Raw genomic sequence first — 70,446 nt, forward strand, 5'->3', positions numbered from 1 at the left:
ACGGAGGCCATGCCTGGCATCAAGGAAACCCTCAGTCAACTCGGTTACTCCTTTCCTAAACCCACAGCTGTGTTTCCAGGCGACATGGGGGTCACCCTGGCACCCACCTGGGCTCAGCGCTGAAGCTAGACAACCAGCCACCTCCTAGCTCTGCCCAGGAATGAATCCGGAGCCTCAACTGCACATCTGTAGAATGGGAGTAAAAACCCCTCCCTGCCTTGCCAGGCTGAGAAGAGAGAAGATGGTCTACGCAAAGTAGCTGGTACAGGGTACATCGCAAGAACTGGTTGCTAAGCTAGATGGCCTTGAATTAGACAATGATTTCTTAGGTTTCATATCAAAAGCACAATAGACAAAAGAAAACCCTATCTAAATTGGACTTCATTATATTCAAAGGACACCATCAAGAGGTGATGACAACCCACAGAATGGGAGAAAACATTTGCAAACCATCTATTTGACAAGGAGCTCATGTCTAGAATACACAAAAACTCTCACAGCAAATAATTTCAAAAGAAATTTTCCCAAACATGATATACAAATAGCCAATGCAAAGATGCTCAACAGTTTTAGTCACATGGGAAATGCAGATCAAAACCACAATGAGGTGCCAGTTTATATCCACTAGGATGATTAGAATATTTTTTTTTAATACAGATATTAACAAGGACCGGTGAGAATGTGAAGAAATTGGAGTGCCCACATAACATGGTGCAGCCACTTTGGAAAACAGTTTGACAATTTCTCAGAGATTAAATTTATAGTTACCATATGACCCAGCAATTTCACTTCTAAATATATATCCCAAGAAAATGAAAACTAGGTCCACATAAAAACCTGAACCGTATTCATGGCAGTCTCATTCACAATAGCCCAAACAGAAATAACCCAGGCGGCTATCAACCGATGATGAATGGATAAGCAAATGTGGCGCATCACACACCAGAATATTACTCCGCTATAAAAGAGAAAGAAGTTCAGGTGGGAGCGACCGCACGGATGAACCTTGAAAACACTGCACTCATTGAAGGAAGTCTGTTACAAAAGGCCACATATGACATGATTCCGTTTGTATGAAACGTCCAGAACAGGCACGCCCATCCAGACAGGAAGTCGACTGGTCGCTGCCAGGACTCAGGGGGCAGGGAATGGGGAAGACTGCTAATGGGACGCCCCCGTTTGTTTCAGGGGCGACACAAATGTTCTGGGATTGACTGCTGGTGACCGCTGTACAACTCTGTATATACACTTAAAAAACACTGAGTAGTCTGCTTTAAAAGGTGGAACTTTATGATATATGAAATATATCTCAATAAAACTGTAATTTTTCAAAGGAGGCTATATATTGTTTGTCATGGATATGGTATTTGGATTGGATTTCAGGGAGCTGGAAGGGCTAGAGGTTCTTGGGGTGGTGGGACTGCAAGCAGTGGAGGCGGCCCGTGCAAAGGCCCTGTGGCCCCACGGAGCGCCGTGCTCACAGGGAACGCCATCCCCAGCACGCTGGAGGTGGGGCCACAGGCAGCAGCGGGCCTCGGATGCCAAGCTAAGGAGCGTGTGCCTCGTCCCAAGGAGTGAAAGATGGTTCTAGCTGCAGCCTGGTAAGAAACGACGTAGGTTGGGGTGAGGCTACGCGGGACCCTCCAGGGTGAAAGAGGACCAGAGTGGAGATCCCAGAGTGGAAGGGGAGGTGGGAAGCCATCCCCCAGCGAGCCTCCCCAGCCCCAGGTTTCCACATGGCCCCGCCCCCCAAAACCCCGCCCCCCAGCCCCGGTCCTCCTCTACTCCAGTCAAGACCCACCACGTGTTTCCCGTGAGTGGCCCCAGCCAGGACTCAGAATGGGAAGGAAACTTTCCCAGAAACACAAAGAGGACTGAAGCCATTCTCAGCGATTGTCCCTCAGCCCAAGGCGGGGGGCCCTGGGATGGCGGCCAGATTCTCACGCACCAGGAGAGCAGAAACAGCCCATACAGACCAGAGATCCCCTCCTCGTCTTGGCTGGTACCCCCAGCCCCCCAGCAGAACTGCCCCAGCACCGCCTTGCCCTTCCTTGCCACCCCACTGGGTAGCACTGTGTGCAGACTGAGCGTTAATGGGCAGCAAACCGTCCCTGTGAGTGTATGAGCTTTGGGCATGGGGGCTGGAAGGATGCCTTCTGGCTGGTTGGATGGAGTCTTTCGTTTCCTTCTCGGTTCTCAGCGGCATGGCAGGCGGGCAAAGCTCGGGGATTCCCCAAGATGTCCACCGGCATGAGCGATCAGTCCCATCCCGTCCACCTTGGGTTCTCTCCTCCCCATGACCAGCTCGGACGCCCTCTTCCCCAGCCAGATTGTACCCAGAACGCCTTGCTCAGGCTACAGGGGCGAGAGTAGTGTGTGCCGAGGTGCCTGGAGACGGGACGGGCCAGGACAGGCAGGGACAGAGGTCCCAGGCTCCCCACGCTCTGGCCCCGCAGCCACACTGCCGTGCCTCGGGCAGGTGCCGGAGCCGCACCTGGACGCCCCATCAGGGGCAGGACGGACCGGCCCCTGCCCCACCTTCCTGCCCCACAGACGGTGAAGCCCTGACCCATTGTTCTCCGGGACACTTTGACAGAGGGCACAAGGAATGTGGGGCCGGGGGACAGGAAGTCCTGGCTTCCGCGGGGGGAGGTCTCTCTGCCAAACTCAGGCCCATCCTCCGGACAGAGAGGCCTTGGTCCCCTCGTGCCCCTCCCAGCTGGCTGGCTTAGGCAACAGGGGAACTGGACGAGGACTCCAGATGACGGAGGGGGAGGAGGGTGCTGCCCAAGGCCTGGCCCTCCCTTGGCTCAGCAGCGCCCCTCAGCCCGCTCGTGCCCCCTAAACACACACACACACACACACACACACACACACGGTCACACCCAAGTGGGCGCCCTACAAGCTCCATGCATGCTCCGCCATGTACACATACAGCCACACGGCTGCCAAACGAACACACAAACAGTGCCTGTGCTCACACCCTGACGTGTGCACGCATGTGACAGTGACGCAGCATCGCTGTCATGACTCATGTTTATTGAGCACCTACTGTACACCAGTGACCGCTCTGGGCACTTCACTGGAACCTTCTCAACTCCTCCTTCCAGCAGCCCCATGAGAAAGACTCGAGATCAGTCCCATTTTACAGAAGGGGAAACGAAGGCACAAAAGCTACGTGGCCCGTCCAGGATCGGCAGGACTGTAAGCGGCAGAGGCAGCTGGGTGCTCCTTGCTCCTCCCCTGTGGTCCACGGCACGGCTCCCTAACAGGCTTCCCCGGAGGATATCGAGAGAAAAGTGAGACCCATCTGGGAAAGTGCTCCGCGGACGCGGCATTGTTCTCAGTGTCGGGAATTCAGTCCCTGGCCCGCCAGTCCCTTCCTGGTCACGGGGAGGCCTCCCTCACCTCCCGCCCACACCCCCCCACCCCTGGCCCCAGCGACCGCCGGCCAGCTCTGCGGCCCTGGCCTTGTGGCTCTCCAGCCTGTGGCCTGCCAACAGGCCACAGGTGTGGATAGGGTGACTCTGCTTAAATCCAGGGCTCCTTGGGCTCCTGCTTGGGGTGCGGGGCCCAGGGTCCCCCTGCCTGAGCTCTCAGTGTGGCCTGAAAGGCTCCGCCCCCTGGTTTGGTCCTCAGCCTATCCCTCCCTGAACCTCAGTGCTTCTCCCACCCATGAATGGCTTTTCCTTCCCAGATAGGCTCTGTGCCCTTGACCTTGCTGTTCCCTCTGCTCTGCCAGTTCTGCTCTGTGCTTGGTGAGCCCTGCCCACCCTTTCCGAGCAGCCTGGGGACGCCGTGGTCCAGCTGCTGTGAGCACACCCAGCAGGGGCACACACCTCAGCCACCAGCCTGGCCCTACCCAGCATAGCACTCACGGGGCATCTGCCTCTGCCATCAAAGTGGGGGAGCATGAAGGACAAGGACCCAGCCCGAGTCCCCTGTGTGTCCTCCATGCCCGGCACAGAGTTATGCCCAGTTTGGGCACTGTAACTGAGCATAAAACTATTAAACGACAGGTTGTCAGCAGCAGGAGGGTGCAGAGTAAGCGTGACACTGGGAACCGAAAGATGAAGGCGGCTCCTGGCGCCGCTTCTCGGGAGCTGTGTGACCTTGGGTAAGTGACACAGCCTCTCTGAGCCTCCTCGGCTCCCTTATCAGGGAACACAGATAGTACTTGCAACTCTTGGGGCTGTCGTGTGGAATCATTACCTACATAAGGAAATAGGGGAGGGGCCCAAGAGGCTCTCAAACTGAACAAGTGGGGTGCAGGATGGGGTGGAAGCTTCTGAGAGGACAAAACCCTTTCCAGAGTGGGAACCTAGGAGTGCTGGACACAGGGTGAGCTGGGCACTGGGGGGCTAGGAGGGTCTGGGCAGAGGTAGAAAGGACAGGGCACCCCAGGTGGCGAGGAGAGGTGGGCACAGGCTAGGGGGCAGGAAGCTGCAGCATCTCAGCCTAAGAGTGGATCTAGGTTGTTCCACGAGGCTTGGACACTCACCTGAGCCCCGGTTCCAGCTGGGCAGTGATGCAGTGGGCTGGTCACTTAATGCTATGAAATGGGCAGAGCCATACGCCTGACTCAAGGTCAGTTCGTGGCCGTGTTAGTGACTGTAACTAACTCCGCCCCCATGTCAGAGTTCATCAGTGGGCAGGGTCTTTCACTTCCCTGAGTCCCACCTCCTCCTGGCCCAGGGCTGAGAGGTTGATTGGTCAACTGGGTACCTCCTGGAAGTCTTGGAGGAAAGGACTCACTGTACACTGGGGTAAGCCACAGAACCCAGGCACACACCTGGCCCCGCGCCCATATCTGCCTCGACGTGCCAGTGGCTCATCTGCCCAGTGGTTCACTCATTCACGACTTCATGGGTTCAATGACCCCCACTCTGTGCCCACCCTAAGCTTAGCCCTGGGTACCCCAGGGTGAGCCCAGCCCCACCCCTGCTCTGAGGAGCGCTCCCTGTTTCTGTGGGACCACAGCTGTTCCTCCTCCCTGCTCTTCCTCCCTCTGGAGCCCCCAGGGCCCCTCCACACTGACCCCCATTCTCTTTCCCCTCAGCAAAGCCAAGGAGCCTCCCCAAATCCTGCTGGGCAGTAATGCAGCAGGCCGGCAGGCCGGCCCCCAAGCCAAACCGCCCTCTCTCCCTGCAGTCAGCAGCCCAGCAGGCAGCCTGTGAGTCTGACATGCCCCACCATCCCCCTCTGTGAGGGCTTTGCACACAGGTCGGGGCCACTCAGTGCAGGGCGAGGATACCCGCACCCCACACGGCCCCCACAGCAGCTGTCCCCCACGGCCCCCAGTGCGCCGACTGCCATGCTAAGGGACCGCAGTGTCACGTGAGCATGTCTGGAGCACCCACCCTGCGCCAGGCGCCCCCCCAGGAGCACACACACACCAAGGAGACCCAAGCTGGGTGGAGGGAGCCAAGATCAGCAGCTGAGGGAGGTGGTGGGCGGTGAAGGGGGCATTACAGAGGCTTCCAGAGCCCAGAGGAGGGCATGGACCAGGGGGAGAGGTCTGGGTGGAAAAAGCAGATGGGGCTCTGCAAGCGGGCAGGGCAGGGAGCAAGCAGCCCAGGCAGCGGCATGGCAGGGGGTGACCGCCTCTGCCGAAGCCACCAGCACGGCTGAGGCCCCGTCCTCAGGCCTCCCACATCACCCAGGGGAAGAAGCCACAGGGAACTCGGCTCAGTGGAAGGGGAGGCCGGCTCAGAATTCCCGTCGTGCCACTGCAAGCTCTGACCGCAGGGCACGATGAATTCCTAGTCTCTGTTTCTCCGTCTGTGTGATGCGGGTGACAACAGTGCCGTCCCCCAGGGCTGGCCAGAGCCTGAAGGGGAGACCCGGGGGAGGGCCGAGGGCATGGCCAGCACACACGGACCACAGACTGCGGCCCTTGACCGTGCGCACAGGGACACGGCCTGGAGGCTGCAGATAGCAGGTCCCAGGGGCCCACTGCCAGCGAGTCTCACTCCGTGGGCCTGGGGAGGGGACCAGGAATCTGCATTTCCACACACCCCTCCCCCGCCAACTGATTCCTATTCGGAGACAGGTGGAGAGACCTCACTCGAGAAATGCTGTTGTTCCCAGCATTTACTTTCGTGGTCTCACCTGATGCTCAGGACGGTCCTGCACACCTGACTCGGTCACCCACTTCCCAGGTACAGAAAGAGGCACGTCAACAACCCCAGGTCACGGGGTCAGGGGTGGGGCCAGGAGGGTCTGGCCTGGGCCTGCCAACCCCCAAGGCCGGGCAGACCCAAGCAGGACGTGCCAGGCCCCCTCCCTGGGCAGAGGCGGGTGGGCATCCCAGGACTCCCCACCGCCCCCGCCCCCATTGTTGCTTCCTCCTCTTCGCCACTAATCAGGCCTCGCACACCATCCCGTTTCCTGCCGGCAGCTGCCTCCTTTGCCCTGATAGCACTTCCTGGCCTTGCACCTTCCCCTTGTACCTCCTTAGCCCCCACACAGGTGGGAGCAGGGGTGGGCAGTGGCAGACATGGGGCGTGAGACCCTCGGGGGCACTAGCCTCCCTCCTGGGGCCTGGACTACCTCGGCATGGCCACCCTGTCCCCACCCGAGGGGCACAGGCCTGGACGGCCATCCCTTGTTTACGACAGGACAGGAAAAGTGGGTTTCGGGGCAGAGTCAACTTCCCCACAGACTGGAACACAAAGGAACCAGCAGATGGTGGCAGGGCAGACCCCGCCAGCGTCCACCACCAGTCGCTGGAGACCCAGCAGGAAGCTATGCCCTGGGGGCACGGACACCACGAGGGCGGAGCCGACCCAGACAGAGTGAGAGGCTGGAGCACCAGGGACAGGGCGGGCCTGGCCAGGCCTGGCCTGGCTGCTCCAAGGCCACCCCCAGCCCCAGGCAGGAGAAGGCAGGAGAAGGCAGAGTTAATCCAGTTGGAGAAGGAAAGGCTGAGCTTTGTTTGCTCCACAAACAGTGATCAAATGTGCTGGATCCCACTCAGAGGCCACCTCAGGGCCGAGACCTCCAGCAGACCTGGCCTCCCCCGACTGCTGGACATTCCCTCGGCACACAGACATTGCTTTTAAAAAAAATTTTAATCAAACAGTTTCTTTAATTTTGTTTCTTCAGGTCTTTTTTTTTTAATATTTTATTTATTTATTTTTAGGGAGGGAAGGGAAGGAGAAAGAGAGAGAGAGAGAGAAACATCAATGTGCGGTTGCTGGAGGTTATGGCCTGCAACCCAGGCATGTGCCCTGACTGGGAATCGAACCTGCAACACTTTGGTTCACAGCCAGAGCTCAATCCACTGAGCTACGCCAGCCAGCGCTAAAATTTTTTTTTTATAAAAGCCAGGAAGCCTCCCACTCACTGCAAGTCCTAGGGCAGGGGCCCTGTGTGTGATCGCACACGGCTCCGCATCCTCGCCCCCACATCCTCGCCCCCTTGCCAGGCCCCCATCTGTCCGTCTGCTCCTCTCCATTTAACCTGCTCTGTCACAGTCACCTACGGCCTCCCTCTTCCAAAGCCACGTTCCCGTCTCCAAGGGTGACCCAGCTGACACCTCCCACTCTCACCTCACTTCCCAGGCTTCCCTCCCGCTTCGGGCTCCCTTCCTTCAAAGAGGATCTACACACCTCAGGGGCCCGAGGACCCCTCCCTGTGGGCACCTCCACTGCCAGGACCCCAGGTGCCGGCCAGAAAGAAGTCCCCGGCTTCCAACCTCATCTCCAGGCCACCTGTATCCATCCGCCCGTCTCCAATTGCCAACTTGACATCGCCACCTGGGTGTCCGAAGGCCATCGCAAACTCAACACACCCAAAAATCCTGACCTCCCCCTCCCCAAAACATATCCCCCCCCACACCATGCCCCATCTCCAGACTGGCGTCCACTGCCCTACTGAGTGCCCCCGGGGCAAGGCCCTCTCCTCCTCCCCACTCAGGTCTCTGTCCCGCTGTCTAACCGGACCGGTTCGGGACTTCCCAGCCATGCGTTTGCCCGTGGAAAAATGGGCGGCTACTCAAAGGGCAGGTGCTTCCACTGTGCGCCCTGGGAGATTCCAAATCAGCTGGCCCGGGGTGGGGCCTCAGAATCTGTAGTTGGTGAAAGTTCCTCATATGACTTTTATGTGAATCTGAGACACCCACCCCCAATTGCCCGCCCAGCTTCTTGGTCCCCGTGAGCTCTGGCCCTGCCTCGGCTGCCCTACCTTCCAAGCTGCAATTTGAGTTTTGTTTATGGCAACAGCCCTGTAAGGTTGAGGCTCTGATTATCCCCATCTCACAGGGGGAGAAACTGAGGCTCAAGGGCACAGGGCTGGCCCACAGTCACATCAGAAGCAGAACCTGGGCACTTGACTCCACCTGATATTCCTAAACCCACAGAGCCCCCGCAAGGCCAGGCTGGCACTGTGCGTTGGAACCCCGCCCACCCCACCACCGATGGGCCCTCCGGGGCCAGGAGCGGCGATCTGTTCCCCTTCTCCACCCCCCACCACCAACCTCACTCCTAAGGCCCCTGAAGCCTCCCCAAATCCGGCAAGGTCTGTGCCTCCCCGGGCATGTCAGGAAGTCACCAGAGAGAACCCAGGCCCAGGCTGACCCTGGCTGGCTCTCCCCCCAACTCTGCTGCGCCCCAGCTGGGCGGCCGGCCTCAGACTGGCTGAGTCCCCGTGTCCAGAGCTGTAAAACAGCAGTGATGGTGCCCGCTCTTGGGGTCACGAGGAGGATGGGCCAAGGGCCTTGGCAGGTGCTAAGGCCCCACTCGGATCAGGTTTGAGGCCTGGGGTCAGAATATGAACTGAGCGTCCCAGGCGGGGCCAGGGCTAGGCCTGCGTGGGGACAGCATGGCCGGGCCGGGGCGGCCGCCCCCCACGGCCTGCCTATCTGCAGCCAGCCCGGCCCTCACACAGAAACAATAACAGGAAACCATCCCAGGGGGAAGTGGGCCAGGGCCAGCTGGAAAACCTGAAGGGGCGGCGGCCGGCCTCCCTCGCCGCTGCCGGGCGGGGCTCCCCTCGAGAGGCCGTCGGAGCTGCTCCGCAGAGCTCCGCAGCACTCAGCCCGGACAGTCTGACTGACGGAACACGGACACGGCTCAGACCACAGCACGGTGAGTGAGCGCCCCCCGAGCCCCAGCCCGCACCCATCGCCGTGGGCCCAAGACAAGTAGGGTCCCTCCTCCCGCACCTGCGGAGTGGATGCCGTTGGGGTCCCAGGGGAGAGAGCCAGGCCTTGGGGCAGACGGGGTCTCCTCCTGGCCTGGAGCAGGACCAGGAGCACACGAACGGGCATCCTCAAGGCTGAGGGAGTGGGCAAGGGCCAGGCTTTCGCATGTGTGGACTCTCCCCCTTGTGACCCCCACCAGCGCCGAGCTCAGAGAGAGCGGGGGACCCCCTGAGCCGCCAGCATGCCAGGGCCAGAGGGCTGGCACCCAGGCCTAGGCCCCCTTGGTGCCCCTGCCCCCATGGGAAAGGACTGACCACAGCCTGCCCTCATGCCCTCGACCCCAGGCCCTGTGCTGGGACCGGGAGAGGAGCCCGGGAAGGGGCGCGCGGAGCCTGAGCACCTCCGCCAGCCGGCGCCCCCGGCTTCGGAACAGGCAAACGGAGGCTTAACGCTGGGCGCTCGAGGCCTTGCCCGGGGAAGCCCCTCCCCTGCCTGCCCCACGCAGAGCTGTGGGAGCTGGGGTCAGGGGAGCGGCCACCCTCTCCCCAGCAGCACCTGGGCACCCACGGCCCTCGAGTGTTAGGGAAGCCCCTCAAAAGGACCTGACTCAGGTGGTCGAGATGAGAGCGCGGGCCGGAGACAGTGGTGCTGGGGGCAGACCCCGGCCCTGCCGCTCGCTTCCCGTGTGACTTTGGGAAAATCCCTCCGCGTTACTGGTCTGCTGGTCGGAATGGTCCACTGTGGGACTCGAGGCAGAGCACAGACAGCTCCTGTGCGGCGGAGCTCCTTACCTCCCCACTGCCAACCACCTCGAGGGTCAGCTACAGCCTCTCTGTTTCTCGGTGAAGGAAACTAGGATTGGGGGTGGGGCGGGGGAATTGGAACCAGGAGCTCGAGTCCCAAAGCTCAGGCTCTTTCTGGCAGCTCGGAGCTTCTGCGTGTCTCAGCTTCCTTGTCTGTCAAACGGAGGAGAGGGTCTCTTTGTGGGGGAATTCAATGAGGCAACGGACACTCCTGGCTCCGGCAGTGCGTCCCAGTAGGGCATCTTCAAAAATTCACAGCTGGTCCTGGCCAGGCGGCTCGGTTGGCGCGTCGTCCCAGGCACCAAAAAGGTCACAAGTTCCACCCCCGGTCAGGGCACATCCCCGGGTTGCGGGGTTCGATCCCAGGTCAGGGTGTGCACAGGAGGCAACCAATCAGTGTTTCTCTCTCACGTCAGTGATTCTTTCTCTCTCCCCTGCCCCACCCCTTCCTCTCCCTCTCTAAAATCAATAAACACCCTTGACTGAGGATTTTTTTAAAAAATCATAGCTGAATTTACCCGCTACCCCAGAGCTGGCTGTGGCTGTGAATCCACGTGACTGGACCACAGAGGTTTCGGGCCCTGAGGTCAGGAGGCCCCACAGGTGAGGGGGCAGTGAAAGCCAGAGGACCTCGCCTGTGCCCGTCCTCCGGCAAGCACGGGGGGGAGCTCCTGTGAGCCAAGCACCAAGTGCTTGTTCCCCAACCGACAGGGACGTTGCCGCCCCGAGGGGTGGGCAGACAGGACCCTGCAGGGGGAGAAGGGCATCCTGGGGGAGGCCGGTGTGGCCAGGGGGTTTGTAGAGCAGGGCACGGCTAGAGGGCCAGTGATGCTGGAGGCCAGGAATGCCTGGACCAGGCGCTTTGGTTCACCTTCAGGGGACAGGCAGCAGGGTCTCTCCTGCTATGGCCCGAATCCAGCCACCCGTGGGCTCCGGCCCGGAGGGCAACAGCGGACTCCGAGGGCCTGGGAGCTGCTGAGCCCCAGGCAGCCCTGCCGACTCCTGCTTCCTGTGGTGAGGGGGTAGGGGAGGCATCCACTGGCCTTGAAGGGGTTAAACTGCCCGCCCTGCAGTCTGGGCCTGAGCAATTGTGCTGCTGAACAAGGGCCGGACATGGGGGCAGGAAGCTTAGAGGGGGCCATGCTTATTTTCTCCCAGAGTCCGGTGACTCACAGCTCTGCTGCTGCCTCGGGGGCGCGAGGTGGACACAGCGGCCACCAGCTTGGGGAAGCTGTTGAGCTCCTCAGCCCTGTGGGCCCACGCCTTCTACATCCGTCGCTTCTCTGCACCCCATACACCCCCGCCCCAAGCAACCCTGAAGCTACTAAAAGAATGCCCATTTGACAGATGGGACCACAGAGGCTGAGAGAGGCTGCGTGGTGAGGTTACAGCACGAGATGAAAGCAGGATGTGAGTGAGACCAGATCCTCCTGACCCCACAGCCCCCACAGCCCCCACCACACTCCGTAATCAAGCTCAGAGAGGGGATAAGGCAGGGAGGGTTGGGCCTGACCGTTCAAGCCACAGAAGCAGGAGTCAGGAAGAGCCAGGAGCCCACTAACCCTAGGGAAGGAATGTCCCAGGAGACAAGACCTAATCTGAGGAGCTTGGCTTGTGGCTGGAGAAATATTGAAAAACCCATCCTAACCCAGGTCCAAGATGATATTGGGTGGAGAGATCATGGAAGGCTTCCTGGAGGAAGCGTAGAAGCACCATAAGATATTGGCAGGCCTTGGGTCCATAATCTGATCCTCGGTCTTCTGTCTCTAAGACAGGGGATGAACCCAAAGGGCCCCAAACTCTTTCAGGGACCTCCAGACGGCCTGCATGGGGCCCCAGAGTAACCGTCAGATCCTGGCACGTGTAGAGACCAGGAAGAGGAGGGAGTGGGGCCCGGGGGACCAAGCCAGGCAGGCAGTAGATGAGATTTCCTTCTGGGGAAGAACAGCGGGGAGCAGAAGTGGGCCCAGGGCAGAACCAGGAAATGAGGTCAGGTGTGACTCGGCCAGTGGAGTTCGTAGCCTTCTAGGCCGGGACTTACTGAGCACCTCCCGCATTCCGGGCTTCAGACCGGTGATTTCACTTAACGCTCCTGACGAGGGACGCAGCTGTTCCTGAGGAAGCAGGTAGAGCTCAGAAAGGGCAAGGGGGGCGGGCCTGCGGCCACGCAGTTCATGGGCAGATTCAAACATGTGAGTGGTGGAGCTCATTCTGCTGCCCCCACGGACTGCCTCGGAGCCCCAGGTGGAGTCGGGAGGCCCAGAGGAGCCTGGGAAAGGCTCTGTAGGAGGGTGGGGGTTGTTCTCTCCTTGAAGCTTGGAGACGCCCCATGAGGAGACAGGGGCATTGACCGATGACCTAGAACCCAGCGACCCGAGCACAGATTTGTTTCAAATCGCAAACCAGCTCTGCTGAAGTTGTGGTACCTGCTTCGGAGTCTGTATTGAAGATTCGGGGGCTGAGCTCAAGTTCAGGGGGGAATAAACCCTGTGGTTGGTCGGTGATGTCTACCAAGGGTGTGGGAACGAGTGACAACCTATAAGGTCTGTTTTCCCAACCCTCCTGTAAGAGGCCCCCTGCACGAGGGGAGGTGTGTGTTCATCAGGGACCCACAAGAAGGCTAGTCTTTTTTTAATATTGTTTTTTTTAAGATTTTTTTTATTTATTTTTAGAGAGGAAAGGGAGGGAGAGAGAGAGAGAGAGAGAGAGAGAGAGAGAGAAACATCAATGTGCGGTTGCAACACTTTGGTTCACAGCCAGAGCTCGATCCACTGAGCTACGCCAGCCAGGGCCTACAAGAAGGCTAATCTTAATGTCCTCATCAAAGGATCGGCCCTTCGAGTGGTGTGTCTCATAGCATCATGGCCAACAGCGAGAGTATCTGGGGACAGGGAAGCGCTTCTTGGAGTTAAATCAACTATTGCACTGCTCCGCCCACCTAACAAGGTGTTGTCTGCAAATAGGCAGATTTGTTCAGAACCCCCTGAATGGAGACAGACACAGTGACAAGGCCAGGACTGGAGACAGAGGCAGGCCGGCAGGCAGCAGTGGGGACACCAGGGCGCAGAGTTCCCGCCCGCAGCTGGGTGTGGGATGCAGTGGAGACAGACCCGGACCTGCCTGGTCAGAGACACTCGGCTGTGCTGGGGGCAGGACTCGATCAGGAGACCTCATGAAGGAAGTGGCCTGGGGCTTGAAAAGAAGCACAGCATTCACTCGGGGGACACAGCAAGGAAGGGCATTCGGGAGCAGGGAACAGCCTGTGCGGGAAGCCTGCAGGAGAGAGCAAGAGCACTGTGCATTCCAGGAAGGCCCTGTTCTCCTCCAGCAGGGAGGGGCAGGGAGGTGGGGGAGAGGAGAGCCGGAGGGGTGGGCGGGAGACAGACTGTCCTGCAGGGCCTTGGACTCTGGCTCAAGAGCTACATTCACCCTGCAGGGGGTGGGGCCCCGGGGCGAGGGGTCGGCAGGGGGGCTGTGTAGTCAGTGTGGTCAGCTCTAAACAGAGTCAAGGCAGGGAAGGACCCGGAGGGGAGGGGAGGAGATCGGGTCTGGGACCCATGGGAGCAGGCCCCTGGGCCGAACTGAGGCGCAAACCAGGAGAAAGCCCAGGGGCAGCTCTTAGCTACCCAGGCCCACCCCCAACACGCCCCACCTCCGAGAGTCCCAGGGCCTCACCCTTCACCCTCCCCGTGTGTGGCTGCCGAGGCCCAGCTACAAATGCTTGGGCTTAGAGGACAATCTGGGAACCCGTGAAGGAGTCTGGGGATCCCTGGCTCCAGCCTGTGCCCTCAACTGAGGCTGTGGGGTGGGAGGGTGCTGGGAAGAGCTGCCCAGGGTCACACAGGGAGCAGGGGCTGGGGGCGTGGCCCAACGAGTCCCCTCCCAGAGACACGCCTCCCACAGGGTTGGGGCCCAGCCCCTCAGCCCCTCAGCCCTGACCTGAGCCCCTGGGCCGGAGCCCAGAGCCTGCAGGAGGCGGTGCTGGGACTGAGTGTCCAGTCCCCCTTCTGGGGCTTCGGCTGGAGCTGGGCCCAGCTGGCAGGTCTTGTCCCAGCTGACAGAGAGTGTGCTGGGCGGGAATGGGGGGGGCCAGACCCCAGGAGCAGAGGCCCTCCAGGAGCTGGCGTGGGCCGACTCCTGGGGACAGGGATATGACTCATGTAGGCACGTTTGCCGGTGAGGTGTATCCGTTTAGCCTGAGGATGTCATGTGGGTATCCCGGGTCCGTAGGCTTCGTCCACCGCACCCCCAGGGCCCGAAGCCTACTCAATAACCCCCCAAAGCCCAGCCTCAGCCCCTGAAACCTCAGGCTTGAGCAGGGCCCTGGTCGGGTCGGGAGCAGGGGCCTGCCCGATGGTCAGGGGCAGGACCAGCCCAGGAGTATCTGCCAGGCTGCCCCGCTGAGTGGCTCCCAGCGGGGTCCGGGCCTCCTGGGGTTGATGTAGTTACAAATGAAGCAGCTCCAGCCCCTTCCCTCCACTCCCCTTGTGCCCTGTGACCCCCAGCCCCTCCTTTTAAAGAGCACAGAGCTGGGCAGATCTTACGGCCCCAGCAACACATGGGCCCAGAAAGATAAAAAGGAGCAAAGTCAGTTTTGCCTGACGTCCCACACAGTAGGTCCAAGAGAGGCAGGACTCGCACCTGGACTGCGCGACCCTCAGACCAGCTGAGGTCCCCGCTCTCTGCCCCCTCCCAGCTTCCCGACTCCCCCCTCAAAGCCCGCACCCGATCCGAAACCACACCTTCTACCCAACAGTGCGTCCACCTCCTCCACGGGATGCAGCCCGTGCACGCCCCCCAGCACAGTGCAGTGCCAGCCCGCAGTCTGTGCTCGACACATGTGTGTCAGTGACTGTGTCACCCCGAGACTCCAGAGCGGGCCTCAGAGAGGCAGTGACAGGGGAACTAAATCCGGGCAGAGGAGAGAGGGCAGCAAGGGCACAGGCCAGGATGTGACCAGGACGGGTGGCTGTTACCATCCTGCGGGCTGGAACTGCCCTTGGAGGCTCCCCAGGCCCCCCAGGACCCAGAGAGGTACCGAAAGCAAACAGAGACACAGGACCCCACTGGGCTTGGCCCTGAGACCCCGCTTGGTCCTCGGGCCCAGCCGGGCACCTCAGTTTCAGCCGAGCTGTGGACACAGACCGGACCGGCGGCTCTCCCCAGCCCCGCCCTGCTGTCCCGGCCACTCCCTGGGCCCCCTGCCCCTGCTCCTGAGCCCCCTGCCCACTCCCCAGAGGCTTTGGACCTCACTTCGTCCTCCCATTTTGGGCCCTCCAGATCTCCCCAGGCTGACCCAGGGCGCAGATGGCCTGCCCACACGCACGGGTCTATCTGGAGCTGCCCCCAAATCTCCCGGGGATCCTGGGTGACAGGGACACGGGCGGGTGCTGGCCTTGGCGTGCCCGGCACGCACACCTCAGCTGCCACGTCAATCCTCCCTCCCCTCAAGGCAGCTGTTGGGCAAGTTGTCAGGGCTGCTCAGCTAGGAATTTCTGAGCCTGGAAATCCCTTCCAGAATCTTCCAACCCCTGCATATCTGTCATACCCAACCCACCCTGCACCAGCGGATCACTCTGAAAACCGTGAGTGCAACCAAGACGCATGAGTTCTATCTGCGGCAAGGTCGAGGGTTAAAGTGAGCCTGACCCCCGCTGTGGCTCTGACGGCAGGGAGGTGCGGCCAGGAACACTGTGCTTCCAGCTGTGGGTACCGTCCGACCCGCCACCTGGCTTCCTCCCCATTAGCAGCAGGAGGAGGAAAGATTGTCGGTAAAACTTGTCCCCTGGGCACCCTTTGTTACAGCCAAATTTCTCACACAAAAGGCAAAAGACACAGATAAACATGGCTTTTCAAATGGAAAAGTCCATCAGGTCCCGCTGAGAAGAGGCGTAGGAGGAGTCCAGGGTGTCAGAGAAGGTGGATCTGGGCGAGGGCTCCCGATCTACCGCTTTGAAACCGTTTGTTTTGAGCCTCAGTTTCCTCCTCTGTGAAATGGGCTGATGACCCCCGCCTCCGGCTGGGGACAGTGGGAAAACTGAATGAGATGAGCTCTATGAAAGCCCAGCAAGGGGGACGGTTTATTATTGTCACTGCACATCTGTCACCGCAGAGAGGGGGGCACGGTGGCAGAAGGACTATGTGGGGGGAAAGGCAGCCTAAATTCAAACCCCAGCTCCGCCTCTCGCTGCTGTGTGACCCAGGAGGACACGCTCCACCTCTCTGAGCCTCACCTGCAAAATGGAGTTACTTGCAACTGCCTCCCAGTTTGACCCTGTGCCACGGAGGAGGTGCTCAGGAATGTCGCTTACCGCTCACTGGGCACACAGCACTGCCCCCCTGCCCACCGCAGACAGACCAGTGGTGTGGGGTGACTCCGTGGGGCCGGGGCCAGTCCCGTCCAGGGCTCCCGTCGGGGCCCCTGCTGGCACGGACTGGTCTGCACACGGAGAAGAGACTGTGCGTGGGGCCAGCCAAAGCCCACTGAGGGGCTGGGGTCCCCTGTGAGGCTCGTGGCCCTCGCCCGTGGCTGGCTCTGCGGGGGGAAGCCATTCCCTCACCTGTTCCTGGGCCTGTGGGCCCACCGTACTCCAACCTCCGTTTCTGTCGTCCCGTCTCCTTCTTCCCGATTCTTCCCCACCCACCCCTCGCCTTCCCTCTACCCACATCTCTCTGACTCAAGATCCTTAACTCAGGCTTATCTGCTGAAAGCCTGTTGTGCTGTACATGTTCCCTGTACATATTCCGGCGCTGAAGACCTGGACACCCTGGGGTGGGGAGGCAGGAGGGGGGCATCGTCCAGCCCACTGCACTGGCCTGACCACCTCTTCTCACACCCCGCTCTCCCCCTCGGTTCATCTCCATCTGACCCAGGGGCCTTCTTTCAGTTCTTCAAATACACTAGCCACTTTTCTACCTCAGGGCCTTTGTCCTGGTGGGTCCCTGTGCTGAGAATTCCCTCCCTCCCCCTGCACCCCTAGGGCTGACCCTCAGATCCTGCCTCAAGTGCAATCTGTGAGAGGCCTGCCTGGGCCTCTCCATCCCAGCCGGCTGCCCCCTCTGTTGTGGCCTCCACTGTAATAATCCCTTGAGCAACTTCAGGTCACTAGCTGATGCTCTTGCCCATTCACTTCCTTTCCCGGTGTTCCCACTACAGTGCCTACACCTGAGGGTGGGCCCCATCGGCCAGGCTCAGTGCGGTACCCCAGGGGCCCAACACATGACAGGCGCTCAGGGCCCACCCTGTCTGGCTCAGAGGCCTGACAATTCTCTTTCCCTGTCTCTCCATTTTAATTCGGTTTGCTTTACTTTTTCTTTTTCGAGCCACTTCTCACTTCTGGAAGGAAGAAGAACTAAGGCTCGGAGTTCCTTTCTAGGCAAAGAAGGAAATGACCCACCAGGCCTGGGTCCAGGGAGGCTGGGACAGGGGTCATGCCTGCCGCCTCCCCTCCCGAGTCAGGACCAGCATCCTGGCCGGGAATCCCAACCTCCCCCGCCTGCGTCCGCCGCCCACCTCCCGCAGGAACGGCTGCCCTTTCCAAATCGTACATCAAAGGGCACGCGTTTCTCCCAAGTAAACCGCCTCATCTGTGACTCAGGAATGCGGTACGCAAAGCCAGGAGGGCGTCCCCCGCCAGGAGCGTGGCCCTTGCGTCCCGGGACCTGCCCTGCCCCGCCCCGGCAGGCCACTTCCTCTTGGGCCGGTGGCAGAAGCCACAAGGTGGGGGCTTCGGATGCTAAGGTCAGCAGCCCAAGCGGCCGGGCCGGCCCAGAGCAGGCATCCTCAGCCCTTGGGGAGGCCAGCCTGGCGCCAGGGCCTCAGAGGAAGTTACTCGAGTTCGGAGATCTCCTGTGCTGCGTGCGCAGAGGCCAGCCCCTCCCTAGGCCGGGGCAGGGGACAGCTGCAGGAGAGGCCTCCTGCCCAGCACCCCGAGGGTCTGCGTCTCCCCGGGCAGGAGCCCTGCTCCCACTACCGCCCACCCGCCTTCTCCCCCTGCACCATCCCAGGGGCTGCAGGTCAGTGACACAGGGACCCAGCGGGGGAGGACGGACGGGGTCAGGGCTGAGAGGGCACAGGGACAGCCACGGCCAGAGCCTCCACCTACCGTGGGGCAGTGGGGCAATCGATCCCTCTCCCCGGAATGCTGGGGGAAGCCAGGCCCCCCTTGAGGGGCGGCCCCAGGTCCCACCCAGCCCAGGCTGATCCCAGGCCTGCCTTCAAGGGCCTGCAGTCTGGGCAAGGCGGGGACCCTGTGCTTGAAAGCCCCCCGCGCTTGGCTTCATGTTCTTCTGTCTCCGTCTTGAGATTCTTAGTAACGTCTGAACGCAGGACAGCACATTTCCATTCAGCACTGGGCCCTGAGCACAACGACACGAGTCTCGTGAGCCCAGACGCTCGACCTCCGCCCCGCCACCCCCTTGCTCATGCGGCTGCTGCCGAGCTGACCACCTCCAGTGAGTTCTGGGGCGAGGCCTGACCCTCTGGGCTAAGACGTCCGGGGTTCCCAGCGCCTTCTGAGACAGCACCAAGGCAATGCCACCCCGTAGGGGCGCTCGGGCTGGCCGGGGCGCAGGTTTACTTAGAGGAGCCTTTAAATCCCACGTCCTAGCAGCTGCCGGGTAGGTCCCGGTCAAGGTAACGGCAGGTGAACGCAGTGCACGCGTCCTCCCACGACCACTTCGGAATCACAACTATCATTCAGAAAGAACCACCCGCAGTCTCGCTGAACAGAAGTCCTGTAACCAAGGATGTACAGAGGAAACCACATCGGGACTGGGAGGAGGGGTGGAGAGGCAGAAGGGGCCGGCCCCACACCCACATGTGGCAGTTAAAAATCAAGAGGGGTGCCTGGGCTACAGGGGTGCCCCCGGAGCAGCGAGGGGTCTCAACCCCAGACCAAGCTCCCCAGCCCAGGGGTCCAGTGCCAGGAAGAGAAGAGCCCCGTAACTTCTGGCCGTGGAAACCAGCAGGGATTGTGGCTGGGGGAGACGGAGGGCTGTTGGAGTCCCAGGCGTTTCTCTTTTTTGTTTGTTTGTTTGTTTGTTTTTTGTTTTAATTGACTGTATTGCAGGGACATTGGTTAATAAAACCACATAGGTTTCAACGGTACAGCTCAACCAAACATCACGTGTATGTCCCATCGTGCGTGCACCACCCCAAGTCAAGTCTCTTTCCACCCCCACTCTCCCCCCTTTGCCCACTCCCACCTCCCCCACCTTCCTTTCCCTGTGGTTATGACCATAACACTGTCCGAGTCTATCTGTCAGATACATTTTTTTTTTTGGCTAAATCCGTTCACCTTTTTTCATCCAGCCCCTAGGCCCCCTCCCCTCTGACAGCTATCAGCCTGCTCTCTGTATCTGTGCTTCTGTTTCTATCTTGTTTGTTAAATTATTTTGCTGATTAGATTCCACATATAAGTGAGATCATATGGTATTTGTCTTTCCCTGACTGGCTTGTTTCACTTAGCCTAATAATTTCTAGGTCTATTCATGTTGTGGCAAAAGGTAAGATTTTGTTTTGGTTTTTTTTTTTACAGCTGAGTAGTATTCCCTTGTGTAAATGTGCCCTGGCTTTTTAATCCACTCATCTACTCATGGGCACCCGGGCTGCTTCCATACCTCGGCTTTGTAAATAACAGGGCAATGAACCTAAGGGTGCATATATTCTTTTGAGTTAGTGTTTTGGGTTTTCCAGATAGATTCCCAGCAGTGGGATCACTGGGTCAACAGTGGTCCCATTTTTAATTTTTCAAGGAGACTCCATACCATTTTCCACAGTGGCTGCACCATCTGCATTCCCACCGACGGTGCATGAGGTTCCCCTATCTGAACCGACTCCCACTCAGCAACTACAAGCTCTAGGGCCGGGGCAGCAGACCGAAAGGCACCAGGACGTAGAAGGAGGAACTGAATGGTCCGGCTTCAAAGTGGGGGCTGGAGGGGCAGCTTTCTCCCAGACAAAAGCGCTGGCAGAGGCCACTGTTCTTTGCTGAGCCCTCCGCCGTACAGCCGGCAGACAGGCACCATACCGGAGCCTCCATCCACCTGGCTAACACCGTTTGCCCTGCCCTGGTGATTCCCTGAGACTCCACCACACCCAACTGGCAGCAGACCCCAGTGGCTTCCAGGGCCATTTCCATACAAAGGCCTGCCTTGGCTCAAGCTACAGACTTTCCTAAAATCTCTCAGAGGTTCAAAAATCCCAAACAGGGAGCTTCTGGCCTCAACGCACCCGGTACTTTTTTGCAAAGTGGCCTCAGGCCCTTCACTGGGGCGCAGCCGACCTTGGTTCGTAGCTTGGCTTTCCCAGGCACCTCCAAGCCCAGCACAAGCAGCCGCCCTCTGGAGATGGCTTTGTACCTCGTGTCAGGTGGCCCTAGGCAGGACACAGGTGGTGACTGACCTTGGCCCGCCCCTCCCCAAAGGCCCCAGCCAGCACACCAGGTGCACAGTGTCAGGCTGTGCAGCAACAGCACCTAACCACCTCTAGAACAACGCACTCAAGTGGTAAACCCACTGGGAACCAGAGCCCCCCTGTAGGAAGTCCTGCTCCACAGGGCAGACCTCTATAGCAGCTTCTCCTCTGCAGGCACAGCCAGTCCTGGCAGCTGATTGGCCTGGGGGCAAACCCCTCCCACTGACATGCCAACAGCTATCTAGGCTCCACTACAACAGTAGGGCACACACAACTCACACAGGGGGTACACCTGGAGCAGCAACTCAGATACTTGGGGAGGCTGCACCCCAGGGGCCTACAGGACACCTACTACATAAGACCACTCTACCCAGACTAAGAGATGTAGCAGCTCTTCCTAATACACAAATATAGGTAGGCAGCCAAAATGGGGAGACAAAGAAACATGTCCCGGATGAAAGAACAGAACAAAACTCCATAAAAAGAACTAAACAAAATGGAAACAAGCAATCTACCAGACACAGAGTTCAATACCCTGGTTATGAGGATGCTCAATGAACTTAGGGGAGGAGCAGGTGAACTTAGTGAGAACAGCAACAAAGAGATAGAAATGATAACAGTGGAGACAGAACACATTAAAAAGAGCCATTCAGAAATGAAAAATACACTACAGGGAGTCAACAGTGGAGTAAATGAAGCAGAGGATCAAATCAGTAATTTGGAAGATAAGGATGCAGAAAACAGCCCATCAGAACAGCAAAAAGAGAAAAAAATACCAAAAAAAATGAGGATAATGGAAGGAGCCTCTGGGGCAATGTCAAGCATACCAGTGTGCATCGTGGGGGTTCCAGAGGAAAAGCTAGGGAGCAAGGACTGAAAACCTATTTGAAAAAACAATGACATAAAACTCCCCTAACCTGGTGAAGAAAATAGACACACAAGTCCAAGAAGCGCAGAGAGTCCCAAACAAGATGGATGCAAAGAGGCCCACACCAAGACACGGCATCATTAACATGCGAAAGTTAAAGATAAAGAGAGAATCTTAAAAGCAGCAAGAGAAAAGCAATTAGTTACCTGCAAGGGAACTCCCATAAGATGTCAGCTGATTTTTCAACAGTAAGTTGGCAGGCCCGGAGAGACTGGCACAAAATATTCAAAGTGATGAAAAGGGAGGACCTATAACCAAGGGTATTCTCCCAAGCCAAGGCATCATTTAGAATTGAAGGACAGATAAACAGCTTCCCAGATAAGAAAAAGTGGAAGGAGTTCAGTACCACCAAATCAGTATTCTAAAAAATGTTAAAGGGGTTTCGTTAAGAAGAAGAAAAAATAAAAAATACAAAAAATAAAATGGCAATAAATTCATATCAACAATTACTTTAATTGCAAGTAGATTAAATGCTCCAATCAAAAGACATCCGGTGGCTGAATCGATAACAAAACGAGACCCTCACATATGCTGTCACCTCAGACGACCCTCACGTCAGACCAAAAGACACACACAGACTGAAAGCAAAGGGATGGAAAGAAACATTTCAGGAAAATGGCAATCTAAAAAAAACTGGGGTAGCGATACTTACAGCAAAAAAATAAATAAATAAATAAACTTTAACGAGAGACAAAGAAGGACCCAGCAATTCCACTTCTGGGTATTTATTTGAAGAAACCCAAAACACTAAATCTAAAAGACATATATATCCATATGTTCATTGCAGCATTGTTTTCTCTTTTTTTAAAGATTTTATTTATTTTCTTTTTAGCGGGAGGGGACAAGCGGGAGAAAGGAAGGGAGAAGGACACTGATGTGTGAGAGAAACATCGGTTGCCTCCCATACGCGTTCCAGCCGGGGACCCGGCCCACCACCCCAGCATGGTCCCTGACTAGGAATCAAACCAGTGATCTTTTGCTTCACAGGACCATGCTCAGCCAACTGAGCCACACAGGTCGGGGCAACGGCAGCACTATTTCAATAGCCAAGACATGGAAGCAACCTAACTGTCCCTCAATAGAGTGAACAGATGAGGAAGAAGTGGTGCATATACACAATGGAATAGGACTCAGCCATGAAAGAAAACAGAGTGAAATGTTGCATCTGCAACAACGTGGATGAGCGTGGAGGGAACTGTGTGAAGTGACATGAGTAGGGGAAAACAAATGCTACATGATTTCACATATACGTGGAATCTAAAAAACAAACAGACAGAACAGAAACAGGCTCCCAGATGCAGAGAAGATTCTGACCGTTGCCCGATGGGAGGGGCACGGAGAAAAGGGTGGAAAGATGAGCAAGCACAAACTGGAAGGCACTGGGTGGTTGGGGATGTAAAGCACAGTGTAGGGGATATGGTCGATAACACCGTAGTAACTGTGTATGGTGTCAGATGGATCCTAGATTTGTTGGGGATGATCATAAGGTGATAGAAACGTCTAATCCCTGGGCTTTCCACACGTGACACTTACACAGGAATTCTTCCTGCGTCTGCCTTCCCCTCCCGGACTCTGGGGCTCCTCTCTGGGGCAGGAGCAGAGTCAGCTCTGCTGGTACCAGCAGAGGGTGAGGGATGAGGGCGTGCACAGATGCGGGGAGCTCGGCTGTCCCTGGGAGCTGCTCGCTCGCACGGGTGGCCACCAACAGGCCCTGATGGTGTCTCCTCTCCTTCCCCAGATCTGTGCCTCCTCAGAAGATGCGCCTGCCCCTGATACTACTGGCTGCAGTGGGCGCCTGCCTAGGCCTGCTGACGGCAGCTGCCGCAAGCGCTGACCCTGCCCAGCTGGACAGTCCCAGCATGCTGCCCACCCACCGGCGCCAGAAGAGAGACTGGATCTGGAACCAGATGCACATTGACGAGGAGAAAAACACCTCGCTGCCCCATTACGTGGGCAAGGTGAGGCTTGGGCCCAGGGCAGGAGAGGCCTTGGCGGCAGGTGGCCCACGGTGATGGTGGCAGCGGTAAAGAGGGTGGTGGCGGCAGGGGTGGGGATGGCAGCTGCGAGGGCAATGGCACTGGGGGTGGAGCTGATGGGGGCGGGGCTGATGCAGGGGTGATGGTGGTCGAGATAATGAAGGGAAAAGGGATGTCGTGATGATGACCGTGGTGGTGATGATGGTGATGGCGAAGAGGAAGGTCGTGGTGGTGGTGATGATGATGGCGGCCACGAGAATGATGGGAAAGGAGAAGGCGGGCGGTAATAATGGAGGTGATGACAGTGAGAACGGTGATGAGGAAGAGAAAGAGGGAAGGTGGTGATGGTGATCATGGAGGTGGCGGTGGTAGCAATGTGGTGGTGGTGGTGAGGATGAGGAAGAGGCAGCTGTTGGTGGTGGTGGTGGTGGCGGCGTAGGGACTGTGCCAGTGATGGTGGTGGTGGTGGTGCTGTGTTGGTGACGCGGTTGTGGTGGAAATGATGGTGAATGCTATGGTACATCTTCTCCCAGATCTCGGTCCATGGACCAAACACCAGCGGTGGAAGGACCACCCCATGCACAGGCTGAAAAGACCAGTCCAGGGCTCAGGGCAGGGCCAGCCACATCTGCCATTTACATTTCCCAGCGGAGAGGTCTGGAATACCTGAGCACCTTCTACAAAACTGTGCTGGTGACAAAATTAATCAACCAGGCCACAGTTTGCCATCCCTGGTCCAGGCCTTTGAACTCCCTAAAAAAAAAAAAAAAAAAAAAGCTTCTCTGAGACGATCCCTCCTAGTTTTTGTCACCCTACACAATGCCCCAGCTTCTAGAACACCCACAACAAGGTGCCTGGCGCCAGCCCGCCCTCCAGGGCTCCAGCTCCTACTTTCTTTCTCTTTAAAACTCGGTCAGCCCGCGTCACCGTCCTAGAACTCAGAGTGGCGACTGAACTGCCCGACTGTGTCGCATCGTCACTGATGTGGAAACCAGCCATTCCAATGGAAAAGAGTGGCTCTGGTGGGGGATTTCACACACAAGGACAGGGAGATGGCCTAGGTATTTTCAGAGTTTTCAATGAGGGGGAAAACACTTCTTTCAAGTGCATACAGTCCCCCCATGTCAGCTACTTGGACCCTAAACATGGTGAGCCAAGGCAATAATAGATCAATGCATAGTGAGAGGAAATACAGCGCCAACCACCATGGGCAAAGATAACACGGCCCCATCCTTGTAGAGCCTGTGGTCTAAACTAGGGGCTGGCAGAACTGGCCCCCCACCTGGTTTTGTAAATAAAGTTTTATTGGAACAGAGTCACGCCTGCACACTCACAAGTCGTGGTGGCTGCTTTCGTGCTACAATGGCATATTGGAGCAGCTGTGATGAAGGCCATGGGACCTACGGAGTTGAAAATACTTACTATCTGGCCTTTTACAGAAACAGTTTGCCCCCCCTCGTCTCAGAAGCACAGCACACGTGAGACAGAGAACTCCGCCACCAGCGGTGCTGGGGGAGCCCCATGGCTGTAGAAAAACAGACTGGACAGGACCCTGTGATGGAGGAGGGCCCAGCCCGGCCTCTCGTCAGAAATGCCACCGCAGCCAGGGGGACCCACTTGCAACACGGCCAGCTGACTGTGTGCCTGGGCTCCCCCGGCTCCCGAGAATGCCTGGGAAGTTTAAACCCCTCAGCGTGGCCACTCAGGGGGGAAAGACGCTTGACCGGGACACAGCTTTAGGAGAACGCAGTCCCAGGAAAGCACAGGGCTCCTAACTTCCATCACGAACCTGAACACCATGTGTCACAGAGGAAAATGCCATTCCCACCCACGTCCTTCAAAACGGGATGATTAGGCCGTGAATCATCCCCTGAAGAGAGTGACTGGACCCAAGGATGAGTCAGGGAGGATCAGCAGCAAACAGAAACACCTGCGTCATGCGAAGCCTGACAGGGACCTTTACAGGGACCGCCCCAGGGTCTGGGAGCGGCGGGGGAAAGAGCGTCAGGTCTGCCGTCATCTGCCACCAGGGTCCACTGGGCACCCGCATGCAGCTGGGGGACAGAGGAGCCACGAGCAGGCCCCACCCTGAACCGAAACAGGGTGCCTGGGAGAGGCCAGAACAGGGCTCCAAGGATCACTTCTTGGCCCCCGAAGACGTCCCCCAAGGGAAGGAAGTCCCTGTTTACCGAGGACAGAGCGCAGGCCTTTGTTTGCAGAGCGGGCGGGACAATGGGAGTGCACCCCGGGCAGGCCTCTGAACCCACACATACCAGTCCTGTAGAGGTTCTGCCCATATGCAGTGATGACTGGGGTTTGTATTTATTTATTTTCTCATAACAGAAAGTTTCCTTAGAAAGTCCCTGAGGTAGGAAGCATGAACCGGTGGGGCATGGGCTCGGAAAATGAGTCGCACAGAGAGGCCAAAGACGGGCCGTGGGGGCTCAGGAGCGGGCGGGCTGTGGGGGGCGAGAGCGCACCCACACATGGCGGTGACTGTTACAGCGGGAGACCCCCACAAAATCCATAACCCACCGTCTCGTCATGAGAAAAATGTCACACAGGTCCCCACAGGAGGGCGTCCTACACCAGGGCCAAAGCCACCACCGGGTCTGAGAAGCCGCCCCAGCCCGGAGGCGCGTAAAGAAACACAGCGACTGGACGCGAAGGGGTGTCCTGGGTGGGGTCTGGGGACGGAAACAGCACACAAGCGAGGGACTTCTGTCTGCAGCGATGCACCGATGGCGTTCATTTGATCACAACAAAGGTGCCAGACCCGTGGGAGATGCTGGTGATGGGGGACTGGAGGCAGGGTATGCCAGAACACTCTGCGCCATCTTTTCCAACTTTCCTCTGGATCTGAAATTTTCTAAACAGTAAAGTCGATTTAAGAAAAGCTGGGGGAAGGAACACAGAAACATAACCACATGAAGCCTTACACAGAGTTCTAATGCAGCAGATCAAAGCTGACTCACTCCCGCTCCCTGCCCATCCCCGCGGACCCCAGCACACCCACGCACGGCCAAGCCACCGGTCTCATCCTAATCCTGGGCAGCTCACACAGGGCCCCACCGTCCCTCCTACTGAGTCCTCGCTGTCCCTTCAGGCCACAGGTTACAGAGCCTAGTTGCTCATCATATGACTCAGCCACTGAGCCTCAGGACCTCCTCACAAAACGACCTCCTGCCTCTGCACCCCGCAGCCCTGTTCCAGAAAGCTCCAGCACCTCCGGCTGCTGCCCGGCTTCCCTCCCTCCCTCCCTCCCGAGGAGAGAGTCCTCACTCCCCGTCTCCACTTTCTTACCTTGCAGGCTCTTCTTTCTCCACACGCTGTTCCCTGGCTTCTCGCCCCACCACCCCCTGGGTGCTGCTCCCACCCGGGGCTCCAGGGACTGCTAAACCCGGGGGGACAACCCCAAACCTCACGTGATTTGACCACACCTTTCGGGAAGCTCCCTTTTCTGTCTGCAACCCACTCTTTCTTGGCCAACAGACATGAAAAAGTGCTCACCGTTCCTAACCATCGGAGAAATGCAAATGAAAACCACAATGAGACACCACCCCACACCTGTCAGAATGGCTGTCCTCAGAAAGACAACCAACGACAAGTGTGGGGAGGATGTGGAGGAAAGGGAACCCTCATGCGCTGGTGCTGGGAATGCAGGCTGGTGCAGCCGCTGTGGAAAAGAGCATGAGGTTTAATTAAACTAAAAACAGAACTGCCACGTGACCCTGCAATTCCATTCCTAGGTATGCATCGAAAGAAAAACAAAACACTAATTCAAAAATACACGTGCACCCCTTAATGTTCGTGCAGCGTTATACACAACAGCCACGATACAGAAGCAACCCAGGCGCCCATAGATAGGTGAATGGACAAAAAAGATGTGTGTACACACACACACACGCACACACACGCACGCACACACACGCACACACGGCTTATTTCACTTACATGTGGAATCTAAGAAAACACAAACCAGAAAAAAAGAACTCATAGAGAGAACAAACTGGTCATTGCCAGAGGGGCGGGCGGTGGGGCCTGAGTGAAAAGGGGGGAGGGGAACAAGAGACGCAGACTGCAGTTACAAGCAGTGACCAAGTCGTGAGGATGTCGTGCACAGCACAGCGAAGACAGTCAGTAGTGTCGCGGTAACTTGGTACTGTGACAGGTGGTTACTGGACTTAGTGTGGCGATCGCATCGTAAGGAACATAAATGTTGGATCAGCATGTGGTACACCTCAGACTAACATAATACTGTACAACCACTATACTTTTAAAAATTGCAGTGGCACATCCCCAATACCACACACATGTGCGCCAACATGCACATGTGTGTGCATGTGCACATGCATGCATGCCCGCATGCACTTGCACACTCACGTGTGTACACACACACACGCACAGCACTGCTCATTCCTGACTCAGGGCACCTCTTCTTTCCTAGATCAAATCGAGTGTGAACAGCAAGAACGCCAAGTACCTGCTCAGAGGAGACTCCGCCGGCAAGGTCTTCCGGGTCAACGAGGACACTGGGGACGTGTACGCTCTGGAGCGGCTGGACAGGGAGAAGATCTCCGAGTACCAACTCACCGCCCTCGTGGTGGACAAGAACACTAACAAGGACCTGGAGTCTCCTTCCAGCTTCACCATCAAAGTGCACGATGTCAACGACAAGTGGCCTGTGTTCACCCACCGGTTTTTCAACGCGTCCGTGCTCGAGATGTCGAACATGGGTATGTGCTCTGTCCGCCCCTCTCCCCTCTCTCTCCCTCCTCCCCAGCCTGAAGGCACCTCTCCACCTGCAGCCTCACCGCCTGGCACCAGGACCAGTGAGCTCAGGGCAGCGATTGTGATGACCCTAGTCATGGGCTGAGCCCTGACCCTGATCATGGTCTGAGCCCTGACCCAGTCATGGACTGAGCCTTAACCATCAGAGATACACACACGTCATTACTCTTTAGAGCAAACCCCACCCACTGCTCTGACTCTCAGGACTAACACAACAAGAGCATAGCTTTTGCACGTGAATAATGCCAACTCTGCCACCAAGGCAAGAGTCATCTCCGGGATCCACGCAGGAGCAGAGGGAGAGGACTAGAGCCCTCACCCCAAGGCGTGTCTCCAGCCTGGACCGCAGGCCTCCGGAGGTCACTCTTCATTCCTCAATTCTACCCCAAGCCTCCAGGAGGTGCCAGGAAAGGGTTCCCTTCCCCACCCCTTAGTCCAGGGTCCCTGGCCAGGGCCCGGGGACCCGACCTTCCTGTTAAGTGTGGGGATCCTGAAGTTCAAGGGAAGAAGAGCTGTGGACGCCTGCCCCTTTGGGGGCACCTTCCCATTCCCTTGCTTCCACCCTTCCAGGGGAGGGAAGAAGCAGCCCCTCACTCTCCCAGGTTTCTCCTCATGACCTCAAGCATGCACCCCTCCCTCGTGTGCCCATCGACGAGAACCACCTGTTCTCTCTGCCCCCGGCAAGGCCGACCAGGCTGGGCCTCCACCCCTGCCAGCGCTCTGTCCCCATGCAGCTCCTCAGGAGACAAAGGGCCTTTCCTCCCTCCAGACCAGGGGGAGGTGGGTGCAGGGAACACCCCGAGCCCCATCTGCCATCATCCGAGACTGGGGAAGGGCTGGCAGTCACGAGGCTGCAACCCCCGGTCTCGCTCTCCACAGGGACCTCGGTCATCCGTCTGACAGCAGTGGATGCAGATGACCCCACCGTGGGAGACCACACCTCCGTCATGTACCAGATACTGGGAGGAGGCGAACACTTTGGCATCGATAATAATGGTCTGTGTGACTAACCCTCTGTGGCTTGGGGGGAGGGGAGAACAATCCAGGTGCAGGGACTGCGGGAAGTCCCACCTGGCAGGTGTCGGCGACCACTGAGCAACATGGTCCTATGCAGGTGGTCTGTATCGCATGTTAAGACAAGGTGGCTGAGGTTAGAAGGGAGCAGACAGGTACCCAAGCCATGGACTCCGGTCCCGGGAACCAGGTCAGGACCCAGGCGCTGACACAGGAGCCAGGGTGAGAGCTGGCCGGCGGCTCTGGCGCGGACCCGGAGAGGTCTGGCCTCCAAGCCCGGCTCCGCCAGCTCTCCTGCTCACCTGCTCTAACGGCCTCAGGGCGGTCAACCCGCCTCTGTCAGCCTGGGTCCCCGCACGGACAAGCGGGGGCGCTGACGCTCACCCCGCACGGCTGCCGTGAAGCGGGGATTAGAGAACGGGTCAAGAGCACTTGGCCACAGGAGTTACCCGCTCGCTGTGACTTCTCAGATTGTAACGACTGAGTCTGGGAAGCAAGGAGCCCGGTGGGCCAGGCCCAGAGAGACGGCAGACATGCAGCCCCGAGAGCGCCACACGCTGCGCGGAGCCCAGGCAGGCATGGCTGATCCAGCGCAGCGCCCTCGCCGTGCTGAGGCTCGGGGTGGCCTCACGCTCTTTCTCAACGCAGTGCTCCAGGCGGCCACGGCTGACACTGGCCAACCCGTCTGGGCAGCTTTGGCCTCGAAGGGCAGGGCGTGGAGGCGAGGGGGTGGTTGACCAGCGTCCCTCGGCCTTGGCTGCACCTGGAATGACCTGGGTGCTTATAAGTCAGATGCTCTCCGGAGAGGCCTGGACAGCAGTCTTTTCTCCAAGCTCCCCGGGTCACCCGGCTCCTACTGGGACGCTTTTTGCAGGACTCATTTACACAAAGAGCAACGACTTGGACCGAGAGACGCAGGCCAGGTACGAGATCGTGGTGGAAGCACGAGACGTCCAAGGCCTCCGCGGGGAGTCAGGCACAGCCACCGTGCTGGTCACCCTGCAGGACGTCAACGACAACTTCCCCATCTTCACCCAGCGTGAGCCCCTCCCCTGGGGCCCGGGGCAGGGCGGGGGCTGGGATACCCCAGGGACAGAGCTAGGAGTCCCTCTACCTCTTCCCCCACCCCAGGGTGGGCCTCAGGCCCAGGGAAGTCATTTTGGTGAAGGGAGGGGCCCTGCTCCCCACCCCTGCACAATTTCCCGGGACTGTCCTGCTGCCCCCTGACTCAGGACACTGGCCCCACCCACAGACTGATTCTCCCCAGAACTGTCTGGCAAGAGCTTTTCACACGCACTGGGGACAAAGTCAGGAGGCTCTTCCCTTATGTCCCCATGGCTGAGGCGTAACTCACAGGCTCGGCCACCCCAAGGAGCGGCCAGTGTTCCTCAAGTGGCCTCGCTGTGTATGGCATAAGCTCCCCGAAAGCAGGACTTACTCCTTGTCTCTCTTGTCAATGAATAACTCCCCTAGCAACGTGCCTGGCACACAGTAGGTGCTCAATAATTAGTTGGCTGGGAGGAAGGAAGGAAAGAGGGAAGGAAGGATAGAGCAACATCCCTTTGCCTCGGGACCCAAAGTTCTAGTGGCATTATTATTATTCATTGTTACTATTATTGCCCCATGCCCATTTCCTATGGAGAATACATCAGGGTAGTAGGAGGGACGATCGCCTTGTCTGTCTCATTAACCCAATGCCCTCTGGGGCGTCCTATTTACATCAGAGGCATACACATTTGCGGTGCCTGAAGACACCCGTGTGGGCAAGCCCTTGGGCTACCTGTCCGTTGAGGACCCAGACGAGCCCCAGAACCGGATGACCCAGTACAGCATCGTGCAGGGCCAGTACAGGGACACCTTCAGGATCGAGACGGACCACACCCACAACAGGGGTATCATCAAGCCCATGAAGGTTTGCAGGCCTGGGGCAACGGGGACAGATGTGGGGCTGGGGGCTCCCAGCATGCCCGGAACTTGCACAGGGGCTGCTGCCAGGTCAGAGGCCACCAGAGGTGTGGTCCAGGCCGGCGTGGAGCTGGCCGTGTGCTCACGGGAACTGGGATGGGGAGCCAGGAGGGAAGGGTCGGTGCCTTAGGCTGGGTTACCCCGAAGCAGACTGTGAGGCAAGGACTTGGGCGTAAATAGTTTATCTGGAAGGTGGTCCCAGGAAGCTCTGGGGGCGGAGACACATGAAAATGAGGAAGATGATGCTGGGCTCCTTAGTGAGCGGGTTCTCACAGTGGACAACGGGGCGCAGTCCCACTGGGGACATCCGGGGGATGACTGCCTCAGAGCTGCAGCAGCTGAGGGTGAGCTAGGGTGTGGACTGAGGGCTGCCGCTGGGGCATTCACTCCCTGGCACCTTCCAGCCTGCCCCGGGCACCACCCACTAGAGCGCCGATAGAGCTACAGGTACGTGCGTGCGGCACAAAGCCCCCAGCTCACTAGGAAGCAGTGAGCGCCGTGGGGATATCCACAGTCGCTGGCAGTGGCTGCTGACAGCCAGAGCCGCCAGAGGGACTGAATCTGGAAGGGGGGGAAGGTCCTGCCAGGAGCACCAAGTGCCTCCAGAATGTCCGTGCGGAGGACTGGAGGCCTGAGTCAGCGACGATCCACCTCAGATGGGACATTCCAGAACCCTCTGCCGAGCCAGACCTCTAGCAGACCTCTCCCGAGTCTGTCTCTGGCCCAGCCCTGCGCTAGGGGCTGCAGACACACACCCAAGGGCGGCAGTCAGCCTGCACGGCACCAAGTTCTCAGCGAGCAGGGAAGACACGCGGAGACAAGAAGGGGTGGAGGAGGGCAGTGCTACAGCGGGCCGCACAGGGGCCATTTCCTGTGTCAGGAGGGGCTGGGATGGGCTCTGAGAGAACACCTGACCACCCCCCACCTGGCTTCGGGAGGGGTGAGAGGAGGAGGCGGGCACGGGGAGGTTCTCGAGCAGAAACTCGCGAGAAGACTCACCCCTGAGGAGCCGTGGCTGCAACCCCTAGTCTTTGACCCCTTGGGAGCATGACTGGGACTGACCCTGTGTGCCCCCAGTACTCGGAGCACGGCCAGGCACAGAGCCAGGCCGGCAGGTGTGGCGGCAAAGCCACTGAGATGGAATGATGGAACGGGGGCAGCTGGAGACAGCCAGACCCAGCCACTATCTTGATGACCTTGGACCTATCAGTTCTCCAGGCTTCAGGCCTCTCGCCTATAACACGGGTCTCATCCCAGGACTACGCCAAGGGATTGCTATACAGACCATGCACCCCGTGCCTGGCTCTGAACGGGAGCTCACTGAATTTTCCCTATTTCCACCTGCCACCCCACCCCCAACCACAGCCCCTGGACTACGAACACATCCAGCATTACACCTTCACCATCGAGGCCACGGACCCCACCATCAACCTCTACTACGCGAGAAAACCGAACCCCCCCGGCAAAAACAAGGCCGTCGTCACCATCAACGTCACCGACGTGGACGAGCCCCCTGTCTTCCAGAAGCCCTTCTACCACTTCCGGCTGCCGGAGAACCAGAGGAAGCCTTCCATCGGCTCAGTGGTGGCCAAGGACCCCGACACCACTCGGCGGAGCATTGGGTAAGGAGGGGGTGAGAAAGGGGGTGATCACACCAATCTTGACCTCGAGGTTCTTCTGCCCGCTGGACTGAGACCAGGGGCCAAAGCAGAAACCCGCTTCTCCCAGCACCTACGTGGGAAGTGGCAGAGACGGGACGAGCAGCCCCAGCTCTTCCACTGGCCCACGTGGCCTCGTGGGTCAGCTCCTGTGCTGCCCGAGCACCCAACCTAGCCCCAGCCATCGCAGCTGCTCGACCTTGGAGGGCCTGTTCTGTGGACCCTGGCTCCCCGCAGGCCCAGTCTAGGGAGATCTGACGGTCGAGAGGGCAACCAGATAGATGATATACGTGAGTCCTCTTCGCCAAACATATTTTATCGCAGTTTTCTTCCCAAGACCATGAGAGGAACGAATGTTCGCTTCACAGAGGAACAACACGGCGACTGACAAAGGGACACCCGTAGACCCCACCCCGCGATCACGCAGGTTCACCAAACGCCTTCCTTCCCAGCCACACAAACGTCGGGATACACCCGTCACTCGTGGAGGATTTGTTGTGTGCTTGTCTGGTTTGGGCGTTTGTGTAAAGAGATTTTTGGGGGATTATACCATGCCCATTGATTTCATCATTAGTCGTTCTTCTGTCTCTACCAGACTCCTCTCTTCTACCCTCTGGGACAGAAGATAGAGCTCTGACTCTTACTTCCTAGAGGCACTTGACGTTGGACAGTACACATGGACTCAATCCAATCTCACTTTATTCCGAAGGAGTGGCCAGCTGTGCCAGCAGCACTGGAATGACTCATCGTTTTCTGGTCTTCCTTGTGCACTAAGCTCCTGTATGCACCTGAGTCTATTTCTGAATCCTCTGTTCTAGCTGTTCTGTGGCTAAGCCTTTTGTTTTATTGGAGCAGCTTTACACTGAAACTTCGTGTGTTTCAGGCAAGCCCCTCACTCACTGGTGGTTGTTGTGTTTTGTTTTGTTTTTTACTTTACATGATTTTTAAAAAGATTTTATTTAATTGTTAGAGAGAGGGGAAGGGAGGGGCAAAGGGAGCGGAACATCAATGCAAGAGAGAAACATCGATTAGTTGCCTCTCACACACCCCCAACCGGGATCAGGGCCCGAACCCCAGGGATGTGCCCTGACCAGGAATCGAACCAGCGACCTTTTGCTTCCTGGGAGGACGCCCAACCCACTGAGCCACACCGGTCAAGGCTACTTTACATAATTTTATGCACTCCAAAACACTCTTTTTTTCATATGAACTTTCAAATTCTTCATCAGGTTTTTAAAAAAAAAACATTGGAATTCTAAAGAGAATTGTGTTTACATATCAATTTTGGAGGAGTTAACGTTTCCATGTTGTCAGGTCTTCTTATTAAGGACAAAACATGTCCTTCCATTTGGGCCACATCGTGTAAGTTTGGGGTCTCCTGTTTTCACAGCCATTCTGCTCTAAACAGTCTGTGACGATCCCCGGTATTTCTTCACTGATCCAAGGGTTTACTCAAGAGATTTATTTTTTCTTTCCATTTGCGAGTGGTAGGGTATTTTGTATTTTTGTTTTAACTTGTTTCGTGATATAACACAATTGTATTTGTGTTCATTTTTTTCCCTGGAATATTTTGTGTATTTTAACGTTGATACCGTTCGCAAGGGTTCATACCTATTTTACCTTCATCACGGCGTGGAACCTCCATCCCCACGACGCCACCCGGTCTGCGCAGCTCCCACACTCTGCCTTCAACTCCGCGGTGCCCAGCATGGAGTTCGTTGGGCCCGTGTTGATGTCACGTGTGTCTGCCTGAGGACGTTCCCACCCTCTCCTTTCAACCTTCCTGGGTTCTTTGGCACTAAGTTGCCGTTCAAAAACACACTGCAGTTGGCTCTGCTTTTCCATCTCAACTGGGATGCTTAGTGTTGAACCTATTCACGTTTTCCACCATAAATGATGTGTTTCTTTTTACTTCGTTTATCTTGTTGTGCACAGACTTGCAACTCAAAGGTGTCGACAGCATCTACCTAAGTACTGACCTCTTTTTAAAACCGTGCCTAACATCATTGCCTCTTTTAATCTGTCGACGCGGGCCTTTCCCCGGGTCCGGAAAGTTTTCTTTTATTGTATCTTTTGCTTCTTCTGTTCCATCTGTTCTGGAATTTTTGTCAGTAGAGGCAAATATTCCAAATATATGTGATATCATTATATTTTTTCCTCTCTCTTTTTTTTTAAGATTCATTTATTTATTTTTAGAGAGGGAAGGAAGGGAGAAACAGAGAGAGAGAGAGAGAGAGAGAGAGAGAAACATCAATGTGTGGTTGCTGGGGGCCATGGCCTGCAACCTAGGCATGTGCCCTGACTGGGAATCGAACCTGCGATGCCTGGTTCGCAGCCTGCACTCAATCCACTGAGCTATGCCAGCCAGGAGCTCCTCTCTCTTTTCCCTTATTCTTACCTTTGTTTGTGATGTCTCGAAGAACTGCTCAAATTTTTACTTCACGAATTTAATTGCCTTTCACTCATTGCTTATCACTTCCAGCTCCTTCTTTATTTCTTCCTGGGTCTTCCCCAACTACCTTTTCATCCGTCACAAACAACAGTCCCAGCTGCAGTGCAGCTGATCACAGCGCCGCCTGCCGCAGCCCTGGAAAGACTGCTGGCGGGGTCTCAGGCACCCCCTTCAGCCCGGGACAGCACCATTGCTAAAATCCAAGGGGTCACCTGACTACTCTGAACCCCTCTGGACGGTAGGGTGTGATGGGCAGAGAAAGGAAGACGAGGAGGATGCCAAGGACAGATCCTGGAGGCCCCTGTCTCTCGTGCTAGGGATCTGGACTCAGCAGAGAACAGAAAGTCACGAATCTCTTTCCCCCGGGCAGATACTCCATCCGCAAGACCAGTGACAAGGGCCAGTTCTTCCAAGTAAACAAGCAGGGAATCATATTCAACAACAAAGAACTGGACAGAGAAATATACCCCTGGTATAACCTGACTGTGGAGGCCAAAGAACTGTATCCTAATGGTGAGTAGCCCCATCCGCCAGGGTACCTTTGCTCCTTGCCCTCATTCATTCAGAATTGTCCCACTCTGTCCTGGTGGGTCTCTGGCGGGAGTAGAAGCTCCTACTGAAGCACCACTGGGCTGGACGCTACGGAGCCTTCATCCCCAAATGTGGAGAGACCGGGAGCATCCATAGCCTCTGAGACTTTGTCGTAGGGGCCAATGCCACGCCCAGACCGAATCAGAATCTCAAGCACAGTACAGTTGAGGAAGCACTGCTAATAAACAGGATGCCGATGTCCCCCCAAGGAGAATCACCTAGGGCTCCTCTTAGCACAGAGCTCCTCAGGGCCCTCCCTGGAGGCTCAGGTCCAATGAGCCAGAAATGGGGCAAAGGAATATGCGCTGAACCAGTGCCAAGTGACCCTTATTACCACGGATTTTGGATTATCGTGCTTGGGGGCACTTTATGTTCCAGTGAGTTTATAATGTTATGTAAAAGCATACCCTGCAGTTTTACTTCACCTTATTCCACAACCATTTTCTTATGGTACTAAAATGTCTTTTTCTTAATTACATTTTAAAATGTAACGTACATGGGCATTATAAACGGCCCCATAGTCCATTTTTTTAAAGTGACATAATTTATTAACCCGATCTCACTTAGGTTGTTTACCTTTTAAATCATCTTGTAATTAATTTAGTAAATCACATTTGTTTAAATTAATTTAATTACTTAATCAAATCATTAGATTAGTTTAACGATTCCTTAATTCAATTAATTTGATTAAAGCCATTTTAAATTCACTTAGGTTGCCTTTTTATTCTTGCAAATAATTCAGGCACCCTTGTGCATGAAGCCTGACCCCCACCTGTTCCACTCCTGTCATCCGGAACACGGCCCCTGGCTTCTATCGGAGGGCCACAGTCCCCTCTCCCTGTTAAAAGGGCACCCCTCCAGGAATCCCCACCCACTCGCCATCTGAGCCACCTGAGGTGACGAGTCCTTTCCCCCTTCAGGGAGCCCCACGGGCAAAGAATCCATCGTACAGGTCCACATCGAAGTTCTGGATGAGAACGACAACGCCCCGGAGCTCGCCCTCCCCGACGCTCCCAAAGTATGCGAGAATGCTCCTCAGGGCAAGGTGAGTCTGGCTCAGGTGGGCGGCAAGGTGCTGCCTCCCACCTTGGGGTGGGCTTCGGAGCAGCACCTCCCACCCACGGTCAGCTGCTGAATGTAACCTGCACAACAGCCTTGAGGAAAGGTGACATTATCCCCACTTCACAGATGGAGAAACTGAGGCTCAGAGAAAATACATGGAGGGGAGGGGGCTAGTACAAAGAGCATTTTTGTGGAGATGATTTAAGTTAGTGTTGCAAGTGAGAGGCAGCCATGGTCAAGTCTAAACCCCAAGTCCCCATCACTGAACCCCAGGCCACCCCAACACCATCGCTGACCATCCCCCATATTCTGCGCTCCAGCTGGTGATGCAAATCTCGGCAACAGACAAGGACGTAACACCAAAGAACGTGAAGTTCAAATTTTCCCTGGGCACTGAAGACAGCAACTTCACCCTCACGGACAATCATGGTATGTACACATGAAAGTAGTCAGCCCGGTCTTGGGGGGTCAAGGGTGTGCTTATTTGAGTCTTGATGTACCAGGGCCAAGGGCCAAGCCAACACAGTGGGGGCAGGCCCTCACATGGCCTGCCGTTCCCCATAGGATGCTAGGTGCACAGAATCCATAAGGGTGCAGGCAGTCAGCTCCGCCCATGAACTAGCCCAGGGACTCCTCTCACACCGAATCTCTGAACTCAGCACAACTCCAAATTACTCTATGACACAGAACTCTGAGGTCACTCCCAAAGAGTCACAGCCAGAAATGTGAAATCCAAAATGCCAAGGCCACAGAAAACTTTGTCTTAATTCAATTACAGTAATTACTTACCACCAAGGGGGCCTGGGACAGAGTCTGGTCCACCAATCACAGCCCAGAGTGTCCTGGGATGTCCGTAGTAGCCAATCAGAGCTTCCGACGCATCTGTGCTTAGGAGACAGGCCATGCTGAGTTGATTGAATTCCAGCAGCCAACGGTAGACAGGTTTCCATAGCTTCGGCGGCTTCCTCAGAAAAACAGGAAAAAAAAAATACCCTTAAATCTAAATAGAGCAATCCTTCACCCAGCATGGGGTGGAATCCCTGCCTTTTCCTGACTACCAAAACTGTTGTTGATGAGGATCCCTGTACGGAAACAGCCACTGCAACCGCTGGGGAAGGCAGGAAGTGGGGTCTCTGAGGGTGGGGGCAGACCCAGAGGACCCGCCACAGCCTCCCTCCTGTGGGATGGGGAAGGTGGCCGTGACGTGGTGACAACCAGTGACACACCATCTGTGCTCAGGTGTCTTTATTACTAATAATGTGGCAAAAATACCCACTACCCCATCCCCAAGACCTGCCTTAACCCCACCTCCCAGGGAGTCTGCAATAGGGTAGAAAGCTGAAGTGTTGCCCCGAAGACACCCAGGTGCAGCAGGAGGCAAGCTTGTTGGTCTTGGACTCGCCGAGAGCACGGACGTGCCCCCACAGCATTAAGTGAGGATAGTGAGAAACCTCTCATTTCTCACAAAGGGTCAGCGCCCACAGTGTTTACTCTCCATTGTAATAGACGAGGCTACTTAATAATGCAATATAACTGGCTTTCATTTGAAATCCAAAAGATGGCCTCCTTTGCTTTCAGCTGGCTTTCTGAGTGGGATGACCCCACACAGCTGGTCAAATTCCCCCTCCTGGGCCCACCCCTGACCACCAGCATCATGAACTCTCAGGGAACCTACAAAAGGCACATTACCTGACCTCTGCCTGCCTGAAGCCACTGAATCAGAAGTGTGGAAAGGAGGAAAGGGAAGGTGGCAGAGGCGGGGAGGGATTGTGAGAATCAGCCGGTTTAAAAAGCCCCCTGGGGAGTTCTGTGCAGGAAACCACTGATGGGAGCTAGAAGGGTGGGCCAGTATTTGGGCCAAAGCACAGTCCCAATTCCGGCCTCCCTCAAATACTCTCAGTTCTGTATGTAATCATTCCCTCAGCGCCCCCGGGAACATAAGCATTGTTTTCAGTTTCTAACCAATTTGCAAGGATAACAGGAGAGCCTCAGAAGTTAGTCTGATGCTAAAAGACTTTTTAAAACTTCATTTCCCCCCTGATTACTTGTCAAAGCTTGAAATAATACATTCATTAATTGGGCTGAAAGAGAGTCAACTATTATTAAAGTTAAGGAGGGAGGGGTCAGGATTATCAGTTGCCCACAGAAATGGAAAGCAAGGATTTTACATTCTGGCCAAGCCATCCTTAGTAGCTAAGTCCAAGTTGCTGCCCAAAATATCTCCTCTCTGGAGGAACAGACTTGGGCTCAAATGGCTGAAACATAAGGCGGGAGATGGAAAGGACACAGAAACACCCAAGGTGGCACGTGGCTGGCACAATCGGGGAGGACTCCCTGGAGGAGGAAGACCACTGTCAGTGTGGACAAGGGGACGGGCACTCCAGGCAGCACAACCTGACTCTGAGGCCCTGGTGCTTCCAGATAACACGGCCAACATCACAGTCAAGTACGGGCAGTTTGACCGGGAGCACACCAAGGTCCACTACCTGCCCGTGATCATCTCGGACAACGGGAACCCCAGCCTCACAAGCACAAACACGCTGGCTGTGCCGGTGTGCAAGTGCAACGAGCGTGGCGAAGTCACCTTCTGCGAGGAGGTGGCTCCCCAGGTGGGCGTCAGCATCCAGGCGCTGGTAGCCATCTTCCTCTGCATTCTCACCATCACAGGTTAGTGCCCAGGAGGGTGGGGCGGGGACGCTGAGGGGGCTGCTCCAGAGGAGGAAGAGGCCAGGGTCCCAGGCCTGGTCCTGCCTCCAGCCCACAGTGCATCCCTGGGCCAGCGCCCCGCCGCGGGCCGCAGTGGGACTTGGGGCTGCCAGCTCCACCTCCCGGGGCGCCTGCAGGTGGGGGTGGACGAGGGGTGAGCGAGGGAGGTGGTTTGAGCACTTACTGTGGGCCAGGCACTGTCCTACAAGTTCACTTACATGAAACCTATTTTGAAAACAGGATTCCGTTCATCTTTTGGGAAGAAAAGCAGAATTTAAAAACTTCTCGTTCAGATTCTCTCTGGGAGCTTTTGTCCCTTTCCTAGGATTCCTCCTGCCTCAATATGTTTTTTCTTGTTTGGGCCCCCAAAATTTTAGGAGCATTTTAGACAAGGATTGGGGTGCGAGTGGTTTACTGGGGAGGTGCTCCCAGGAAGCCCGGAAGGAAGAGGAGGCGTGGGCGTGAGACGGGGAAGGGAGGCGGTGGATAAAGGGTGCATCTGCACACAAGCCACCCCCGAGGGTCCCTGGGCCTTCCTGCCCCTGGGGCCTGGGGACTGAGTGGCACTCACAGCCAATGTTCACCCACCAACTCCCACCAGCTGGGTGGGGGGCTCCTCCTAGAGGTTCAAATTCTCCTGCACTTCACCTGCCACGGATGGGGTCCCCCAGAGGATACCCACAGGCAGCCAGAGACCACCAGCCTGTGCACAGCAGGGATGGAGCCCACGTGACCGCTCCAGGCCTTTCCTGCCAGGAGACCCCCTCCCACCCCCAGAGGGCCCTTGCCCTCTTCTGTGCTCCAGAAGAGTGTGCTGCTCTTCTGGGGGGCTCCTGTGGCGGAGGGTCCAGGCCCAGGTTCCCCTGTGAGTAACAATGAGTAACAATAAGGACAGTGGCACCGCCACCGCACACAGAACTGCACTAACCTTAGAACCACCCGACCAGACACAAACAGAGCGGAGATGTCGTCATTTCTGCTTTACAGACGAGGAAGCTGAGGATCAGAGAGGGTGTCCCAGCTTCACTGGTGTATGCGATGGTTTGTTCAGTAACTCACAGCTAGAAGGACAGAGCCTGCGGGGTGGCCTGCACCTAAATTTAATTTTAGGAGCTGTCTGCACCACACGGCCCAGCCCTGCTCAGGGGTGAGACTCCCACACACCCACCCCGCTCAGAGCCCTGAGCAGGGTCAGAGTCGACACCACTGCCTGGCCGTGAGATCCTGCAAATCCCTCAGCCTCCCTGAGCAAACTGTTTGCTTAACTCGAACGTGGAATACAAATCACTGCCCCGGGTGGGATAACATAAAAATGTGCCAATCATATGCCAGCATGTATACAGCAGGTGCTCAAGAGTGGCTGCGGCCCCTACAGTGAGTGCGTGTCTGCCGGCACCACCGCTATCCATCCCAAAGCCTCGGCTCTGAATCTGGGCACTCCAAATCCCAGCTCCACCCTTTCCCCGTTTCTGCCCTGACCGCTGGCCTGCTGGCCCTCAGAAGGGACAGAGGGCTTGCCACAGTGGCATGAGAAGGGAGGGAGTGAGGATGCAGGCCATGAGGCTAGGACTAAAGGAGAGAATGACCTTGAGGGAGGCCCAGTCTGTGCCTCTCTCCCTCCCACCCAGCCAGTGGCTGGGAGAGCCAGCCAGGACCACATGGGGGCAAGACGGGGCAGAGACTCCCACCCGCAGAGGTGGGGAAGTGGACCCTCCAGGGTCTGGACCAAAGCAAGCCAGTGTGGGGCTGGGGTGTCACTGGCGAGTCGGACGAATGCCCAGGGAAGAGAGGGAAGAGAGGAGGGTGCAGGGGAGACCCCGCCGGTCGGTGCCAGCTGGCGGCTGGGCTGCATCTGATTCCCTCTGACCGCTTGCTGCCCACAGTGATCACCCTCCTCATCTTCCTGCGGCGGCGGCTCCGGAAGCAAGCCCGTGCTCAGGGCAAAAGTGTGCTGGAGATCCACGAGCAGCTGGTCACCTATGACGAGGAGGGTGGCGGAGAGATGGACACCACCAGCTACGACGTGTCAGTGCTCAATTCCGCTCGGCGCCACCGTGGAGCCAAGCCCCCGCGCCCGGGCCGGGACGTGCCGCCCCCAGTGTACGCGAAGGTGCAGAAGGCTCCGCAGCACACGCCCTTCCTCAGGCACGGTGAGCCCGGGGACATGGCCGCTGTGATCGAGGTGAAGAAGGACGAGGCGGACCACGACAGCAGCGGCCTGCCCTACGACACGCTGCACCTGTTCGACTACGAGGGCTCCGAGTCCATCGCCGAGTCCCTTAGCTCCCTGGGCACCCACTCCTCCAACTCCGACATCGACTACGACTTCCTCAACGACTGGGGGCCCAGGTTCAAGATGCTGGCCGAACTGTACAGCACGGACTCCCGGGAGGAGCCAGGGTATTAGGGCCTGCGAGCCTCTGGGCCTGAGGACCCCCACCCCTGCAGCCCCAGCCACTGGACACCAGGCCCTGAGCCACAGCACTGACGCCCCAGCCCAGCAGCGCCTCCTGGTGGGCCCCAGCGACCTCACCAGCTTGGGTCCCTGAAATGTCTGGGAACACATTTCAGGGATGGCTACCCCACAAATGCTGGAAAACCTAAGCTGGTGTTCTGTCTGGGCTTGGGCAGCCATGTAACCCTGGCACCAGGGACCACAGGTCCAACTCGGAGACTTTTTCTCTGGCTCCTCCAAGAGCTTACGTTTCACTCCCAGGGAGAGGTCTTCCCCTGAGGTCCCTAAACCTTCTGGTGATGCTGGCGAGGCCCCGGCGCCTGTCCACCTGGGAGCAACAGGCAGGACAGCGTGACCTGTGGGTGGCACTCCCTGCAGCCCAGTCCAAAGGGAGCTGGGACTGTGCACCGCGCCTGCCCTGCTGCAACGTCCTCACACCTCCCAAGTTCCCCCCACCCCCACTCCTAGGCAGCTCCCAACCTTGGGTCCTCAGGCGACCTCACTCGCCTGCCTCACCAGTAACTGCACTGCACTGAGCGATGCAGATCCAACTGAAGTGAGGGAAATGGCTGGCTGAACCTCATAGTAACTGTGAATTCATCTTGGAGGGGCAGTGGAGACCACGCATGACAGATCCTAGGGTGAGGGCCACCTCCACGCCCACACCCTCCCCCTCCGGAGAGGGCCTGGAGTAGCGGTGACCCCAACTTGAGACTCACTGACACCAGTTCGGCCTGGGGAGTGAGAGCAGAGGCTCCCGAGCACAGCACCTTTCCCATCTCCGCCTCGCCTGGTCACTCACGCACGCTCTCTCTCTGGTCTTTCTCTCTCTCCCTCTCATCTCTCGACTAAGAGGCACTCAAGTTATAACCCACAGCAACGAGCAACTCCGGCCAATGCCCGAACCCAAAGATCACTGCACAATGGAGCCAGGCGATCCGCCTTTACATCTCATTGCTGCCACATCTCAGGGAACCCCAGCAGGGCCCCACCCCTCGGGCACCCTCTGTGGAAGGCACGGCCTCTGCCCGACCCAAGCCCTGCGGCCCTCTGTGCACCTCCCACTTCCAGCCACACATGGCGCGCTCCACGGCCAACACACCGGCGGAGAAGGAGGCAAACCCTCCAAGTCACCCGTGGCCGTGACTGAGGTCCCCACTCTGGCAAGGCCCCTCCCTCGTCAGGGGATTGTAGATAACACTGACTTTATTTTTAACCAATGACTAGTTCCTCGTAATTTTTGTTACTAATAGTACTTACACATTTCTAGCTCTCCAAAACGTATAAAATAAGATTTTTTTTTTTGCATAATAAGGTTGCTATGTAGGTTAACAATTTTAATTCAGGGGTTTTAGTGGAATGAACCAATTCCTGTAACCTCCTATCTCCTGTCGTTGCCATGACTGCTCTAGGGGTAATGGCTGTGTATCGGCCACACTGGTGCATGAGACGTACTGTATTTTTATATAGACCTAAATAAAGATCTTGAGATTCTTTCATTTCGAGAGCTGAGAGCATGCGTGTGAAACACACACACTGCCGCCACCATCACCACAATCATCAGAGGAACCCAAGGAGCAAGGGGACATTTGCCAACAGGATTTCAGAAACACTCGCCACAGAAAAGGGGTTGCAGCAGATGATGAGGAGGGACACCTAGCCCAGCCCCCTGTCCTCCCGGAGCCCCGTACCACCACCCAGCTCTGTACACGCCCCCGATCCCACCCTGCACACCAGCAAGGACCTCTGGAAGCTGAAGCTTCCGGGGGTGGGGGCTGGGGCTGGGGGGATACATCAGCAAGGAGGGAGGAGACCGATTTCCAATTCGTTGGTTGACAACGGTAAGCAGCTGGCCGTTATTGGGATGTGTGGGCCCTGACGCTGGGATCCTGGCTGGGAAATCTCACAATCAAAAGGAGCAGCGGATGCCTTCATGGCAGACTCAGGTCTTGAACTGGGGCCTGGGGCTCAGGGATAAAGCCCACCTCAGCACGGCCCCTGCTTCGTGACCCCTGCCAGCACCGTTTCCAGAGCAGCGCGTCCCCCAGGCATGGTATTTTGCAAATTGTGCTCCACACAAACACCGCCTCTGAAGCTCTCGGGGATCGGTGTACCTCGATTCCAACTTTTGCTCTAATTCCCTTTGTGATTTCTTTCTTTCTTTTGATACAGTGCTCATTTAGGAATGTATTGTTTAATTTCCACATGTTTGCAAATTTTCCAAATTTCATTCTGTGACTGATTTCTAATTGACTCATAGTTTTTTACCATTTCCATCCTTGTAAATTAACGGAGACTTGTTTCATGCCACGACCTAAGGTTCATGCTGGAGAACGTCCCAGGTGTGGGAGGGGCGTGCACCCTGCCGTCCTGGGCGGGGCATCCTACATGCTGGGCGGAGCATCCTACGGATGACGCTGAGGGTTTACAGCGCCCTCCAGGCCTTTCATCTCCTCGCCGATTTCCGCCTCGAGAGTCTATCCACCACTGAAGGCGGGAGCTGAAATCGACTGTCACTCTAGAACTGTCTGTGTTCCCTCAACTCTATCAGCGTCTGCTTTGTGTATTTTCAGTCCCTGTTGGTGGGGCCTGCAAGTTTATAATGGCTGCATCTCCCCGACAGGTTGCCCTTTTAGCATTATAAAAGGTACCTCTTGCATCCAGGAACCATTTTTTTGGCTTGAAATCTATTTTGTCTGATATTCGGATAGTCATCCCAGCTCTCTTTGGGTTGCTGTTTATGCGGTGTATCTCCTTCCATCTTTTACCTAGTTGTAATTTCTCATCGTGTGTCTTCTGTGTACAAAATGCAGTCAGATCATGGTGGTTTATCCATCCTATCAAACTCTGCTATTTTTTAAAGATTTTATTTATTTTGTAGCGAGAGGGGCAGGGAGGGAGAACAAGAGGAAGAGAAGCATCAGTGTGTGAGAGGAGCATTGTTGCCTCTCGCACGCCCTCACCCGGGGACCTGGCCCGCAGCCCAGGCATGTGCCCTGACTGGGAAGGGAATCAGCCACCTTTGGGTTCACAGGCTGATGCTTGACGCACTGAGCTACACCAGCCAGGGTGCCACTCTCTGCTTTTCGATTAGGATATTTAATCCTTTTCTATTTAACATAATTACCAATGCGGTAGGATTTATGTCTGCCATTTTACTATTTGTTTTTCTATATCTTATATTTCTTGTTCCTCTATTATCCCAATATTGTCCTCTTTTATGTTAAATAGATACTTTCTAGTGTAGCATTTTAATTATCTTGTCAAATCTTTTACTCTATTTTTTCAGTTATTTTCTTAGTGGCTCCCCTGAGGATTATAAAATTGTACCAACTTAATGCAAAACTTTGCTCCTAGCCTGACCAGTATGGCTCAGTAGGTTGGGCGTTATCCCACAAAGCAAAAGGTCACTGGTTTGATTCCCGGTCAGGGCACACGCCTGGGTTGCAGGTTTGGTCCCCAATCAGAACACATACAAAAAGCAACCAACTGACATTTCTCTCTCGCATCAATGTTTCCCTCCCTTCCTTACCCTCTCTCTAAATAAAATTTTCCTAAAAAACCTTTGCTCCTATACAGCTCAATTACCACCATTCCTTTGTGCTACTGTTGTCATATATATTACTTTTTATGGACGTTGTATGCCCATCAACATAGATTTACAATTATTGCTTTAGGCAGTGGCCTTTTAAATCATATAGGAGACAAAAGTACAAACAAGAAAATATCTACTTAAAGTGCTTTTTCTACCTACCTCTACAATTACCTTTGCTGCTGATCTTTCTTCCTTTATGTGGTTTGAATCTACTGTCTAGTGTATTTTCATTTCAGCCTAAAGGACTGGGGTATTTTTTGTACCCCAGTATTCCCTTTAGTATTTTTTGTAGGGAAAGAATTCTCATCATCTTGTTTATCTGTACATGTCTTTGTTTCTCCTTTATTTCTGAAGGTTAGTTTTGTCAGATATAAACTTCTTGGTTTATGAGCTTTTAACCAAGAAATTTAAACTTGGTTAAACTTCTTCCAGCACTTTGAAGGTCAACCCCCTGTCTTCTAGCCTCCCTGGCTACTGATGAGAAATGGCTGCTAATCCTGTTGAGGAAACTTTGTATGTGATGAGTGGTTTCTCTCTCGCTGCTTTCAATATTCCCTCTGTCTTTGATTTTCAATAGTTTCATTATGATGTATCTGTGATAAATTCTAAGATAAATTCTTATTTTACTTTGAGTTCACTGAACTTCTTGGATGTATAGAGTTATATTTTTATCAAACTTGGGAAGTTTGGGACTATTATTTTTTCAAATAGTCATTCTGCCTCTTTCTCTCTCTGCTCTCCTATGGGACTCAAACTATACATATAATAGAAAGCTTGCTGGACTTCCACTCAGGATGGAGGCATAGGTAAACCTCTTAGGCACAGCTTACCTCTTCACACAACTACAGCAAAAATGATAACTAGACTACAAAACAAATTATCACCCATAACTGTCAGAAAATCAAGCTGTATGAAAGTCCAACAACCAAGGAATTAAAGACGCAACATTCATCCAGATGGGTAGGAGGGGCGGAGACACAGGGAGACACAGAGAGGTGTGGAGAGGCAATGGAGATGGGAACAGGAGGTCCCACACCCACGTGTGGTGGGTAAAAATCAGGAGAGATACCTCGAGAGCAAGTGATCTGAGCCCCACACCAAATCACCCAGCCGTGGGTTCCAGCTCCAAGAAAGTAGGTCCCCATAACTTCTGGCTGTAAAAACCAGTGGGGGTTGAGACAGCAGAAGAAACTATAGGATTCTCAGGAGTCTCCCCTTAAAGGGCCCGTGACAGACTTAGTACTTACACAGACTCCCTCCCCATGGGCTTCGGCACCATGACAACAGCTGGAAAAGCATCAGTGGCCTACGGGGAGAAACTGAAGTGACTGGCATCAGGGTGAGTGTGGGAACACAGCTTCCTTCCAGACCAAACTCCAGAGGCCAGGCAGCAGCACTGTCCCCCCTCGGAGCCCTCCCCGCAACACAGAGCAAGAGAACAACAGAGCAGTGACCCTGGTAACCCCGCCCTGGCCATTACCTAAGGCTCTGCCCCATCCAACTTACCAGTGTGCTTTTCTACAATAGGCCACGCTACTAAGACAGTGAGTCAAAACACCTCTACCTGACACACAGAAACAAACACAGGGAGGTGGCCAAAATGAGGAGACAAAGAAATATAGCCCAAATGAAAGAACAGAACAAAACTCCAGAAAAAGAACTAAGCAAAATGGAGTTTGGCAAACTATTTCAGATGCAGAGCTGAGTACACTGGTTATCAGGATGCTTAAGGAACTCATTGGGTACTTCAACACCATAAAAAAGACCCAGGCAGAAATGAAGGTTACACTAAGTGAAATAAAGAAAAACCTACCGGGAACCTAAAAACCTAACCTCTAGTGGAGGGGATGAAGCCGAGAATCAAATCAAGAATTTGGAACTTGAGGAAGAAAAAAATATTCAATCAAAACAGCAAGAACCACCTCCTGGGTTCCGACCTACTTTGCAGCAAAATGGTTCAACGCACCAAGAATCATTGGTAAAGAGAGCGTCCATTATGGCCCCTCCCTCAGGAAAGTGGTGAGGAAAACTGGGATCAGCCACCACACCAGGCACACTTGCTCCTTCTGTGGCAACACCAGGATGAAGAGGCGAGCTCGGGGACCCGGCACTGCGGCTCCTGCGTGAAAACAGCCACGGGTGGTGCCGGGACCTCCAGCACCGCTTCTGCCGTCACAGCCAAGTTGGCCATCAGCAGATGGAAGGATCTGAAAGACTGGCAGAAGCTCCACAGTTTGAAACATTGCTAGCCTAGAATAAATGGGTTAGTTTTTATAATGAAAAACAAACAGCAAGAAAGAAAGAAGAATCCAAAAACATGAGGAGAGGCTAAGGACCCTCTGGGACATCTTCAAACGTACCAACATCCGAATCACAGGGGTGCCAGGAGGAGAAAAGGAAATGTAAGAACTTGACAGCTTATTTGAAAAAATAATAAAAGAAAACTTCCCTAATTTGGTGAAAGCAATAGACATACAAACCTAAAAAGCACAGAGAGTCCCAAACAAGATGGGCCCAGAGAGGCCCACACCAAGACACATCATAACTGAAATGCCAAAGATTAAAATCAAAGAGAGAATCTTAAAAGCAGAAAGACAAAAGCAATTACCTACAAAGGTGTTCCCATAAGACTGTCAGCTGATTCCTCAAAAGAAAATCTGCAGCCTGGAAGGGACTGGCAAGAAGTATTCCAAGTGATGAAAAGCAAGGACCTGCAACCTAGATTACTCTATCCAGCAAAGCTACCATCTAGAATGGAAGGGCAGATAAAGTGCTTCCCAGGCAAGATAAAGCTAACTGAGTTCATCATCACCAAGCCATTAGTGTATGAAATGTTAAAGGGACTTACTTAGAAAAAGAAAATCAAAACCATGAACATTAAAATAGCAATAAAAGCACAACTCTTAACAACTGAATCTAAAAAATAGACTAAGCAAACAAGCAGAGCAGAAACAGAACCAAGATATGGAGATCATTTGGAGGGTTATCAGTTGGGAAGAGGAAAGGGGAGAATGGGGGAAATGTGCAGGGATTAAGAAGCATAATTGGTACGTACAAAATAGGGGGATGTTAAGAAGAGTATAGGAAAAGAAGTAGCCAAAGAACTTACATGCATGACCCATGGACATGAACTAAGGGGGGGATTGCTGGAGGGAATGGGGGTCAGTGGGTGGAGGAGGGCAAAGGGGGAAAAATGGGGACAACTCTAGTAGTATTAGCAATAAAATATTTTTTTACAAAAAAGAAAGCTTGCTGACGTCCAATAGGTACCTAAGGTTCTATTCATTTTTCTCTATTTTTTTTTCTTTCTGTTCCTCAGGCTAAGTAAGCTCAGCTGCCTATCCTCAGATTTGCTGGCCATTCTTTCAGCTAACTCACACCTGCTCTTACGCTCTTCTAATGAATTTTTCCCACTTACTGTCCTTTCAACTCCACAATTTCTTCCTATTTGGTTCTTTTTAGATAAATTTCTACTTGTTGATATTCTCTATTTGGTGAAACATCATGCTCATTCTTTAGTACTTTAGACATGTTTTAAATAACTGGTTTAGAGGCTTTGCCTAGCAAGTCTAACCTCTGAGCTTCTTTGACGATAGTTTCAACTGCTTGTTTCTCTTCCTTGTGAATGAGTCACACTTTCTTGTTTCTTTGAATGTTTCCTCATTTTTGTAGAAAACTGGGTATTTTAAATAACATAACGTGACAACTGTGGAGACGAGACCCTCGTGCCCCAGGGGTGATTCCTGTGACCGATTTCTGTGGCTACTGCCCTTTGTCGGGTGGTTTTCCTAACTTACCGCCATATGAAGTTTGTACTTCTGACTGCGTGTAGTCACAGAAGTCTATGCTTGGTGGCGGTCAGCTAATGACAGGCAGAGATTCCCTTGGACACCAAAACCCAGGCAGTCTCTCAGCGTTTGCTGAGGGGCTGTGTGTGTGTGTGTGTGTGTGTGCTGGGGAGTTCCTTCAATGCACAACTCTGCCTGCGCCTTCACTTTCCGATGGCTCACAGCCTCAAGGTCAGCCAGTGCTGGGAGCTGGGAGCTTCCCCAGGTCTCTCCAGGGCACATGCACAGCTTCACACACGTGAGTGGCCTTTTGCATTTCCAGGGACACGCCCAAGTCCTCAAAGCCCTCTGTGGACAGTCCACTCACCCACGATTCCCTGTAAGGCTGTTGGTCAGCGGCCCACAGGCCCCAGCTGTTCTCACCGCCTCAGGCAGCGTCTGTGTTACTCAACGACCGCTGATTATTTTCAACAGATACCCTCCCCGAAAAGGCTGTTTTTGCATTGAGCAAGCTTCGGGGCAGGTTAAATAAGCGCAACCTTTAAAATGAGGTCTTCTAGGGCAAACTGTCTGGGAATTGGGCTTTGGAGGAGCTCTGACCCTGGTGTGCCCCTGCCGGAGGCTGCTGGGCTGCGTGCTTCCACTGTGATGTGGGGGTATCAAGTACCACGTGGCTAGAAGGAGGGGGATGAGACTAGGGTGAGTTAAAACACGTCCAAATTCACTGTTCCTACCAAGATCGAGCCTTTTCCTTGAATAAACACTCCCCAAATTATTGCAAGTCTTCAATTAATCCCAGGGTTCTGAAATGTGGATTTTAACCATTTTTCCCCACTCTCCTCCTTGCTTTAATGGAAGAGAGGATTTCTTTATTCCACCATTCCTGCTAATGCAAGCCCCTTGACCTGGTTTTTGAGGTCAGTTTTCCTAACTGTCTCACATGCCTGCTCCCTAACTCATAGCTGTCCAGCCCTTGGGATCCACGAGACCTGTCCACCTCCTCCTCCAAGAAGACCCCCAGGCCTCAAGTCACCCCAGAGCAGGTAGTCCCTATTCCTGCAACCCCCCAGTGGGGCCTGGCTATGATCTCTTGGCCGCCTCCTCCTCTCTTTGGTCCCTGCTCACCCTGAGGAAGGAGGAGTGGTCCTTGTGAAGACAGAGGGCTCGCCTCTACATTTGGAGCCTTTGGTGGACACCACGGTAAGGCACACACCCGGGGCTCCCTGGAATCTGCTCACCACACCGCACACACCTGCTCCAGCCGACCCTGGGCCTCACCAAAGTGGGCAGGGGCAGCTGAGGCTCAGAGTCCTTCCCTTCCCCAAGGTCAAACCTGTGAGGCCAGCATGGCCTCACTTCACAGATGACTAAAGTGAGACCCAAAAAAAGGGTGTTATGTGGCCAGAGCCACACAGCAAGTTCAAGACGTTGCTAGGACTGGAACCCACTTCCTGGCTTCAGGAATAGGTGGCTCTGCGGGAGATTTCCCTGGTCTAGGGTTGGAGACTGGACCAGAAAACACTGTTCAGGCGCCTTGTGGGAGAGTGGCCACTAGGGGGCGCGAGGCATCAACAAACGTTGGTCCCTCACTGGCATCCTCGCTGCAGCACGCCACACACCAGACTCCAAAGTGTCCTGAACCTCGAACCTGGATGAGACAGGCAGCCGCGGAGTCCCGCACCACAACCCGCCGGGGATCCTGCTCCGCGCCTCCCCTCACGCCAGGCTCTGATGGGGAATGGAGAGTCAGGGGCCTGTTTCCTCGCCTCCCCGAGGGGAGGGGGTACCTGGGGCTTCCAGCAGCCCTGTTGCCACCCAGAATCTCAACCGCAGGAGCAGCTGGCCCCGCCTGCCAGATCCCTGGGCTTGTGAGGGTCACAATACACCCCACAATCCCTCCTGGCACCAGGAGCCCCTGCCTCAGGGTCCACGCCCAGCCCTCCTACTCTGCCCGGTCCTGGGTTTGCCCAGCCAGTGCTGGAGCACTGACTCGGCCAGAAACCGTGGCCATGCCCATGTGCTCGGGTTCCAGGAACCTCCCAGGTCAAGAGTCTTTACCACAGACCGACCGTCTTCCAGCTGATGGGCTGCGTCTCTGCTCTTCCGAAGCAAAACCCCAGACCCCCCAGCAGCCCCCCCCCCCAGAAGACTTGAACAGAGTGTATCTGCTCAATATTAATTTCAGGTTATGTTCAAAAAATACTGGAAACAATAGAAATGTCTGAAAATACGAGACCGGTTAGGTAAATTATAGCGAATACATAAATAACCCTGGGCAGCCATGACAAGCCATGTTGTGACATGGTGATCTTGAGCTGAATTCAAGGTCGAACAAAAAGGCCGAACCCACTGTGGTAGCTACAGTCAGATCCTCAATTTTTTTTTACTCATAGAATTTTATCTCCATGTTTTAAAGTTATGAATAATTTTTCGTTTCCTCTTAATTTTGCATTTTCCAAATTTTCTATAATCAGCACATATTATGTTTATAATCAGAAAAGATGTTACTGTTAACTTGTAAATACTTTCTTCTCATTGAAAAACAATGAATTTGACAAGCAAAGTTTGTTCCCAAACATCATTTTTTAAACAGTGAAAGTTTTTGTTTAAAAATAATATTAATGCAACAGGCACTTTTTTAAAAATTAACTCATTTTTCAAATAATTACATTTGAACCTGGCAAAACTGTTACTGGGGTGTTCATTAATTTATTGGGTTCTTTGAAAAAAAATTTTTTCTGAAAACATCTCTTTGAACTTGGTCACGTGGGGCTTGTACCTCTTAGCCTCTGGAATGCCTTAGCCACAAATATCCTGCAACTTTCTGGATCAGAGCAATCTCAGCCCATGAGATGGAAACCACCTTGTTTTCAGCCAGGTGATGCCCACAGGATTCTGCAATGCACAGGCACATGCTACATTTCTCTCTCTCAAAGAAATAAGAGAAACAACAGGGACCGATTTCCCACAGCCCACCCACCCACAGGCCGTCTGGGCGTGGCTCAGCCAACTCGGAGGACTTCACAGCACTTGGTGATGCGTTTTGGAGCCTGGACTGCATGCAGACGGTGCAGTTACCTTATGCTGCTCCTGAGTAATGGCTGCTGGCAGGATGTTCAACGATGTCACACAGGAAGCTGTGCGAGGGATTTTGTTCTCATAAAAGACCCTGAGCAGGAAGTGAGTCTTCGTATCAAAACTCTTTCTTCCTTTGAGCTCAGGGAACCACAGAAGGCTTTTCTTGGCTGAATAGAGGGGACCTACGGGCAGAGGGACAGAAAAGCCCCACCTGGGACAGGGCATAAAGCAGCCGAAGGGCCAAAAGTGGGACTTTCTCTGTGTTAACCAGCTGCAGTGCAGCCCTACAAGGAAACACTCCTGAGTGGTGAGAAGGGCAGAAACACTGACACGGGCAGCCCCTGGGGTGAACCTCAAATGCATTACGCTAAGTGAAAGAAGGCAGGCGCAAAAGGCTACACATTGTGTGATGCCATCCATACAACATTCTGAAAAAAAAAATAATAGTAGCGGAGCACAGATTGGGGTTTCCGGGAGCTGGGGAGGGGGGATGGGATGGGGGAGGGGGTGGATGGAACTGTTCACTATCTAATTGTGGTTGTGGTTACACGGTTCTATGCACTTGTTGAAATCACAGACCTGCACTCCAAAAGAAAGTGAATGCTACTGTATATGAGTCAAAAGTAAGACTTTTTAAATCGCCAACAATTTTCTTAAGTGGAGAGGTAGCTGATCAGGGTCTGCCTCTCACTTTAAAGGTGATCGAGGTATTGGTCTCCTCATCGGCCCACAAGGCCCAGGTGCGCACATGCACTTACTCACTTTCCTTCTAAAAAACTGAGTGTGCCAACTTCCCTTGATGCCATCCCTGACACCTCTCGAAAGGCTCTCCTTCCCCCCCTGCTCCAGCCTTCTTCGCTGGGGCCCTCTTCACTCTCCCCACAGTGACATTCCCCGAGTTTCCCAACCGCCCTTCCTCCCTCCAGCCTCCACTTCCGCCAGGTGTTCTTCGGCTAGCACCAAAATGACTTTCCCGAAGCGCCCACAGTATCTTGCACTCCCTTGCATAAAACTCCTCAAGAGAATTGTTCAGACCTCCACAGTGCTCCACTCGCAGACAGTGGGGCCCAAACCCTTCACCCGGTACCCACGGCCCGGCGTGATCGAGCTGCCCGTGGTCACTGTCACATCTTTACCGTCCCTCCTGCTCCGACACCGTGTGCTCTACCACACTGAGCTGTCAGCCTTTCCCCACACACGAAGTACAGGGTCTTACTGCTCAAAATACGCCCCTCCTCCTCTGTGGGAGGACGACACACCCCTAACCCACCCATGTCAAGCGTGGCCACGGGACCTGCTGTGTCAAACACACGGTGAGTGGGAGACACTTACCACTTCTGAGCAGAACCATTAGGAGCCAGCTCATGACCCCACCATCTCTCTTCTCTCTGCCACCAGCAGCGAAGACATAACTGGGATGAAAAATAAACCGTCGCTGTTGTAAGCCCCCGAGATTTGGGGCTGTTTGTCACCCCAGCGGAATCTAGCCTGTGCTGACTGAACGGTCTGTGTAAACGCCACAGCTGTTCCCGTTGCCGCCCTACACACAGCACAGACGCGTGGCTGGCATTTAACACCTGCTTACTGAACGAAGAAATGTAATGAGTGAATGAACACACGACCTCTGGGCCTTTGCACAGGCTACTCTCTCCATAAAGAGCGAGCGGCCAGCTCTGCTGCTTCACCTGCCCAACTCCACCTCCTCCCAGGAGCCTTCCACGGCCACCCCTCTGTCCTCCGTGCGCATCCCTGCTCTCATGACAACTGTCTGCCTCCCCGCCCTGACTACGGGACCTCAGGCAGAGCCAAGTCCGCCGCGCCCTGGCGGCCCTGTGTCCAGCACAGACTCTGGCCCAGAGCGAACGGGTGGACCAACAAGTGCAGAGGCAGAGACGTGGGGAGCTCCTCCTGCCTTCTGGGGAGCCAGGGGCTGTTCCCCTGCCCGGAGCACCAGCCCCTCCCTGGCGGCCGGCCCAGCTCGTCTGAGCCCTCCAGCACCGCCTGCCCTGTCCTCTGCACGTCCCTGTCACAGCCAAGGTGCTCCTCCCCGCTCCCACAAACTTAGCCTGTCCCTTTGACAGAGCCCTTGTCCTGCGGTGCTGAGATTTAATATGGTCCATATGGTCTTTCTCTGCGAGCCCTCTGAGGACGGGGACTCAGTCGGATCCATCCCTGCATCTTCATGCACAGGGCTTAACGACAACGCCAGCAACAACAAAGATAGCAGCGACCAGGGCTCACTTTGGTCAGGTGAATGGATGAATGTTTGAGTGAATGAATTCACGTGAGTTGGTTTTAGCATCTTCACCCATCATCCCCCAGAAAGCCCAGTCTCATCACTAGGGGATGGCTCCCTGACACTGGGGTACCCCTCCGGGGACTCTGCTGCTGACCCCAACCTCACAAGCTCATGGCCCCGGCACTGGTGAGCGCATGGGGGCAGTGAGGCTCGGTGCACGGTCCCCCTTCCCAAACCCACCACCCACCGTCCCCCGGAGACTGGGCAAAGATGCCCCAGAATGCATGACTCCAGGGAAGCGTGTGGACCAGGTCTGCCAACCCTGGAGCCTCCGCCAATCGGCTACCAACAGAGAGCAACTGGGCGTTGGAAGGAATGGGGAAGGGTGTGCAGAAAAGGGGGAGGAGCAAGATGGAACCTGCTCCACCCTGAGGCCACCGTGCACGGTTAACTGCATAATTGACTGCAGACGTGAACGGGAACTCTGGAAAGGACGGTGAACACTCAAGAGGGTCAAGGAGCACTAATCGCCTCCACGTAACTCCTCCCTCCTCTCACTGACCCTTGCCCCGGAGAATCCCGAGGGAAGCAAGCGGAATGAGAAGGAGAAAGGAAAAGAAGCGCTTGTCCAGCACTCATCCTAAACACAGACCTCCAGGAACTTCGACCATCTGGAAACCAGCCGGGAAGTGGAAGCAAATAAAAAGCTTCCATAGAACTAGTCAGTACTCGTCAGAGAGGTCAAGGTCATGAAAGCAAGGAAAGCAGTCAGGAACTCTCACAGAATGCAAGAACCTCAACAGACATGAGAGTGAGAATGTGGGGATCCTGGAGGAGATCCTGAAACAGAAAAGGGACATCAGGGGAAAACTAGTGAAACTCACATAAGGTACAATAGTATTACACCACTGTTAATTTCCAGGTTTTGATCATTTCTGGATGGTTATGTAACTTGTTACCATTAAGGGAAGTTGGGTGAAGGATATACATAAACTCGCCCTGGCTGGTGTGGCTCAGTGGATTGAGGGCTGGCCTGTGAACCAAAGGGTTGCCGGTTCAATTCCCAGTCAGGACACATGCCTGGGTTGTGGGCCAGGTCCCCAGTAGGGGGCGCATGAGAGGCAACCACACATTGATGTTTCTCTCCCTCTCTCTAAAAATAGATAAATAAATCATTTCTTTTAAAAAAAGGATATACATAAACTCTTATTTCTACAATTTCTCTGTAAGTCTAAATTTCTCTTAAAATAAAAAAGGTGTTCTGTTTTGTCTTATAAAGGACTTTTATGCAGCTCCCAGCCACGTCCTGAGAAGAATGTGGTCATTCTCACCAAACTTGGTTTTGCCGAATTGTCTGGGAACATAGTTTATTTATTTAGCAACCATGGACATTGTTCTCTCCAGAAACCTCCAGTTCTTCCGTGACGCTTAGAAGCGACAAAGGGAAGGAGGAGGAGTGCTCTCGGCGGCAGACCCAGAGGTGACGGGCAGGAGAGAGAAAACCACAGCGACCCACCCGTGTCCCTGGAGAGCCTGGGGAGGCCGCCCAGCCCTGCACAACTGCTGGCGGCTTTGTGATCCCCTTGCACCTGTGCAGCCAGTGTTTACGGGGCCGGACCAGACTCCAAGCTGGGAACACGGTACCGACCAAGACTTGGTTCCTGCCCTCACCAAAGGGGAGGCAGTATACACAAACACGAAAGGAAATCTTACACACTTTCTACCATCTTGAAATGGGAAGCATGGGATGGGGCCCCACAGGAAGGAGGTACTAATTCCACCTGAGGGAAGACCGAGGTCAGCAAAGGCACTGAGGAAGGAGGGTTCTGGATGTTGGAGGTGGCTAGGACCCAGGGGCTGAGGTGGAGTGTGGCTGGAGTAGAACCTGGGGAGGTGGGCAGGGACCAGCTCAGAAAGGACACTGACTGTCCCTTCCAGGGTAGACCTGACCCTGTAGCAAACCGGGAAACTACTGAAGAGCTTATGCGAGGATGCGGCTTGATTTAAGGAAGCGTCGAGGATAGCACGGGGTGGGGTGGCCTTTCTCTAAGACTGACTACAGAAGAGGCTACATGGAGGCCAGTCTGCACCCTGCTTTCGGGGGCAGGATGCTAACAGCACGCTGCAATGGTGAGAATGAACAAGGCCACCCTGCAAACACACAATGAGATCCAGCCTGCTCCTCTCAGGGCCGAATTCACAGGGTTCCCGTGCGCACCAGGCAGGCTGCCCCGCCTCTCCCCCCAAGCACAGGCCCAGCTGCTCTCCCAGCAGCATTTCCAATCCGTCCTGGTCAACTGAGACACACAGCAGACTGCCTCCTAGGGGAAGAAGAAGAGAGGCCCCACATCTCCCTGCCTGTCCAGGGTCCCCCACTGTCTCACACAGCTTCCCGAGGTTCCCCGCTGCTGTGCTGTTCAAGAGGAGCCGCTGCGGGAGGCAGCCATGGGGCAGGATTCCAGGATTCCCTGCTCTGTGGGCGTGTGGGGTGACATGGAGCTGTTCCCAAGTTCCTAGGAGCCGTGGGGAGAACCAGGACAGAGAGGAGAAGCAGGGTGAAGAGTCCCCTTCACACTGGGCCAAACACTCTGGAGCAGGGGGCCACAGGCTACAGGTGCTGGACAGGACATCCAGGCCCTCCTGCTGGACCACAGCTTGGAGAGGACAAGCAATTTTCCCCAGGACCCACGGCAGGCAAATGGCAGAGTGGGGACCTGGACCCAGCCCAGAGGGCTCCCTGAGACCTCACACAGTCCCCTGCGTCCCCTCCCTAACCCCTCACTGGCCAATGCCACACGAGGGCATCGGTCCCTACTACACGCCAGGCCAGCCCACCCCAAACCAAGGCTCTCCCCAGTAACTCTCCTCAAAAGGGAAGGGTAGGAATTTCACCTGACACATTCAGGTTTTCTGTGAGTGTTTTTTGTACCATTTGGTTTATTCATATGCCATCTTCCTCCAAAAAGAATCAAAACCACTTAAAACACACACACACTGCACTGTTTTCTCTGACAAGTGAGTAACTAGGGACAAAGAAAACATACACACATCTCAATTTTTTTTAAATAAGTGGGTGAATTGGGACAACAGAAAAAATAAGGATAGGAAATGAAAGGACAATTCAGGATGACAATGAAAGACACGATTCCTGCACTTGACGAGGTGAACCCCCAAAACTGGCTTTTTAAGCGGCAGCAGCCACCATAAGGACAAGTACCCCCTGTTGAAAGATTCACAACATTCGAAAGATACTGTTGAATAAACAAAAAAGGAAAAAAACTGTTGCTCGGAAGAAGTGGAACTATTTTTGTCACTCAGCCTGGAAAGAAAGTTCTCCCACGGGCTGAATAACTAGCTCTTAGCTCCTGCTCCCTCTGCCCCGCCTACCTGGAACCCCCAAATCCCAATTCTTCCTCCATCTGCCAGCTGGAAGCCTGTGTCTCCTGCCCCGGCTGAGCAGGTGCATACAGATGGGGCACTCTTTTTCCTTTTTAAATACTTTTAATCAAAGTACAGCACACGTACATTAAAGTGCACATAAGTGGACCATTCGGTGAGTTTTCACAAACCAAACACACCTGGGTACCCAGCACCCAGACCCCGAAACAGCAGAGCCAGGGCGCCTGAAGCCCCCCTCCCAGCCCGCACCCCGAGAGCGAACACCGCTGGGACTCCAGCCCCACCGACACGCTTTCCCGGATGTGGAACGTGGACCGTGTAAATAGGATCATTCGGCACCTGGCTGCTTTCACTCAGCTTTGCGTCTGTGAGTCACCCGTACGTGGCCCGTAGCCATATGTTCATTCCCTTTGTTGCTCCCGTTGTGTGGCAAAGCCACAATTTACTATCCTGCAGAGGGGCAGGGCCATTCGTTCTCCGTCAGAAAAATAAAGACAATCACAGGGTGCACGTGGGTGTTTTTTGATGGAGGTAACTCTTTTTTTCCTTTTAGATTTTATTCATTTATCTTTAGAAACAGGGGAAGGGAGGGAGAAAGAGAGGGAGAGAAACATTAACATGTGGTTGCCTCTTGTGCGCCCCCAACTGGGGACTGCCCTGCAACCCAGGCATGTGCCCTGACCGGTAGTCAAACCAGCGACCCTTTGGCTTGCAGGCCGGTGCCCAATCCACGGAGCCACACCAGTCAGGGCTGATTGAGGTAACTCTTAATAATCCACTCACGTGCTTGAGTTCGGATGATGCCAATGTTACTTTTTTAACTTTTCACTTAGACTCAAGCACAGCTTCTGAAACCATCACTCTGGCCTGGCAGCTGGCACTCTTTGGATCACCAAAATCTATTTTTGTAACCCAAGATGTCTCAATCCTGGGGCTAGGGGACCTAAAACACAGAAGAGCCATAAGGAATTTTTTTTTTGCTCTTTTACAATTAGACAGTCAGCATGCGAAGGCACCATTGCTGGGACTTGACTGAGTGTCAGGGACTGTACTAAACTCCTCGTATGTATCACTGCCTTTGATCCTGACAACAACCCTGTAAAATAGTCTTACATTTATGACTTTCATTTTTCCAGCTGGTCCTCAGCATTTATTGCAGGGTCTAGTACAAACCAGATACTCATTAAATGCTTATTAAACAAGGCAATGAACGACAGCAAGCTACCATTAATAGAGTATACAAGGTCTACCTGAAAAAAGTCCAGCCATTGTTAATATAATGAGAGCAGTTTGTGCAACACCGATGTAGCCTGGCAGCCAAGGAGAGTGGACTGGAATGTGCATATGTGAACAATGATGACTTCACTGAACTAGTCAGGGGGTGGTAGGCACCATCGAGTGAGCACACACGCACTGTGTGGTCGTCACATTCAAAATGACTGAGCGAGCACAGCAACAAATCTGCAACAAATTTTGCGTAAAACATTTGTCAATGGAAACTATTCGGATGATTCAGGAGGCCACAGCTATGAGCAACTGGTGATTGGCAGCTTCATCACAACAACGTGCCTGCTCATGTATCACGTCTTGTGCAGAGTTTTTTGGAGAAACATCAGACCACCCAGGTGACTCGGCCCCTCTACAACCCAGATTTGGTGCCCTATGTTTCTGGCTTTTCCCAAAACTAAAATCACCTTTAAAAGGGAAGAGATTTCAGACCTATCAATGAGATTCAGGAAAGTATGATGGGGCAGGTGATGGTGATTGGGAAAACTGCGTGAGGTCCCAAGGTGCCTATTTTGAAGGGGACTGAGGCATCATTGTCCTGTGTATAATGTTTCTTGTATCTTCTTCAATAAATGTATTTTTCATATTACATGGCTGGAAACCTTCTGGACAGAACACACGTGTATCAGAAACAGTGCCAAATATTTACATTCATTATCCTATTTCATCTTCTCAACAAACCTAATGTAACACAGAAGATGCCTTTGGGGGCAGGGGGTCTGTCTCAGTCACAAGTCCCCACTTTCTCTGAGAACTAAACACGGGTTATGCATATGTGCACTAGCTTCCATGTTTGTGCTATATGACCCCACCCCTTTGATCACAGTTGATTGGGCCAGACATGAATATCTAATGCAGCTCAGCCAATCAGATTCTCTCTTGGACTTGTGGTCAGTTAGGTCTGCTTGTGGCTAGAACTGAGGTGTTATAAACTCACTGCCAAGCTGTGATGTGGACTTTTTTATGGAATAATGGAAAAAGAAGATCTGTAGGTTGAGAAAAATTAGAAGACAGAAGAGAGACGTACAGAGACAAGGGGCAGAGTCCTCCCTCAGTTCCCATCACTAGAACCCAAGCCTGGACCCAAGCCTGGACTTGGGTTCTAGTAATATCTTCTTTTTTGCTTAAAACGCTTCAAGTTGGTTTCCACCAATTGCATTAGCTGTTACCAAAAAATATCTAAAGAAAGATAGGCAAATATTATTTTTCTCCTTCTTATATGAAGAAATTGAAGCCCAGAAGAAGTTGAGCAAAGCGATTCAGGTCACAATCCAGGAAGCAGTGGAACAAAGGCTCAAACCCATGCCTCCCAACTCTGCAGCCTGAGCTGTTTCCCCCTCCACTTGCCGGTGTTTCTTGGTCCAGGTCAGCGGGATCCCCAGATCCACCTACAACGCCTGCCACAAGCTCTCTGAGGGCAGGGTCCTCGCCTGACTCACTGTGACAGTCCACCTGCACTGAACACAGTTAGGTGTCACCGGCAACCCAGCAGGATGCAGACTTCACCCAGACGGAGCAAACACCACCGCGTGACCGGAGGGAGGCGAATGGGTTTTGTGGATGCAAATTGGAGAGGCAGGCGTGTGGGGCATAGAACTAAGACACTTCCCAGTGAACTTGACAGACGAGCCAGGGAGCAACGGATGAAAGTCCACGTGTGCCCGACAGCTGGAGAGCGACCACCACAAGACTCAAGACCTTGGTGGGGTTACTGCATGCCACTCTGGAAAATGGAGAACCCGCAAACCTTCCTCGTGCCACAGCCTTCAGCCTGGCTGCCTTGACTTCAGCCTTGGCAGGGCAGGTGAAATAAGAATTGGGTTTGGGTGCAGGCCCGATGGGCGGGGGGGAGGAGCCTAAGCCAACCCCAGTGCATCACTGGCGAAGCCCTTATTGTACAGAGACTAGACCATCTGATCCCCTCTGCACAAACACACCCACACCACCTTCCACAGGCCGCTGGAGCTCTGTCCCAAACACGTATCTGACCACATCACCCGCTACTTAAAGCCTTTACCTAGTCCCCAAGGCCGTCAGCCCACTATTCAAGGCCTTAGCCTGTCACCCAAGGCCTTTACGACCTGCTGTGCTAGAATGAGAAAGGTATTTGGTCTTCGTCCCAGGTTCCTGGCACAGAGCAACTAAAACCCACATAACTTCCAGAGTGTGTAGGGAGACGGAGCATCTTTTTGTTACAATATTCAGTTTTTGTACAGATCTCCTAAGACTCTTGAAATTTCCTAAGGGACAGAAGTGTCTTTTGTTATTTATAGCAAGTCCTTTTGATTACACCTGGGTTTATGCTAATGAGGTGACTAGGGTGGGGCCTCTGCAACGTCTCAGGGTGGCTCTAGTCACCTGAGAATCCAAGTTTTTCCAGGCTGGAATTTCCAGCCCCACCCAGTGACCTTCTAAAGCAAATCAAGGGGGTGGGGGCTGGAGATTAAGCTAAATAGAAGCTCCAACAATGAGATTTGCATCCCGGGAGGTGGACACAGGGAGGTGCAGGGAGAGTGGCAGGCCCAGAGAGGTCCTAGAAGCTCCAAGACCACACACCTTGCCCTTCGCTTCTTTCCCACCTGGCTATTCCTGAGTTGTGCTCTTTGCAACAAACTGGTCAACACAGGTCAAGTGTTCCCCTGAGTTCCGTGAGCCATTCTAGCAAAGTATGAAACACATGCTGGGCACCCTGAGAACCCTTCATCTGTGACCAGAAGGGGGGCTTTGCAATCAGCATCTGAAGTGGGGGGAGGGCTGCCCTGTGGTGCTGATCCCGTGGCGGTGGGGGGGAGGGGGGTGCTGGCTCCAGCCAGTTAGTGTCAGAATCGACCTGAGTTGTGGGACCACTCTTCTCTCACAACACCCTCATTCACACTCAGCTTCACTCCCAACATTCCAAATGACCCGCGTCCCTGGAATCCCTCAGGAACACCTACACCACCACTGGACACACGCCATTCCCTCCCGTGGTACATCCCCCCATCCCACCCAGCTGGGGAAATCCTAATGAACGTTAAGCTCCACGCAAGGAGCACAACCTCAAAGCCACCTCTCCTAACCTCCTTTCTCTGTGCACGTCTGGCAAAGAAAACACTCTGTTTGGCGACCACTGGTTTGTGCAACTGCCTCTCCTCACAGATGGTGGGCTCCTTGAGAGCAGGGACCTGGCTTTCCACACTGTTTTTTCCCAGGACACAGCAAAGTGCAGGGACTGTAGCGGGCACCACTGACTGTGCATGGCGGACGGAGGTCCCTGGGGTAGATGGGTGAGTGGATGGGCGGATGAATGGGAAGTTATGTGGGTAAACGGATGAGGACTGGACAGGAAAGGAGGGGGAAGGAGAGTGGGTGTGGGAGGGGTGGGGAGGTGAACAGCGGAAAGGAAGGCTTGCTGGAGAGAGGAACGGATGTCAAAGGTTTTACTACACTCCTCAGTCAGTGAGGGAACCGACAGCACACTGTACGTAATTCACGGAGAATCTGAAGCACCACAATATGGGGCCTCCCCACGGCCCCCACACACTCACACAGGACACCAACTGACCTCATCTGTACAACTCATTTGCATCTCAATGGACAAGGGTAGCTAGATTACAGTTTTCTACAATTTACAAAAAAAATGAAATAACTCAGAGACCATGAGAGACACAGACCCCTGCAGAAACAGGTAAATGTGTGCCAGCTAACACCTAATATTCCATTAGAACACCTGTTAACCTTTTCGGTCCATCTGAGTTTTTCATAGTCTTACCTGGTGCTGCTTAACCCCCTGTGCGCCTCTGGAAAGCCACTTAAATTCGGAAGCCCTCGGTCTCCTCACCTGCAAAGTGGGGTGAAACCATAAAAGTAAATAAATAAAGTACTCCAAGCACTCAAGAAAAACTTGAAGCAAAAGGAGCTGCTTCCAGTTTTACAGGTACCCGCCCCCCATTTTCCTAATATAGCACGGCCTCTGAGCTGGTTGGCTTCCGGAAGGCCCTGCCCCTGACCCCACCCCCCACCAAGCAAGAGCCAAGGCCTCTTAATACCTCCTTAATACTCCGGACGTGCATCGGAGAGCAAGAGGAAAACTCTTTGAAGAGCTGGTGGGAGAGGTTTTCCTCCCTCACCTCCTTCCCTTGCAGAGCATGGTGGCCCTGTGCAGTGCAATTCAAGGCTGCGAAGATGCTTCTGACAAAATTGCACGTAAAGAGTTTGCCAGCAAGAGGTAATCTTCTCTGAATGTCTGATGGGTGGGGTTTTGAGGTATTTTTGGGTTTTGATTGTTCATTTGTTTGTTTGAGAGGGGGAAGGGAGGGAGAGAGGGGGAGAGAGACATTGGTGTGAGACAGAAACACTGATCAGCTGCCTCCTGTGCATGCCCTGATCTAGGATCGAACCCACGACCTAGGTATGTGCCCCAGCCAGGAGTCAAACTGAGACCTTTCGGTTAACAGGTCGACCTCTAACCAGCAGAGCCACGGCAGTCAGGGCAGGTGGGTATTTTAAACAGACCGTTCGGATGGCCTTTCCCTCCCCTCCTCCACTGTTGAGTGTCAGAAGGTTCCCCCAACAACTGCCTTGGTAAGTGGACCTCATCCTGTGACAGGGGTCATACAGAGCACTCTGTAGGGCAAGTCCCCAGAGCCTGACACTCAGGGGCTCTCGGGGCACCTTGCTGTCCTGAAATGGCACTGCCTGACTTCCGTACAGCCTCCATCCTGCCCCGGGCCCAGCAGACACTAACCGCCACTGCGCGTCTCTGGTGCCCAGGAGATGCCCTTTCTGCAAGTCTGACCCTATTCAGAAGAAAGCCTCGAAAATGTACGGACACACCCACTGAAATAAAGACTCATCGCACACATGCACAAGTCTGCCCGTGAGGACGGTCAGGGCGGTGGTGTCTGGAAGTGTGAAAAGCTGGGAGCAGGCTAACCACCAGTGATGGAGGGTCACTTAAATGAAGTATGGTACAACCATCCGATGCATCGGGAGGCAGCCTTGAAAGGAATGAATGACACAGGAGAGAGGAGCAGAGATGGCAAGCTCACCCCATTTAAGGACACCTGTAGAGTTATGCAATTAGAAAGGAAAAAAGGAAACCACAGTATTAACAATGACCAGCTGTTCTCTCTCCTCCCAACGTCTCCCAAGTGTCCCATGCTGGTATATATTTGTGGATGGACAGACAGGCAAAGACTCATAACCCACCTTCCTGAAAGTTGATGCAGCCCCCGCAGCCCCAGTGGAAACCAGCTCTGGGTTCCAGTGTGAAAAGCCAGATTCGCCAGAGCAGGGATGCTCACGTGGGAGGGGGGGGGCATGAATGAGGGCTTTAAGGCCAGCCTATTCCACAAGGCATCACTCGGCCCTTCCTGCAGAGCCATGCCCACAAAACACACACACACACACACACACACACACACACACGATTTCGCTGTGAAGGAGACCATTTTATGACACGATTGCTGTCCGTCCCACAAGCTGTGCCCAAGCTGGAATTTACACTGCATTCTGCAAATCCACCTGAGAGACTGGCTGATTCCAACTGATGCTCATTCTGACATTAATCAGCAACCCTGTCTCGCTTTCTGCAGTGTGCTGGTTCCCGAAACAGGTTGCTGCCCTGACCGGGTCAAGCACGTGAGCTGATTTCAGGCAACTGGTAGCATTCAGGTACTGGTACCTCCTTCACCCTATACAGTTCTCTGGTGCCTTCCAAGGAGCTCAGACCATTCTTGCAATGTCCAACACACCTCGTATGGAAGCTTCCCCTAATAAGCTCTGTCAGCTGCCAGACTGGAGTGGCCGGCTTCTTCCTTTGGTCTCTCTCTGCCCTCCGCTCACAGAGGTAGATTTCCTGCCTCGGGGCCTCTCCCTGGGTCTGCATGTACAAACAGTTGCTAAATGGGACAGCTTGCAGGGAAAACTACTCAACAACGAAGAATCAACAGGTGTCCGCTGGGGGAGGTCAAAGTCATCTCTTCAGCAGGGTTGCCCAGTGGGCAGGGCTGTGGCCTGGGAGTCCTAGCGCCTCCAGTCCTAGCCCCGCCCCTCCTTCCTCTAGTCTTTTATTTGTTCATTCATAAAACAAATGTACGGGGTTGGACAAAGAGCCTCTCAGGTCCCCTTATTTAAGACTCTGGGAGAGTCTTAAATAGCATACATGCCCAAAGATAGCCCCAGATGGAGTTGGATCCCCCCAGCCTGGAGCCCATCCCCTCCCACAGTCTAGAAGGAACGGCCAAGGCAATGCAGAAGGCAGAGTCCAGAATGAACAGTTACCAAAGGAGACTGAGAAGTGTCCTCACCCACTGAGGCCCTGGACCACGCATGTCCCTCTGCCTGCACCCAGGGAAGCCCAGGACACGGTGACTGGCAGAGCTGGGGTGGAGTGAGGTTTCTTTTCTCCACCTGAGCCGGCTCTGCCCCGGCCCTCCCTGCAGTGCCTATGGCTTCTCTTCCATGCCCTCCCGTGGTTCCTCTGCTTCCCCAAGCTCTATCATCCACATTTTATTTTTGAGAACTACTTTCTAACTGCCCTCAACAAAAGGGGGTAGATGAGTTATCACCAAAGTATCTCATCAATTTTGTCATCAGATTTAGAGTGCGAGCTCTGTGCGGGACCACCAGCGTCTCCCCGCCACCCCACTCTACCCCTGGGGGGCGGGGGCAGTGTCTCCCAGCCAGGTAGGGGGGATTAAATAATTAAATGACTCCACAAATAACTGGAGGGCATCTCACACTGCAGACGTGCCACAGACAGGAGACCTAGTATAAGGAAGGGCCTCCTGAAGGATGGGCTGGGCTTGTCCCGGCCGCAGAGTAGGGTGGCAACGGGGCAGGGCCAGGAAGCCAGGAGCCTCCCCTGAGTCAGGCGTCCTGTTGGGACAGGGATGTATCTGCCAGGGCCCAGCTCTGAGCTCAAGGTTTTGGGGAAATGGGTTACAGAAAGCACAGGGTGGGGGAGGGGCGAAAGGAATAGGCATGCTGGTGCCTCCGGAGAGGAAGGCTTCAACCGGGTCCTGCTGGCAACCTGGCACCCCCCAGAACTCACCTACCTGTGGGCACCTGGGAGCAGGAGGCCCTGCCAGGCTTGTCTGTCCCTCCCAGTGGTCGTGACAAGGCTCCCCTGCCCAAGTGCCCAGCCTCGCCTCTGACCAAACTGTCTGGCTGTCCTCGCATGGACATATTATCACTTGCCTACCCTTTCCTGCACAGGTCTATGTGTCTGCCCTTCTCTGCTCTCTCCAATCTGTATGTCAATCTCTACACATGTCTGTCTGTCCGCCCTCACACATCTGGCCGGCTCGCTGGTCTCCTGCATCTGTCGGCCTCCCCGAGGCGTCCTGCGAGGTGTGGGTGTCAGGCTGGCTGCGCACAGAAGGGCCCAGCTGGGCCCTCCCCCTCCCCCAAATCCCCCCAATCTCGGGAATGACCCGGGCGGCAGGGCAGCATTGCTGAGGCCCGGAGCCACCGGGCAGCGCTGCTGAGGCCCGGGAGGCGCGCCACCACCTGGGGTGCTGGAGCGGGTGGCAGTGGCGTGGGCGGCTGGGCAGGGCTGCGGCAGGGCAGGGCTGAGCCGACAAGGCGCCGCTGCCTCAACTGGGGATCGCGGGTCCACTTAGTCTGGCCCCGCCTCTCCCGCCCCGCCCCTGCGCGCAGAGCTGGCCAAGGCGGAGCAGCGCGCCCCCCGCGACGCCCAAGCCTGAGCCCGAGCGCAGAAGCATCCGAGCGGGAACCGGAGCAGGATCCCGAGCCAGAGCGGGAACCCGAGCACTGCGGCGCACGGAGCAGAGCGAAGCAGCCAAGCCGAGTAAGGGGCGTGAGGCCAGGGGCGGTGCTGGGGAGGCACGAGAAGGGGATCCCGGCCCGAACCCATCGCGCTCTGCCGCGGCCCCGGCTCCCCTCACACACCTGGGAGCGCTCAGCGCTGGGAGGGCGGACGCGCGATCCAAAGCGCCGCTGCAGCGCGCTCCGAATGCGATCCCCGCGCGGACCCCGACTCCCGGCCCCCTTGCCCCTAGGGGGGCCACCCAACCTGCGCCAGCCGAGGCTGCCCCCAGAGCACGGCGAGGGCCGCGGGGAAGGGGAGGTCTCCCTTACCTTGCCTGACTCGAGTCCCAGACAAGCATCCATGCCGTCGGTTTTAGGGATCCCTTAACAACCTTCCCGCGAAGGGGAAAACTAGGATGCACTTTCGGTGGGGTGGAAGAGAGGGGGACCGGGCTTTGTGTAATTTGAAGCTAGAACCCAACCCCCCACCCTCAAGCCAGGAAGTTTGACCCTCCGACGTGCGGGTCACCGGGGCCGTGCCCGCGTTTCAGTGCCTGCCGCGCTGGTGTGTCTCAGTACCAAGGGGGGGAGAGGGGGCGTCTGCGCCGCACCTTTTCCCGCTTTGAGGCAGACTTTTCCTTGCGCGGTAAGAGGGATCCGAGGCTGAGCCGTGGCGGCTGTTCTGGCTGGCTGCGCAGCGCCAAACGACATAGCTGCCTGTCCCCCAACGCCCTCAGGAGCCGGGTAGTGCCCATGACCCCCCTCCCCAGGGCTACTGACGCAGCCCTCCCTCTCCCCTCATCGCGTTTCTCGGGCTGGAGGCTGGCTCGTGGAGGACCCTGGGCTGCCCTTCTGGCACCACACAAGTGTCAGAGGGGGTGGCCAGGCCCAGGCTGGGGTGGGGAGAGCACAGGTGGCAGGTGTGAGAGGCAGGGGCTCCAGGAGCTGGGTCCTTCGTCTGCATCCACACAGCCCCCACGGGCACCTGTTTTGAGGATGCCCCTCCTGGCTCCCTCCTCAAACACCCTGACTGCTCTCCTGGAACAAGTGGCTTCTCTCCCTGTGCCTCAGTTTCCTTCACTGACGAGTGGGCAGGTTGCCGTTGTGAGCAGGTTTAAGGGCTTCGGAATGAGAGGAGGGGGGCTTCTCTGAGCTTCAGTTTCCCCACCTAAAACATGGGGAAGGTGGGTCGGGAAGATTAAATGGGGTCTAGCGCAGTGCTTGGCAGAGCCAGTGTGTCCGGCTTCGGTTGGCTACAGGTGTCCCTTTCGGAAGTGTTCAGCACCTGTAGGCGCCGAGGCGGAGTTCTCCTGACGGGGTGAGGACGTGACCCTCTCCAAGGAGACCTTTGGATTCCCGGGGGGGGGGGGGGGGGGGGGGGGGGGGGGGGGGCTTGTGGGCATCTCATTGCCATGCAAAGCTTTCTCCTGAGGGCCCGCCCTTTCTCAGAGCTTCCCTCCTCCCCGGCCCTCTGCTGCCCCTCCCTACCCTGCCCTGTCCATCCAGGTTGGAAAAGACTGTATTTGACTGACTCTTCCTTTTGCCCTTGGCTGATGTCTGTGGCCCTGGTGGAGGGCTCCTTGCAGATTGCTCACTCTGTGAGACAGAATTCCGCATGTCTCCCTCCACTCCGAGGTGTGGGGGCAGCACAGGGGGACTACTTTCCCTGGGAAGCCACTGGGCTGTCAGGTGGCTTGGACCTTCCAGAGGTGACAATTCAGACTGGAAAGCAGCAGGGAGGCCAGCCACCAGGGCAAGGGGGCAGCAGGAGATCTGAGGGGTCCCAACCCCGAGTCTGTGCTGACCATAGTGTGTCCATGGAGACCACTGAGCCACGAGGCCCCAGCAATGATGAGCCTCGGGGAGGAAATGGAGCCAGGGCCCAGCTGAGAGGTTAGAACAGCAGAGCTGGAAGGTCCCCAGGAAGAGATCTGCCTGGTGTGTGCAGCTGGGGCCTCAGACCCAGAACAGAGCTGGAGAAGCCCAGGGCCGGGGGCAGGGGGGATGGGGGGGGGTGGGAGGGGATGCTGGAATCCTGGGGTGGCAATGGAGGGTGTAGGTGACCAGGAGCATTGTTGGGAAGAAAACAAAGGTGCAGCTTGTGGACAACCATGTTAGCCCCTGCACCTGTGGCCCGGATGCCCAGAACAGGGGGAGGCAGAGAAAGGGGGGCCTGTCCACGTGGTGCCTGGTGGGGACCCCATTAGAGCAGCAGATTGGGCTGCCTCCTCAGGGCTCCTTCCACACAGAAACCCCCTCTCCCCCCCTCTTCCTCTGTAGCCTACCCTGCCCCACCCCCATTCACCCATTAGCGTGCCATATCCCTGCATCTTCCATAATCCTCACTCTTCTTCCCAAAGGAGTTAATCAGAAACTAATTAGGAGGTCTGCATCTCCCGGTTCACACAGTATTTGGAACAAGGCTGACGGGGAACGTGACAGGGATAGGAGCCTTACCTTCAGTCTTTGGGAGTCAGTCAGACACATTCAGAGACTTGTTACCTGAAGCCTTTGCTGTGGGCATGCTCTGAGCACAGGGTGAGGGGCAGAAAGGTATAAATCTGCATTCGGCTTCCTCAAGGGAGAAACTGAGGCCAGGAGGGCTTCTAGAACTGAACTACACCATGTGATTCTGGGCAGGAGATACACCTTTCAGAGCCTCAATTTCCTCTTGAAAATGGGACAGTGTCACCACCCCGAAGTACAATTGTGAGGACTAAAGAAAGAATATACCGATTTCCCCTGCCACCTGAGAGAGCACTCCTGCAAAACCTTTCGGAAACCAAAATGGCACCAAGTGAGGAAGGAAGCTGTTACCTTAGGACACGAGTCTTGCCAACAGATGCACGAGTTAATTGAAATAAAGCACAGATGCTCGAAGACACAGTTCAAAGCTCTGGTGGCTTAATGCTGAGTGTCGCTCCCTGGGAAGGAATTTGGCAGGGCCGCTCTTGCTGCTCGGGGTGCACGCTGCCTCCGTTACGGCTGCCGCAAACCGAACGCAGAACGCTATTTTTGCTTTTCGCCCTTTGTCGTAAAAGCGAAAAATCATCTTCGGATTTCTCGAGGTTAGCAAGAAAACAGGTACTGGTGTGGGTCTTTTCCTGAGAGCAAAGTGGCACAATGCAAACTTTCAAAAAGTGGGGGACAGCGTGGTCAGATGGAAGCTTCCCGGTGGCCTTGCTGGGCCTGCGTGATGAACGTGTATCGAGCCCACGCCGCTTCCCCAGCATGGGTGTTTTCTCCGTGAACCCTGCTGACAGCCCTCTGATTTAGGTACTATAATCGTCCCTATTTCGTGGGTAAGAACACTGAGGCTGAGAAAGGCTGAGGGCTAACTTT

General features: G+C 55.0%; 1 protein-coding gene across 4 annotated transcripts; it reads left to right on the plus strand.

Annotated features, from left to right (window-relative positions):
- The first annotated feature begins 8,868 nt into the window (after window positions 1-8,868).
- Window positions 8,869-43,466, plus strand: CDH5 (cadherin 5). Of its 4 annotated transcripts, XM_036011959.1 has the most exons (13): window positions 17,741-17,907; window positions 17,938-17,964; window positions 23,032-23,251; window positions 27,717-27,999; window positions 28,934-29,056; window positions 29,949-30,113; window positions 30,799-30,986; window positions 32,405-32,661; window positions 35,520-35,662; window positions 36,661-36,785; window positions 37,123-37,231; window positions 39,224-39,469; window positions 41,392-43,466. In XM_036011959.1, the coding sequence occupies exons 3-13, from the start codon at window positions 23,051-23,053 to the stop codon at window positions 41,913-41,915; spliced, it is 2,364 nt and encodes a 787-aa protein (XP_035867852.1). In that variant the 5' UTR covers window positions 17,741-17,907; window positions 17,938-17,964; window positions 23,032-23,050; the 3' UTR covers window positions 41,916-43,466. The 4 variants fall into 4 exon arrangements, with proteins under 4 accessions (XP_028357612.1, XP_035867852.1, XP_035867851.1 ...); XM_028501811.2 differs by lacking the exons at window positions 17,741-17,907; window positions 17,938-17,964 and adding an exon at window positions 8,869-9,089 and having other exon boundaries at window positions 27,717-28,005; window positions 28,940-29,056; XM_036011958.1 differs by lacking the exon at window positions 17,741-17,907 and having other exon boundaries at window positions 17,931-17,964; window positions 27,717-28,005; window positions 28,940-29,056.
- The last annotated feature ends 26,980 nt before the right edge of the window (window positions 43,467-70,446 follow it).

Source organism: Phyllostomus discolor, chromosome 12, assembly GCF_004126475.2.
Source record: "Phyllostomus discolor isolate MPI-MPIP mPhyDis1 chromosome 12, mPhyDis1.pri.v3, whole genome shotgun sequence".
NCBI classification, from domain to species: domain Eukaryota; kingdom Metazoa; phylum Chordata; class Mammalia; order Chiroptera; family Phyllostomidae; genus Phyllostomus; species Phyllostomus discolor.

Excerpts from the sequence above, each read along its gene's own strand:
- CDH5 (XM_028501811.2), top strand. The coding sequence starts at position 23,051 with ATGCGCCTGCCCCTGATACTACTGGCTGCAGTGGGCGCCTGCCTAGGC. Across the intron at positions 32,662-35,519 it reads ACCACTCGGCGGAGCATTGG|ATACTCCATCCGCAAGACCA; the intron begins GTAAGGAGGGGG and ends TCCCCCGGGCAG. Across the intron at positions 37,232-39,223 it reads CACCCTCACGGACAATCATG|ATAACACGGCCAACATCACA; the intron begins GTATGTACACAT and ends TGGTGCTTCCAG.